This window comes from Microtus oregoni, unplaced genomic scaffold (genome assembly GCF_018167655.1).
Source record: "Microtus oregoni isolate MIOR12 unplaced genomic scaffold, Mior012 000040F_ref0000088, whole genome shotgun sequence".
Classification (NCBI taxonomy): Eukaryota; Metazoa; Chordata; class Mammalia; order Rodentia; family Cricetidae; genus Microtus; species Microtus oregoni.
Genome location: NW_024543207.1, coordinates 17,589,180 through 17,659,842, shown reverse-complemented (window position 1 = coordinate 17,659,842; position 70,663 = coordinate 17,589,180). Strand labels below are relative to the sequence as shown.

At 42.0% G+C, this 70,663-nt stretch overlaps 5 protein-coding genes across 10 annotated transcripts in view; all 5 read right to left on the bottom strand.

Moving 5' to 3' along the window:
* LOC121433589 (zinc finger protein 58-like) overlaps positions 1 to 4,169 on the bottom strand; it is a 10,720-nt gene extending 6,551 nt beyond the window's left edge. The window contains exon 1 of one of the 2 annotated variants that reach the window (XM_041632072.1): positions 4,063 to 4,169. The gene's annotated coding sequence lies outside the window, so the exon portion shown is untranslated. Of the gene's footprint in view, positions 1 to 3,918; positions 3,960 to 4,062 lie in introns of those variants that run through there. The other variant, XM_041632073.1, reaches the window with a different exon arrangement.
* Positions 4,170 to 6,647: 2,478 nt separating this feature from the next.
* On the bottom strand, positions 6,648 to 17,800 carry LOC121433596 (zinc finger protein 58-like). The gene is given in 4 exon segments (XM_041632082.1): positions 6,648 to 9,539; positions 13,406 to 13,501; positions 14,580 to 14,706; positions 17,750 to 17,800. Coding segments are annotated over 3 exon segments (1,485 nt in total). The 5' UTR covers positions 14,704 to 14,706; positions 17,750 to 17,800; the 3' UTR covers positions 6,648 to 8,274.
* A 6,616-nt stretch (positions 17,801 to 24,416) lies between these two features.
* Positions 24,417 to 45,392, bottom strand: LOC121433586 (zinc finger protein 58-like). 2 transcript variants are annotated; one of them, XM_041632068.1, is made up of 6 exons: positions 45,377 to 45,392; positions 42,039 to 42,135; positions 41,782 to 41,918; positions 34,103 to 34,229; positions 32,929 to 33,024; positions 24,417 to 29,306 (listed from the first exon to the last, which is right to left on the bottom strand). In XM_041632068.1, exons 3-6 carry the CDS (start codon positions 41,785 to 41,787, stop codon positions 27,862 to 27,864), a joined length of 1,674 nt encoding a protein of 557 aa, XP_041488002.1. In that variant the 5' UTR covers positions 41,788 to 41,918; positions 42,039 to 42,135; positions 45,377 to 45,392; the 3' UTR covers positions 24,417 to 27,861. The 2 variants fall into 2 exon arrangements, with proteins under 2 accessions (XP_041488002.1, XP_041488003.1); XM_041632069.1 differs by lacking the exon at positions 45,377 to 45,392 and having other exon boundaries at positions 41,782 to 41,940; positions 42,039 to 42,130.
* Positions 43,244 to 64,120, bottom strand: LOC121433582 (zinc finger protein 58-like). Of its 3 annotated transcripts, XM_041632057.1 has the most exons (7): positions 64,099 to 64,120; positions 62,172 to 62,285; positions 59,575 to 59,677; positions 56,174 to 56,364; positions 53,028 to 53,154; positions 51,678 to 51,773; positions 43,244 to 45,490 (listed from the first exon to the last, which is right to left on the bottom strand). In XM_041632057.1, the coding sequence occupies exons 4-7, from the start codon at positions 56,276 to 56,278 to the stop codon at positions 43,875 to 43,877; spliced, it is 1,944 nt and encodes a 647-aa protein (XP_041487991.1). In that variant the 5' UTR covers positions 56,279 to 56,364; positions 59,575 to 59,677; positions 62,172 to 62,285; positions 64,099 to 64,120; the 3' UTR covers positions 43,244 to 43,874. The 3 variants fall into 3 exon arrangements, with proteins under 3 accessions (XP_041487991.1, XP_041487992.1, XP_041487993.1); XM_041632058.1 differs by lacking the exons at positions 62,172 to 62,285; positions 64,099 to 64,120 and adding an exon at positions 60,527 to 60,726; XM_041632059.1 differs by lacking the exons at positions 56,174 to 56,364; positions 62,172 to 62,285; positions 64,099 to 64,120 and having other exon boundaries at positions 59,575 to 59,636.
* Positions 60,813 to 69,847, bottom strand: LOC121433590 (zinc finger protein 58-like). 2 transcript variants are annotated; one of them, XM_041632074.1, is made up of 5 exons: positions 69,751 to 69,847; positions 67,787 to 68,026; positions 65,267 to 65,393; positions 64,099 to 64,194; positions 60,813 to 62,285 (listed from the first exon to the last, which is right to left on the bottom strand). In XM_041632074.1, exons 3-5 carry the CDS (start codon positions 65,388 to 65,390, stop codon positions 60,877 to 60,879), a joined length of 1,629 nt encoding a protein of 542 aa, XP_041488008.1. In that variant the 5' UTR covers positions 65,391 to 65,393; positions 67,787 to 68,026; positions 69,751 to 69,847; the 3' UTR covers positions 60,813 to 60,876. The 2 variants fall into 2 exon arrangements, with proteins under 2 accessions (XP_041488008.1, XP_041488009.1); XM_041632075.1 differs by lacking the exon at positions 67,787 to 68,026 and having other exon boundaries at positions 69,751 to 69,841.
* Positions 69,848 to 70,663: the final 816 nt, after the last annotated feature.

Sequence of the window (70,663 nt, the reverse complement as noted above, 5' to 3'; positions counted from 1 at the left end):
GTCCTCCATGAGATCCAGCTGTAAGGCATTTCTCAATTAGAGGTCAATGGGGGAGGGCCCAGCCCTCAGTTGGTGGTGCCATCTCTGGGCTTCTGGTCCTGGGTTCTGTAAGAAAGAGGCAGAGCAAGCCAGAAGAAGCAAGCCAGTAAGTAGTTCCCCTCCATGGCCTCTGCATCATCTCCTGCCCCCCAGGACCCTGTCCTGACTTCCTTCAGTGATAAACAGTAATACTGAAGTTTAAGCTAATACTCCCCCCCCCCCCCCAACTTGCTTTTTGGTCATGATGTTTTGTCACAGCAATGTAAACCCAGGATACATACACTTTATTTGTTAGCTTGGGTTTTTTTTTTTTTTTTTGCTTTATTTTTCCAAACAGGGTTTTTCTGTGTAGCCCTGGCTGTCCTGGAATTCACTCTGCAGACTAGGCTGGCCTTGAACTCAGAAATCTGCCTACCTCTGCCTCTCGAGTGCTGGGACTAAAGGCATAAGCCATCACTGCTGGGTGGTTTTATATACATCTTTAGGGGTAGTACCACATGAAACTCTCATCTACAGGATATCACGGATATTAATGTTGTCAGTGTTCAGGCACTCCTACTATTGGGGTATCACGTCTCTCCCTTGGAGGCTAGCAAAGCATCTTCTAGTACTATGAACACTCGTCCGTAGGCCGGAGGTTCTCTTCTCTGGTCAGACGGAGGATTGTGTCTAAAGTGCACGGTGTTTTCAGCACTAGGAGGAGGGAGGAGCCATGCTCAAGACTTTCGGTGCAAGGGAAAGGTCTACTCTGTAAGGAATGATTACACTAACAACGTCTGTTAACAAAGGGCAGGGTTAAGCAACAATGAGGATGTTGCCAGTACATCTTCAAATCAAAGCAGACTGGAGACATTTGGGGAGTAGAACACTTATTTCTCAGGGAAAAGCAACTGACACACAGTGCAAGTGTCTTTGTACCTCAGGGAGCATGTTCCAAAATCTACAAGGGAGAAAACAAAAACCAGAGTTTCTACTCCTTTTTTTTTTTTTTTAAAGAATGATATTGCCTACAGCAGGGCAACTTGGTCACGAGGGAAACGGCATACATCGGGACAGAGGGAAGATGAAAAGGCTGTTCTCTGAGAGAACTAGAGCAGGTCCCAACAGAGAACTCACTAAAAGACCACTCCCTGATAGAGCCCAGCAGAAGGGGACACCGTTCCACACAGGGAAGTGTTTGCTGTCCTGGGACTAGCCTCCTGTGAGACGCTGTAAGCAGGATAGCACTAGGAGGGTTTGTTCCCGATACTGTTAATAGCAAACATTCCAGAGGACTATGAAACTGGCAAAATTCATTTTTTTTGGAGAAGAAATGCAAATGATGTCTGGTCGGAGATGAAAAATCTGTCATTCATTAAAAACTGCTACACATTCTTACTACCGTTGGGAGGTCGAAATCTGCCCTCCACTTGAATAGAGGCTGTCCCTAGAACAACAGAATGGACAGAGTCGATGTTCTGAGAACTCTGGTATCACCTCTCATTGTCCCTAAGAGATGTCTTTTCAGAGAGCCAGACAAAACCAAACATTTGCAGGGCACTGGTGGGAAGTCCAAGTCAGATGCCAAGAGAGGACCGGCTACCTGGTCAGGTTCTTAAGCACCAACAGTGACCCTCCATTCGCAGCAGCCTGTGGACCGATGAAAGCACCTAGGGCTAAAATGCAACGCACACGCCATTCAGTAGCAGCTCCTAGATCTCTGTCCCAGTTCTTTATCCAACAAACGCGGAATGCAACATCATTAATTTTTCGCTTTAAGCTACCATTTTTTGGAATACTATGGCTCAAAGAATGGAATTGGAACCATGAAAAAAGCACTGGGGACTAAATGCAATGTCCTTTATGGAAAACATGGATGATAGAATGAGAATTTAGTTTAAAAATAAATGTCACATGCTCTGTACATTCGCTGTGCAAATGTCGCTGTGAATTTTAACAGCCTGCATATTGTTTCTGAGTCTTCAGAAAGCAACAGCAAGAGGAGTGTCTCACATATAGTAACAGGTCTGACTCGTGTTTAAAATAGATTCTGCAAAGAAGAGAACAATGGGGTGCAGTTTTTAAGAGAATAGGCAGGACAAACAAGCACAACTTTGAACTCAGCATATGTAACTGATATGTTACTACTTGTAAAAGGACTATGGAGGACACCATGGCAGACACTTCTATAACCCGAACTGACAACGTAATGAAAACATGTGCTGCTCAGGTTTATTCCTTGCATGTGTTTGACCCCTGCTCAAATCTTTTGCAAGGTCTCTCCATGGCCTCTGACATAATCATATAGATCGATCGGCAGGAACCGATCGATCATCACCCAGCACCTCCGCTCCAGGGTTTTCCAGAGATGACATGTCTAACTAACACAGCACGGTTACACATGAGCTGTAAACACAGGTAACTCCTTCCCTCACACTGACACAGAGCACAGTGAAAGAAGCCTGGCAGGAAAGACACAGGACTGTCAGCAAGGGGAACTGGACTGGACCTGTGGAAGAGCAGGACCCACCGTTAGCAGTTTGCTTTACTGTTGGCTATGCAGTGCCCCATGTGAAGGACAGCGCAGGAAGTGGTTTTGTTCTGGCTCACTGTAAGAAGCATCTGCTCACAGAGGAACCTCTGCTGTAAGGACAGGGGAAGACATCCCAGCTGCAGCTGCAGACAAAGACCCAGGAATGTAACGACAGTAGCCGCATCAGCCAAGAACTAGAGAATACACATGAAGAAATAATGGGGTCTCAGATTAGATATGAAAGGAACAAACTGGAAGAAACCAGAGAAAACCGGAAGAAAGCTGCATCAGGTCATGAGAGCAGCTAACACAGATTAATATGCAAAAAGAATGAACATTCATTGCGTATAGGAATATTCAAGCAAGGCAAAGAATTCTTCTTTACAGAGTAAATGGAGACAATTGTCTAATCACCAAAACTTAATGTCTTTAACAAAAGCATGTTAGTGACAAAAGTTGAAATTACACCTGGACTAGGTCAGCAGAAGTTAAGCAGAAATAATTCTTAAGTCAGCAAAATGCTGACTCCACAGATGTGTCAAGGTGCTCACGGTAATAAACAGGAAATTAACGGCAGAAACTATTTATCCCACACATGAAGTATGTTTAAATGTTTTCTGACACAGACTCTGGTAGCCTAGGCTGGCCTGGAATTTGCTATGAGGCAGGGGAGGACCAGAGGGCCCTGCCTCCCCCTCACAAATGCAGAGATGAAAGGGATGTGCCTCAGAGAAGACTGACGTTTCTTTTCTATCACAGGTCTGGTTACTGAAATCCCAGGAATACACACAGGTCTGCTGACCTGACACAAAAGTTTTCCTAGTCCGCATTCTGCTTTGCACGGGGTCCTTCACTACGCGCGTCTGCGGAATGTGTGCTCCCTCACCCTAGCCAAAGCTTTTCTACAGCAGCTGATTCTGGAAGATCTGTCCGTGTTTCGGAATTTCCTACCCGTGATTTCTGGAGCCTCGGGTTTGTCCTCTCTTAATTCTTTACTGGCAGAAAAAAATGGACACAATCAAGACCTCAAGACTGTTACAGCAGACCGGCTACAGAGTACAGGAGGAGTCAGAAACCATTTGCTCTATAGATACTGAGAAATCTCACAGCATCCCCCTGAGAATGAGTCAGAAGTGAGGCCGGCTTCCCCACCAAAGCTGCTCAGGGAGCTCCCAGCTCCCCCTCAGGAGCAGGTAGTCAGCTGACCATCCTTAGCCTGCAACCCTGGACCCAGCACTGTCATCTACTCCGCGCTCCCAGGCTGCTCTCCTGTCCCAGAAGCCCAAGGAGCACTGGGGCTGCACGCGGCATACTCAGGAAACCATCACTCAGGACACAGTCCCTGTCGCCCTCTCTCCAGCCCTGACCTGCAATCTCAGGCGTCCCAGCCAGTTGAGCACAGCACCTCCAAGGCAGCTTCTCCCGCCCTCCCACCCAGCCCAGGTCCGCTCCCTCCAAGACGGCCCCGCACCCCGCACAGAGCCTCAGGCTGCGCTGCACCCTGGACCAACCTCCACGTCAGAGACGCAACGGGAATGGGCAGTAGGCGGGACTCTCGCCCAACTTTGAGGAAGACGCACGTGTGGAGACCAAAAGCCGGAAAAAGCTTTCCTGGACGTCTTTGGGTGATGTCACAGTGGGGTGGACTACATTTCCCAGAAGTCTGCGCGAAAGAATCCCTGCAATCCTTGAGGGATGATATTTACTCTTCCTGGGCTTGTGTTTGGCTACCCGCAGTTAGGCCTGAGAATCATGAATTGCTCGAATGTCTAATTAAAGCAAGCTTAGTTTTCAGGAGCACCAGGAAGAGGCCAGTAGACGTTTTCTCCCAGCGTCGGTATTTCAGAGAGCAGCCCTCATTGCCTTTTTAGGTGCCTTTTTGGGGAAGGATTGGAGTTATTAAAACAAAAAACATAAAAACATGCTGTCCAGATTATTGGCAGTTAGAAATGAGGAAATAAAAGAAAAAACAAGTTCAACAATACATTGTGTGGAGCGGGGGTCATCATCAAGATATCAGGAAAAATGTTTTCCTAAAGCAAAAGCGCAATCATATCAACAAGTTATTTTTATGAGGCAAACAGTGGGCATACCTCATGGGGGCATAGCTGAAATCTGTTTTTGGTTTTTTTGTTTGTTTGTTTTTTTTTTTTTTTTTTCGAGACAGGGTTTCTCTGTGGTTTTGGAGCCTGTCCTGGAACTAGCTCTTGTAGACCAGGCTAGTCTCGAACTCACAGAGATCCGCCTGCCTCTGCCTCCCGAGTGCTGGGATGAAAGGCGTGCGCCACCACCGCCCGGCTAAAACCTGTTTTGTTAGGTACATTAGGCACTGAAAACAGAAACAAGGTATGAAGATTTAATGTATACAATGTGGTTTCTTAACAAGGTGGCTACTGATTTGGTTTCAAACAGCCACGGGGAAGCAGTTTGATAGTGCACTTTCAGATCCACAGCCCAACGTATGTGAATGGGAGTCGAGACTTTGACAGAAATACTAGAAATATTACTGCAGTGTTAAAAATCACGTTGAATCAGTTGTACTTGAAAACGATCAGGCAATGCTGTGTAGGGTAACCTTTTTGTACACTGTGAAGATCTGTCTTATTCAGGGCACTTTCTGGCTGGTTTAATAAAGAGCTGAATAGCACATAACTCGGTAACTCGGCAGGAGAAGACAGGCGGTATTTCTGGGAAGGGAGAGGAAGAGATGAATCTAGCTGCCCAGAGAAGTCAGCAAGGTGCAGACCAAGCCAGGGATACAAAATGGTGGAAAGGTTAAAAAAAAAAAAAAGAAGAAGCCAAGACACAGAATATAGATTAATAAGTTATGAGAGCAAGTTGGGGGGAAGCCTAGGCTAAAGCTGGGCTTTGATAATTAATAATAAGTCTCTCTGTCATTATTTGTGGGCTAGCCATCCAGACAAGGAAGTAAGAATACACAATACACTAACTTGGTAACAAAAAGTATCTTTTAAAGATAATTTTGAGTCCAGTCCTAGTGAGCCTAAATGTGATTCCAAATGCAGAGGCTCATGACAATGCGACATGATCCGTACCTGGTCTGGAAATTTAGAGACATTCTCTGTAAAAAAAAAAAAGAAAAAACTAAAAGCAGACAAAAGAAAAAAACAGAAATAAGAACAAGAATTACAAAATACTTTTAAAACTAACAATGTAAATAAGACATTCTTCGTAAAGAAGTTAGAGTATGACTTAGGCTTTGTCTTAATATGCAGTCCTGCATATAAATAATGCATGTTTCTCTGTACTGACTCAGATTGGTTCATACATGCATTCGACTCCACAGCTTGTAAAACAGTTTCCCTGGGAACACTGGAATCTCTTCAGTGCAGGAGGTTTTTCAGGGACACAAGGACAATCACTGAACAAGATTAAAGTTCAACCCTCTGACATTTACTTCCAAAGAACTCCATAATCCGTCTCAGGGTTTGCCACCTGTCCTTAAGTCCCTTGAAACTTTCAACTGTTAATCTATGTAATGAATTCAGTTTTTATGAGAGTTTAACTAGAATTTTAACAATATTACCCTGCTATTTTTGTTTGTTTTACTTTGTTGTATGTGTGTGTGTTCTTTTTCACAAACCCAGATGTAGATTGGGCATCAGGTGTGCTGAGTTCATGCTTACATTCCCTTCTCCTCTCCAGAGTGGTAGGATACAGTTCCTGGCTTAAACTGGTGTGTGGGACAGCTCACCCATTATCCGTGGTTAGAATTCCCTCTGCAGAGGTTTCATCTATTGTGCTCAATTTCCTTTACTTAAAGTTCCATATTCTTTTGCCTATTACTTCTTAATCTTGAGAACACGCTGCTGTCACAGCACGGTGGGCCTTTTCCTTGTTAGTTCTTCAATGCACTTAGTGCTTCCTCAGTGTTTATGGGTGTATGAGAGTTGAGTGGAACCTGGAAGGTAACCAGGTTGATTGTCTTCCTTCGGAGTCAGCAATTGCCAACATCTCAACTGAGGTCAGACAGGGAGGACCTTATGCTGTAGTAAGGAAGACGGACTGCATCCTGCCAGGTGGCTTAACTTACCCTGAAATAACCACAAAGAAATTGTATTCATTTAATTACTGCCTGGCCTATTATATCTAGCCTCTCCTTGGCCAACTCTCACATCCTGATCTAATCCATTACCATTAATCTGTGTATTACCACGAGGTTGTGGCTTACTGAGAAAGATTCAGAGTCTCTGACTGGAGATTTCATGGCAGCTCTCCCTGTCTGCCTTCCTCCTCCCAGCATTCAGTTCTGTCTTCCCGCCTATCTAAGTACTGTCCTATCAAAAGGCCAAGGCAGCTTCTTTATTTAACCAAGGAAAGCAACACAAATACAGAAGGACCTCCTATACCATTATATAGCCATGCTTGTTGTATGCTGTGGTTCAGCTTATATAAGTGTTATCCACATAGTCATAATCACAGGGTGTTCATGCATTAATTGGTATGAAGATTTCTATCAATGTTTCACTGTTTTAGAAATGTCTCAACATTTCTACTGCTTCAGGGTACACATCTACTGTACCGGGCTCTGACATTCTTTCCAACTCTTCTCCATGACTTTTGGCTTCAGATGTGTGCAAGGGAAATCACTGACAATGTGTGATGCAGGTGTCACCTTTGGATTAGGGCCTCCACAGAGGAATATTCTTCACACTTTGATCATTTTGCATCTGTGTAGTCTTCTCCATCTACCACACAATTAATACATTCTGGTGAAGGCTGAGAGGTGCCTGACTGTGGGTATAAAGTTGAGAACTTGGGTTCATTTAGTTACTGTCCACTCATTAGAATAACTGCATTAAATCCTTCCTAGGATTTATCACCACAAGTTTATCACCAAATCAACATCACATGAGTTACAGTTTGTAGAAGGAACTTCAAATGCAGTCAAAAATGATTGGTTACCCCAGAGCTTTAATGCCATTGTTGCTCTATGGGCACTGCTGTTTTTATCTGAGGCACAGCAGCTGCACCTGAAACTATCACTACCTCAGCCGATGGCTGCACCTCTGCAGCCACAGCTGCTGCCTGGCTGTGGATGTCTTAGATGGCAAGAGTATTTATACAGTTTTAACTCTGTCTCTGTCCTTTTATTTTACCAATAAGGATTATCAATATAGATTCAAATGCTGGGTGAAAATCTGGTAGCTCAGAGAGGCAGAGCTTCTTACACCAAGGAGGAATTACAACAGCTTGGATGAGTCCACTGGGAAAAACAACAGTAATGATGCCACAGCCCAGATCTCATATTCTGGGCAACCAATGAACAAAGCTATGACATGGGCAAGGTTTCATGGAGCATTTATAGTTACAGAAGATAGAGACTTATTAACAAAGGCAAGTTTCAAACACACTGCTTGAACAAACTGTTGGGAGTTACAGCAAAGAGAACTCTCTGCTGTTCTCTGATGACATTCTTAGTATTTGTGCTCTTGTTAAGTTACACGTTGATGTTTACATCCCAAAATGATGAACTTATTTCAGGTGGATAATCCCTGATTTGTTGGCAAAGATTTTATCACATTTCACACACTCATGAAGTTTGCTGTCTGAATGAATCATCTGATGTGGTTTCAGGTTTGAAGAAGTAAACTTTTTAAGACGTTTGATGGATTTATCCCCTGTATTAACTATGACATGCATTGAATAAGGATATTAAGATTAATAAAGTCTTTGCTAAATTCCCCACAATTTTAGGGTTTCTATACAAAATGATTTATTTTATGCTGTAGAAAGGATGAAGATGAAGAAAAGCATCTGTCACGGTCTTCACACTTGCAGGGATTCTCTCCAGTACGAAGTCTTTTGTGTCTACTAAGAGATGAGTTAAGATGAAAGGTTTTGTGACATTCTCAACACGTGTAGGGTTTCTCTCCAGTGTGAAGTTTCCTGTGTCTCCTAAGGGAAGACTGATAATGAAAGGATTTGTGACATTCTTCACACTTGTAGGGTTTCTCTCCAGTATGAACTCTTTGGTGATCCTGAAGATATCTTGAATTTGAAAACCTCTTGCTGCAGTGTGCACAGGTATAACAAGTTTCTTCAGAATGGATTGTTTGGTGTTCTCTAAGGGATACAGATGAGTTAAAACATCTGTCACACTCTGTACATTTGTGGGGTTTCATTCCATTATGAACTTTCTTGTGTCTCCAAAGGGATGAGTGATAATAAAAGGCTTTGTCACACTCCTCACACTTGTAGGGTTTCTCTTCCATATGAACTTTCTTGTGTGTCTTAAGGGATGAGTGATAATGAAAGGCTTTGTGACATTCGTCACACTTGTAGGGTTTCTCTCCAGTGTGAACTGTTTGATGATCCTGAACATCCCTAGAATAGAAAAACCATTTGCCGCAGTGTACACAGGTATAAGGACTGTGTGCTGAATGGATTGTTTGATGTCGTCTAAGGTATATAAGAGAGTTAAAGCTTTTACCACAGTCCATACAATTGTAGTGTCTGTCTTCACAGTGAATTGCTTGATGTTGCCGAAGGAATGATGTGAAGCAGAAACACTTGCCGCACTGCTCACACTTGAATGGTTTCTCTCCAGTATGTTTTCTTTGATGTCGTCTAAGGTATGAAGATGAGCAAAAATACCTGCTGCATTCTTCGCATTTGTAGGTTTTCTCTCTAGAATGAATCCTTTGATGTTGCTTCAGCACTGAAGGATAGTAAAATGATCTGCCACAGTCTCCACACTTGTAGGTTTTTTCATCAGTATGATTTTTCTGGTGTATAAAAAGTGATGAGCGAGTATTGAAGGCCTTGTGACATTCTTTACACGTGTAGGGTTTTTGTCCAGTGTGAAGTCTCTGGTGTGTGGAAAGTGCTTTATGAGAACTAAGGGCCTTACCACATTCTTCACACTTGTAGGGTTTCTCCCTTGTACGAATTCTCTGGCATTGAATATATTGTGAGTTATAATCAATGGCCTTGGAGCAAATACTATAATCTTCAGGCATTGACCCTGTGGAGCAAACGTTGAGATATGAACAAAGGTTAGAAAATATTCTTCATACTTACAATGCTTATCTTTAGAAGAAAACATTTATTAATACACCTTGAAGCAGCGAAAAAAGAGAGTCATTTCAAAACTAGAGGCACGAAGAATAAATGATAAGATACAGTAGGTAGAAATGATCTATACTTTAAGTAGAATAATAAAACATCCAAATAGAACATAGACATAATGGCATATAATTCAAAGTTAAGTAAGTTGCAAGGGCATTTTACTAACAGAAATAACTCTATCAAATGCATAGAGATTTTATATTGCAGGACACCCATGAAATTAGAAAGCAGCTGAGTCCGGGAAAGAGAAAGTTAATTTTGACTTTGTGAATTTGAGACAGAGTCTAATACAAACATTTTATCCTGCACATATAGTTGTACTTTGGGAGTACAAAAGATATGCTGCACACATACTCTACATAAAGACGAAATTTATAGTTCAAATTCAGGACAGTATTTTACATTTTATTTGAAAGACCAGAAAATATACACCTGAAACATATTGAGTCATGGTAAAACAAAACAAAAAACCTTCAGATTCACCTGGGCATAAAGTAAATTTGGTTGAGACAATATATTTGTCAATAAAGAGATGACAAAATTACTTCTTTCCCTTTTTGTTTGTTTTTGTTTTAGAAGATAAGGTTTTTCTATGAAGATCTTGCTCTCCTATAACTCACTATCTAGACCAAGCTGGCCTTAAACACTATATTAAAGGAAGAAAAACATTTCTCCCTTCCATTATCCAGCCCTCTGCAGTTTCTCTGTATTCCATGTCTCCCAATATGATAGTTTAGCATACTGAGGGGACCCTTATACCTATGCCTACCACCCAACTTGTTAAGGAAATTTCATGGTGGTTCAAATGCCCTGTACCCTGGCTTTGAATATCCTTCTCTCAACAAAGGTAATCCCAAAGGTGAGATGTCAAGGGCAGATTTTGTAAGCAGTCCTCAGCAAAGTGGTAGATGTGACCGAGGCTCTGCCAGAGGGAAATTCAGCACAACAGGATAAACTCTGGGCACTCATTCAAACTAAATCACATGTGCCAAGTGAGGACCCACCACATCAGGTAACAAAAGCAACACAGCCCGAGGAGGAGGTGAGGTGGACTGTGAAAGCTCACCTAGAGCAGCCATTCTGAGTCACCTGCCAGAGACATCTGGACCAGCTCCTCTGCTATGGATCATCTTTTTGTACAATATGAATATTTATTACTCTCATCATTAAAACACTGATGGGTCAATGGCTAGGCAGAATTTTGGGAAGAAAGATTGCAAGGAAGGAGAATGGCAGAGTGAAAGAAGTTGCCAGAAGATGCAGAGAAAAAAGGTGAACATATTGTATTGAAAGAAGGAACTGCAATGTGATAGAGGGTAAATAAAAATGTGGGCTCATTTAAAAAGTAAGAGCCAGCTAAAAATAAGCCCAAGCTATCGGCTGAGCATTTACAACTAATAAGTATCTGCATTTCAGTTATTTTGGTAGGGCTGTTGGGACAGAAACTTCTGCCTACAAATGGCATTCCAACCCGACACACCCTTGACTACTAAGGCATGAGGAAGCTCAAAAAAACTTCACACTACACAAAAGGAGAGCCAAATGCATCTTGCTAGTCTTCTGTCTCTCACGTCGGCTGCAGTACAAACAAGCATCTCCTGACAGCTGCCTACGGATTTGAGCCACCAGCTTGAGCTCCACCCATGCCATGGGTGGCAGAGTTTGGGGTTTTGCTCATGTGGACAGAAAAGGTTACAGATGTTCAGGAAAGACAGATCCAGATAATTAAAAAAAAAAAAAATCTTTAAATGGGTTACAGTGTTACGTACAAAGTCTTGTGGGAGAAGAGAAAAATACTATAGATGGTCACAATATACACACAAATATATATATATATATATATATATATATATATATACACACACAAAAGTATATATATACATACTTTTAAAATAAAGCAAAAATTCTTTAAAAGGGAATAAAGTAATATGAAAGTTAAGACACACAAAAAGTAAGATACACAGAGTGTCTGGAATCCATGTGTTGTCTGTAGATTTTCTGACTGCTAAAGAAGGAATGAGAGCAGTTGAGACTCACTGGATTGTGAAAACTGCTGGATTACAACAACAGACATAATTTTTTAACATGTCTTGACCTTAAAAGGAAAAAAGAAGGGAGAGAGGTTATGATTTCGTTTCCAACAAGAGAGGCTATTTTTGTTACATATACTTTTAATATGTTAAAGTTAAAACCATCCTTTTTAAGTAGACAAAAAGTGGGAAATGCTGTAGAATAATCTTTCTCTACACTGTGAAGATGTGTTGCTTTTATTGTTAATAAAGAGCTATTGGTCCATGGCTAGGCAGGATTCTTCTAGTATGTCTATGGTTAAACAGGATTTTTGGGGCTGATGAAATCCTGGCTTTAGAAAAACAGAGTCAGAGCAGAGACCAGGATTCTGAGAAGCAAGAGAAAAACATACAATATGAAGAAAAGGTACTGCCATGTGTAAGAGTGTAGAAGACATAGGGGTTAATAAATGTAAGACCAAATTTGCAATAAGCCTGAGCTGTTGTCGAGCACTTATCATTAATATAAAGTCTCTGTATGGTTATTTGGTACAGGATGCCAGCACAGAGCTGATCCATCAACTGCTGATAAAAAACACTGCCTAAACTCATCAGTACTGATCCCATTAAAAAGCTAGACTAATGAAAAGATACACTGAAGACGTTTGAGAATCAACAGGAGACCTTGAGAAGAAGTGATCACAAGATATTTTCATCCAACTGGAGTCATGGTAATATTAGTCATAATGCTTCTTATAGGTCTAGAGATAGTGGGAAACCTGATAGTATCTGAGATTAAACATTTTACTGGTATTGATGTACCTGAAAACATCAGATTAGACACATATAAGTTTATAATTTCTTTACCAAGTTGTTACTGCTTATATATCCAAATACCAGTCCTTGTACATGATAAATTAACTAGAAAAAAAAAAAGCCCTAAAAAAATCCATGGAGCCTTACAAGTCACTAAAAGGCTTAAATCTACTGTCAGGAAAGAGAGTAAACACTGAACCCATAACTGGTTTGATGGGCTTCCTGAATCAAAAGTGTAAGGCCTTGCAAGTTGTCCTGTCATAATCTTCCTATGTCTAATTGTCATGACCTGCTGAAGCAATTGGGGGAAAAAGCATTGAAAAACCCAAAGTGCCTCTGTTAAATTAGCATACCTAGAGGCCCACACATCCCCTTTATATGATATGCTAATGCTTTGATTCTTCCCTAAGATCAGTGGGGAATGCACTGCCCAAAGTGCATCTGGTTCATCTGAGTTTTATCCAATGCTTCCAACCCCCAATTGTTCTGACCAACAGAACTGACACTGTTGAGCCTTCTGTCCCTGCCTGCCTCTCTGTGATAGAATTGTGGGTTTCCCTTTATTAACTCATTATGGTCACTTTTCTGTAGAGATCTTTCTTGCTTGAGTCTGCTCTCAACCTCTGTAAATAAAAGACTCTTGGTCTTTACAATTCTGACTTCTATTTCCCTGAGTCTTACAGTACAAAGGAGGATCAACAAAAGGAAAAACCTTGGAGGTCACTGTAAGTAGAAGCATAGCTTGTAATTGGGGAAATCCAAAGCTTAAGAGACTTAAACCCTCATAAAACTGAGACACCAGCCTTGACAACAAATACAAGGAGAGACCTATAGAATGATTCCCATGGTATTATGATTCAAGGTAAATGGGAAAGCCTCACTTTCTGTTGGATCTCAGGATATCAAGTCTGCCCCTGAACCCCTCATTCCTACACACCTGGGTGCACGGTGGCTGCTGCTTGTCTCTCCCCATCTGAAGGCTCTGGTCTTTGCTCCAGAAATGTCACCAGGTGTGGCTTAGGGACAGCAAGACCTGTGTATAGATAAAGAGAAGAAGTTGTTAAGTGTTCTTTTACTCAGAATTGACATGTCCCTTCCTGTACATGACTTGTAAGGACAGAGATGAGGTGACAAATGATTGCAGACAATCAGTTCCTTAAGTGTTTTCAGACAGGATCACTGCTACATGTGAAGGAGCCAACAGCACCCAGGGTCTGAGTTTCGTTTCAGGGGAAAAAAACAGTAACTTAGAATTGTAACACAGTTCACATAAAAAGTAAGCTCCACCTCTCACGCCACTGAATTTCTAAAAGTCCCTCTAGAGTCAGGGAAAGACACACCCATCTCGGAGAGGTTAAACACAGAAAGAAGTAAACAGTGTAAGCAATCTTCCTGTTTTCATTATTTATTTTAATTTTTCATATGCATTGGTTTTTTCTCTGGATGTATGTCTGTATGAGGTTGATTTGTTTAATTAATCTTCATCAATAAATCATCAGGAGTCAGATATCGGCTAAGAAACTGAAAGATCATAAAAGTACCAGTGACGTCCGACCTCTTCCATCCCACCATCCAAAGGGCAGAGATCCTATCTCAGCCCAGCTTTCCATGTCCTGTTCCCCTCTCTACAGTCTTCCATATCTCTATGGTCAACTGGTGGCTAGTTCTACCCTCTGACTCCAATCAAGCTTTATTTGTCAGGATACAACACAATTAAAACATCACACAGCAGGAGGTTGTCAGACCTTGGGTTTACAAACAGTTGTGAACTGTCATAGGAGTGCCGGTGATGTGGTATTTCCTGCCTGGGCTCACAGGGCAAACAGTGCTGTAATTAATATAGTTTCTATCTGATTATTCACATCTGAGCGGCAGGAAGGAAAGTGCAGTTTCCTTTTACTTAACGATCTTCTAGAAGAGCAGTCAATGTTCTTAACAACTGAGTCATCACTTCAGCCCTGAAATAATATTTAACATAGCGATGTCCTTAATATTTTTGAAAACGAAGGATATGAAACTGACTGTTGAAATGCTCCCATGAGAAACCACACAAAGAGAGGAAGCTACATGTTGATGGTGAAATAAGAAGTCACTATAGAGGAGATGCTCACCCAGGAACTCAAGGTGGCTGTAATTCTCCAACATCACATCCCTGTACAGATTCCACTGAGCAGGCTCCAGACATTCTCTCTCTTCTGGAGAGAACTCGATGGCCACATCTGAGAAGGACAACATTTCCTGAAATAAAGATCAGTGAATGATACATTAATTTAATTAAAACCATTAGTAATTTAAATACCAATTTGCATTGAGCTTGATAGTTATCCTATGAACTGAACCTAGCTAGGGCCAATTTGCAAAGAGAGAAATAATTGAAAATATTCCTACCAAGACTGCCCTGTAGCCAAGTCTAGGGGCATTTTCTGAACTAGTGACTCCTATGAGACAGCACTGCCCACTATGGTGATGCCTGCACTGGGCACGCAGTTCTACATGGTACAGGAAAGCAGTCTCGGGGAGTCAGTAAGCAGTGTTCTTCTGTGGCCTGTTCTCCACCTCACACCTCAGGTTCCTGCCTTGAATTCTCTCAGTGATGGACGTGGAGTTGGAGTCTAAAATAACCTTTTCTTCTCCAAGCTGTCTCTCATCTCGGGCTTTAGCACAATAGGAACCCTCAGACAGGCATTACAGATTTGTCCAGGATGAAAGAGAGCTAGAAATGTTCTTACACAGGTAGTAATATCCTCAGACATGCCTGAAGTGGTCACATGAGCTCACACTGAACATCAATAGTAAAGACAAGGTAAACGAGCCCATAGCCCCAGTTGGACACGATACATTTCAGAAAGACATGTAGAATGAATGCATCCACAGAACATGCATTTATAGTCATGTGCTACTACACACTACACATATATGCATTCCTCACAGAAAGTCACGGTGAGGGAGAAGGGATTTCTCAACAGTTCATGTGCACAATCATGACAGTGAAGTGGAATGAAAATACAGAGTCTGCTGCAGCAGCTCTGGCTGTGCTGTGGGCTCAGGATTTCTGCAGAGTTCAGTAATGATGCAGATGACAGGGACACGGGACATGAGAAGAGCAGGCCAGGGGAAGAACTCACAGAGTAAATATCATTTAAGTATCTGATCATAAGAGAAAAGGTGCAAAAATAAGACTAACAACACTGCTTGATATTTAGAATAGAATACATATCACTTGATGTTTTTGTCATTTTCCCTCCCTATCTTTTCTCTGGCAGGTACTGAAGTGGGCTGCGGTATTCCTAAGCATGTTTGTACACATGACACCTGAGCATCAGTGTGCATAGCTGAGACATAGAATTGCTGATGCTATTTTCACATGTCAAAATTTCCTAATTTTAGAATTTATGTTTTTTATATTGTTTGGGTAATGTCCCAGAATGATCTATAAAAATAATAACACATCATTTTTCCTTTTATCCCTACAGGATGTTTCAGCAATTAATTAATAATGAAGTATTATGTAGTTCCTGTCCTGGAACTAGCTCTTGTAGTCCAGGCTGGCCTCGAACTCACAGAGATCCGCCTGCTTCTGCCTCCCGAGTGCTGGGATTAAAGGCGTGCACCACCATCACCCGGCGAGACTTCTTTTTAATCATGGAAGCTTGGCCGTTACCTTATGCTTGTCCCACTACCTCTTTTAACTTAATTCCACCTCTTCCTAGTCATCTGCATTTTCCCTTGGGGCTTTGCTTATATTTCACTCTGTATGTCCTGCTTTCCTGCCTCCTCTGTCTCTGCCTCCACGAGTCCTCCTCTTCCTTACTCTCTCTGCATGGAAGTCCCGCTTATCCCTCCCACCTAGGTGTTCGTCATTCAGCTATGAGATGAATCAGGTGCCTTATGCAGACAAGGTAAACAGATGTAGCACATCTTTCCATAGTGAAACCAATATTCCACAAGCAAACGGAAACCTCTTTACATAGTTAAGATGATAATCCACAAAAGGAAGTCCAAGTATTTGCTTTTGATATCACCGGTAAATGGAAAAACAAAACAAAAACAAAAAACATTACCTCTCCAACACCCATTGACTTACAATGCTTTATGTTTAACAAACCTCTATTTTATGTGAGTTTCAATTCATTACATTTAACATGTTGATGAGATCATGTGTTATTAACCTCTAGCTTCCCAAATTAACTTCAGTTTTACCGATATTGTCATGATTGGCAAGAGTGTAATTTTCCTGTCAAAAATTATTGTAATAAAATTTGCTATTTCCCCTCTATCTCCTCATTCCAGCTTCTCTCATGTACCCCAATAATCTATCTCAGATACATGGTTTTCTCTCCTCTAATTAACATTGTTACACACAGCACATAACTGTACATATCTACACTGTACATACCCACTGCATAAATATAAAGGGTCTAGTCTGTTCACTGTTACCTGTGTGTGTTTTGGGGACTGACCACTTGTTACTGGATGAAGAGTGAGTGGGCTCAGCCCTGGGGAAGACCAATTCTCCCTCTCTTAGCAGTCCTTATGTGCCTATACTTCTCTGTTAGCCAGCAGACTGCCCCCTGCAGGGGATCTTGTGCCACTGCCATTGTTCAGGGCTTGTTCAGGCAGTCATACTGTTGGGGTGTCATGGGTGCAGCTTCCCTTCCCTTTCTGGAAGGCACAACCTCATGCCAGACTTCCTGGACCCTGGCTCTCATGATCAATATGGACCCTCTCCAGATATATTCCCTGAGCCTTCTGCACAGGAATTGTGGTGTGGTGTATCTACTGGGTCAGGGCATCACAAGACAATAGTTCTCTGGATTTGTACATTTTAGTTTTCTGTAATGCTCTCTGTGCTGCAGTGAGCAGTGTCTTTAACAGGCAGTGACAGCTACACTTCAGTGTAGGTCTAGAAAAGCATCTGGAATGCAGTTAGCAAATGTGATGGCTCCAGTATGCTCTCCTCTGTAACTTAAGAACTAAGTCATCAGAGACAACTGCTGCTAATGCCGAGATGTGGGAGGCACTGGGGCACCTTTAGGGATTTAATGTCATACTGCTCATGGGTGTGGTTCACGGGCATTACAGCTAAGCAGGGCTATTTATTGCTTCTCTCCCTTGGAGCTCACAAAGCACCTTCTAGTGTTAAGAAAATTCACCCTTAGGCAGGAGACCTTCAGGTCAGGTCCAGCTCCAATCTCCCTAGTCTTGTGTCTGCAAGGGTAAAATCATAAAAAAAAAAAAAAAAAAAGTAAGAAAGAGAGTAGCTGAGAGTGGTGGCACACACCTTTAATCCAAACACTTCAGAAGCAGAGGCAGGCAGATGAGTTGTAGGATAACCTTGTCTGCAGAGTGAGTTCCAGGAAAGCCAAAGATACACAGAGAAATCTAGTCTGAAAAAGAAAAAAAAAAAGCAAAAATTGAAAGTAAATAAAAAAGAAATGGAGTTTAAAATAAAGCCATATAAAGATGGAAAATACACAGACAGTCCGGATACTGCATGGTTTTTTTTTTTGCTGTTGTTGTCTTTGAATTGTTTGATGTCTGAGAAGGGAGCACCAGCTGCTAAAAGACATTTGATTACAAATGCTGCTGGATTACTACAACATATATAAATACTGAACATGCTTTGACTTCAAAATTGAAGTCTAAAGATATGGTACTTTATAGAAGAAGTTTTGTTTTGTTTTGTTTTCCATAGGAAAGGAGAGGCTGTAGATTCGTTCTTGGTTAAGAAAAATCTGGTTTGATCAAGGAAGATCCCCTGAGAAATGTCCGATAGGAGCAAGTGGGACAGATGTCTGAGTTCTACATCTAGAACAGCTTCGCGGCTGCTGGATGAGATGATCAAGCCTCACAGAATATTCTAGTCAGGACTTGACCATAAATCTCAATTTTCTTTAGGTCCCCATAAGATTACCAGGGCCCCCAATCAGCAGGAAGTAGCCTAGAAAGGTACATTTACATTAGCAAAAAAATGGATTATAAATGTTTGTCTGTTTAGAGTGTTGGTTACAAGTTGTTATGAAAAATGGTCAGGAAGAAAGCTAAACAAAGGAGACTTGATTCACAGTTCAGTAGTAGTGGAGGCTGGTCCTAGAAGCAAGCCTAGAGCAACAAAATGGACAGAGTAAGTATAACAAGAATTCTTGCATTTCCTCTTGGTGTCCCTCAGAGACACCTTTCAGAGAGAGACAGACAAAACTGAAGACGAGGCGGGATTGGTGGGAACTCAAAACGATATTCAAAGATGGGATGGGATTGCAGGTCAGAATCTAAAAGTTAGGGACCCTCCATTCAAAGCAGACAACCTACGGATCACAGACATAGTGCCTAAAACACGCACCACATACACCATGAAGAAGCAATTCCTAGGTCTTTGTTCCAGGACTCTACACACATAACTATGGCATGAAACAGTCACTAGTTTTTGCTGCAAGCCACCAAGTTTTACAATTTTATGACTCAGAAAGTGAATTAAACCATGAAAAATATGGAAGAAACATAGTACCTGCTTTGGAAACCTGAATTATATACTGTAATTTTTGTTTCAAAATATCTATCAAATGCTTTGCTGTATATGTTAGCTGTCTAGATGTATTTGAGGATATTAATAGTCCATACATTGTTTCTGAGTCTCTTTAAAGCAAAACACTGACATTAGAGTTCAGTCAAAGAAGCCTGGGAGGAAAGACACAGGACCGTCAGCAAGGGAACTGGACTGGACCTGTGGAAGAGCAGGACCCGCCATTAGCAGTCTGCTTTGCTGTTGGCTATGCAGTGCCCCATGTGAAGGACAGTGCAGGAAGTGGTTTTGTTCTGGCTAACTGTAAGAAGCAACTGCTCACAGAGGAACCTCTGCTGTAAGGACAGGGAAGGTATCCCAGCTGCAGCTGCAGAAAAAGACCCAGGAATGAAATCACAGCAGCCGAGTCTCAGACTGAACTGAAAGAAGCAAACTGTAAGAAACCAGAAAAAATCAGAAGAAAGTCACATCGGATTATGACAGTAACTAACACAGATTAAAAAGGAAAAAAGAATGAATGTTTGTTGACTATAGGCAGAACTATTCAAAGGAGGCAAAGAGAATTCTTTCTCACAGAGTAAATGCTAACAGGTATGCAATCATCACTTTAACAAGAACATGTTTGATATAAAGTTTAAATTACATGTGGGCTGAGTCAGCAGAAGGTAAGCACACAGTTTTTACAACAGTGTGGGCTGGGTGCTCACTGTAAGAAATGGGAAAGAAACCATGGACAGTATTTCTCACATCATTATAGTTGAAATGCTCCCTGTCACAGACTTGGGTAAAATAGGCTGGCCTGGAATTTGCTGTGAAGCAGGGGAGGACCAGAGGGCCCTGCCTCCCCCTCACAAACGCAGAGATGACAGGGATGTGCCTCAGAGGAGACTGACGTTTCTTTTCTATCACAGGTCTGGTTACTAAAATCCCAGGAATACACACAGGTCTGGGAGTTCTCCTCACCCGCTGACCTGACACAAAAGCCTGGCACTGTAACACAAGGCCATGAGGGCTTTTCACCTGTTCCTAGGGACCCTGCTTCTGGACCAGCTCAACAAGCTCAAGGCCACATCAAGACGTTGATACAACCATTGTGGGCCAAGCAGACATCCTGTCATTTTCACAGTTAGTCCGCCCTACATTAGGGATGGGGAACCTTTCAAGGCTTTAAGAAAACGAGATGAGGCCTGGAGTCAGCTTCTCCAGTTCCTTCTTCCTGCAGAGGGCCCTCTGTGTGTGGGCTGAATGTGTGTTCTCTCCACCCTAGTCACAGCTTTCTATAGCAGACCTTGCCGCTTCATTCCAGAATTTACTGCCAGAGACCTGAGGCCCCTCAGATATTTTTCCTTTCTTAGTTCTTTAGCCATCAGAACAAATGAACACAAGGTAACTGTCTCCCTCACTCACCCTGCCTCTCCTGTGCCAGGGCGCTTCTCCATCCCACTCCTGGCAGTTTCCCGTGGCAGGCCCCAACCATAGGGTCAATAATAACAATTTATTTTTCTCCTAGCAACCTGCCTTCTCATTTCCCTTAAGGGACAGATGCCTGAGGTCTCCAGGATGGCAGTGAACCGGATGCCTCTCCAGCCACACCTCCCGCTGACTGTGAGCCCACCAACTCTTGACTGTCTCTTCCGCCACATCAACCAATGCCCAAAGGAAGAAGACAGACTGGAGCCGGAGCACCTATACCAAAGATGTTTGGGTGGAAGCTTCACCTCAGTCTCCAGCATCCATATAGCCAGAATCTGGAATGTTTGAAGTTCCATCCCAATTCCCCTCCTCTGGGAGTTGCCTCAGTCCAGACTCCACTTCAGAGAACAGCTCCCAAACAATGTCCTCTCCCCAGAGATGCTCAATACCACTCCCACAGCGTATTTAAACAACACTCTAAAGAACAAATACATGGTTTTCCAGTCTTCCCCATGTCCTCTCTCTGTGGGGCTGGAAAGCCATCTGGGAGCATTGATTTCCATTAACCCTGGGCTTTCTCTAATTCCATTTAATTTGGTCTGATTCGGATTACTGCATTGACAGAGAAGCTTATCAGACAGTAAAATCTTTTCATGAACCTCGAGACCATAAATAAGGCCAGTTACAAAGTAAAGGACAGATCCAGATCAGAAACCAAGACTGTTCTAAAGATACTAAGAAATCTCAGCTGGGCAATACTGGCGCATGCATTAAATCCCAGTACGCCTTTAATCCAGGACTCAGGAGGCAGAGGCAAGTGGATCTCGATGAGTTTGAATCCAGCCTGGTCTACAAGAGCTAGCTAGTTCCAAGACAGGCTCCAAAGCTACAGAGACACAGTCTCGAAAAAAATCAAATAAATAAATAAATAAATAACAGACTGAGAAATCTCACAGCATCCATAATAGAATGGGTCAGAAGTGAAGCAGGCTTCTCCACCAAAGCTCCCAGCTCCCCCTCAGGAGCAGGCAGTCAGCTGACCATCCTTAGCCTGCAACCCTGGACCTTGCACTATCATCTACTCCGCGCAGTTCTCCTGTCCCAGAAGCCCAAGGAGCACTCGGGCTGCACGCGGCGTCCTAAGGAAACCATCACTCAGGGCACAGTCCCTGTCGCCCTCACCTTCCCTGACCTGCAGTCTCAGGCGTCCCAGCCAGTTGAGCACAGCACCTCCAAGGCAGCTTCTCCCGCCCTCCCACCCAACCCAGGTCCGATCCCTCCAAGACTGACCCCGCACCCCGCACAGTGCCTCAGGCTGCGCTGCACCCTGAACCAACCTCCGTGTTAGACCGGCAACAGCAAAGCAAGACAGGAGGGTCTCTCCTCCAACTTTGGGGAAGTCGCCCAGGTGGAGATCAAAGCAGGAAATGTGATTTCCTAGATGGCTAATTGTGACGTCACAGACGCGGGGACTACATTTCCCAGAAATCTGCGCGAAGCTTAAATCCCTAGGAGGTATGACACTAGAAACAAAACTAAACTAAATAAAACAAAAATAAATTGTATACCAAGTTAATTATCCTCCCACAATGTAACTCCACGCACAGGATTCCAATGCAAAGCACAAGAGGGTTTTAAATATGCAATATGGAGTTTGAACTACATTTCAAAGGAGTAGGTGAGGCAAAGTGCAGCCTGTAGCCCATGGAAAAGTAGAACTTCTAAAGAGGAAACACCGTAATCAGAAGAGTTAACCTATAATTTTCATCTCCGTTAGCCACGTGGCTTGGTATCTTCCTTCCTCTTGGTCGGCTTGATGACTTGTGTGATTAAGAACAGCTAAGTTACTTATAAAGAATCTTCATCTGGTGATGGATAGAGATAGAGACAGAGACCCACACAGGAGCACTGGACTGAGCTCCCAAGTGAGGTCAGAGACTCCATCGCTCTGCTCTCGGGAGCAGATGCCTCAGGGAGACGCCATACTCCCAGCTCCCAGGCAGACACACGCCATGAAGCTCGACCCAGGATGGACTAGGCTAGAATCTTCCCGGTAAGACCGGTGCTCACATATTATTAGAGATGGGTTGATCGGGATATCAGAATTAGCCAGTAAGGGTTAGGGCAGAAGGGCCAAGCAGTGATTAAATGAATACAGTGTCCGTGTAATTATTTCGGGGCATAAGCTAGCCGAGCAGGCAGCCGGGGTGCCGGGGACGCAGCGCCGCCGTCACGTGACCCGAGCGCAGGTGGAGGTGGGAGGGGAACGGAGATTTAGGCGGTGTTAAAAAGGCTCTGTAGATTTCAAACCCGCTGCTTGATTCTCTAGCAAGCAGCAGGGAAAATCGAGTTGCTCAGAATCTCAGCTGCTTCCACGCAGGCCCAGAGACCGCCGCAGCGGCCCCGGGTGCAAGAGACTCCGATTTTGGGCCGGTTCTCGGCAAAGCCCCACGGGGAGGGTGCCAATTGTATCCGCGCAAAATAAATGCAATGCAGATATCAAAGAATATTTACCACTTTAATGATAAACTTACAGAACCAAAGTTCCAGCGAGATACAGGAGGTAGGGCGGGGGAAAAAAGGGCCGAGCAGCTGAGCCGCGCGCCCATTTATCGGCAGGCATACGCCCGAGGCAAACCCCGCCCCCTAAAGGGGCTGTCTTAACCCTACACCCAAGGTCCCAAGGAGGAGCAGAAGGAGGGAGAACATGAGCAAAGAATTCGGGACCACGAGGCGTGCATCCACCCACTGAGACAGTGGAGCTGATCTACCGGGAGCTCACCAAGGCCAGCTGGACTGTGACCGAAAAAGCATGGGATAAAACCGGACTCTCTGAACATGGCGAACAATGAGGGCTGATGAGACACCAAGGACAATGGCAGGGGGTTTTGATCCTACTTAATGTGCTGGCTTTGTGGGAGCCTAGCCAGTTTGGATGTTCACCTTCCTAGATATGGACCGAGGGGGGAGGACCTAGGACTTAACACAGGGCAGGGAACCCGGACTGCTCTGTGGACTGGAGAGGGAGGGGGAGAGGAGTGGGGGGAGGGGGAGAAGGGTGGGAGGAGGGGGAGAAGGGTGGGAGGAGGGGGAGAAGGATGGGAGGAGGGGAAGGGAAATGGGAGGCTGGGAGGAGGTGGAAACTTGTTTTTTGTTTATGTTTTTTTTTCTTCTTTTCGCAATAAAAAAAAAAAAAAAGACCAGCTAACAGGCTTCCTAACTGCAACCGAGACTACCATTGTTTATCTCCTGGTGAGAAGCTGTCTGACAAAACACAGATAATGTATCCATTCCTTTTTCCAGCCTGGAGTATGTAGTTCCGGCATAAATGCATGATGCTTCACCTTTCCTGTGGAAACAAGGTTGTACACTGGGCATATATGGTTAAAGGGTTCCCACCGTCACAGCCAGAGGACATCCTCCAACCAGGAATTGAGTCCAGTGGCCTCATGTCAGTGCAGTTGGGACTGGATGCTCACTATGGAGTCAAATCCTTGGCCACCCCTTGGCCCCTGAGAGCCTGCAGGAGCAAAGCACTAACCGTCAGATGCAGTGCAGTCTACTATCTAGAGGCTGTGGTTAGAGCCACAGACCAAAGGAGCCTCTGAGACCACAACAACATAGAACTATGGTGCAGCGGTGACCCCTGGAACCTCCCAAGTCAACAACTCACACAGGTAATGATCTCACCCCACTAGAACCAGGGTTCTCATCTCTGCACTGCCCCCACTATTTCAATCCTGGGTTATGCTCAGGGAACTGCACACCTTATAGAGATCTTTGTGTCCCATGTTGATTGCTTCTTTATTCTCAACTGCAAATAACCTGAATAAACATGTGTCCATGAACATATTATTAGAAAAAAATTTCATGATTATGTGTTCATTACACACACACGGGGGGGGGGGGTGCTTTTACCTCTACAATAGTATAGCCACAAAATGAACAGAAAAATGGATAGACATCAACTGTAGTTGAAGTCATGCAATCATGATGATATAAACTGCATATTCTACCTAATATGTTGAATCTTGAAAGTAAAACATACATGTGAAGAAATGCATATGTGGGTTCAGTGTGTAAAGTAGAAAAGAGGATGCAGATTAACTTTTTGGGGATGAAGATGGATTTAAAGCAAATAACGAGCGTGGGTTGTGAACGAGGACTTAAGGCAACTGATTTTCAGGTTCCACCTTGGCCATGGATTTTAGTTTTCATGGGGTGGTACAAAGGCATAAAATATATTCAGTGCAGACAGTGCCAAATCCAATGTGAATGCCTCAGGTTCTGTTCTGAATGTCCGTTCTAACTGTACAGAGTTCAGGATTTGTGGTGCAAGAGACTTTCTCTTGGGCCAACAATCAGCTCCCAAATCATGACAGGGGACTTAGTATTGATGAATGATTGGTCATACCTTAAGCTCATTTCTTGCTAGCTTTTATTATTTCACCATTTCTGTTCATCTATGTTTTGATACGGCGTTATTTACTGTTCTTTTTCTGTATTTATTTCCTGCTGTCTCCATAACTGTCTGCATGCTGCTCAACTTCTGACCCCTGAATGCCCCCCTTTCTTCCTTATCCTCTTCTCTTCTCTAGCCTAGACTTCTCCTATTTATTCTCTGTGCTTGTCAGCCCCGCCCATTGCTCTCCTGCCTAGCTATTGGCCATTCAACTTTTATAAAACCAATCCCGTATCTTAAACAGGCAGCAGAAACAAATGTTTACAAAACAAATGCATTGTAAACAAAGACACCAGACACAAATGTCACACATTTGTTTTACACAGTTCAAATAATCTTGCACAGCATAAACACCTTTGTAACACACTTTTGGCTAGTTAAAATAATATTCCACAACAAAGTAGTTGTTAACAGGTCTTGTTAATTTTCACATGCAAATGTTTTTTATTTCAAACTCTAGGGTTTTTTTTTTTCCAGGTTCTGGTATCACCCTGGACCATAAATTATTTCTTAACCTGAGGAGGTGTGGGAATAATTAAGACAAACTCAACAATTTTACAGGAGACAGATTTCAGGGATCCTTCATGAAATCCTGAATTCACATCCAGAACAATCTTACCCACATTTGTCCTCCTAATAGTTTACCAAAACGTAAAGTGAGGGGGAAATTCATTAGCATTCTGTTTCCTAGGTAGCCGGGGAAATGACTGTGGTCACATCCACACCCTTCTATGCCCATTTTGTCACATCTACCTATCGATCTTCCTGCTATGTCTACTCTGTCACACAGACTGAATTAACACCTCTTTCCCAGGTGACCTTCCAAATTACAAAGGAGCAGAATATCAGCATATCCTGACCACTCGCTTTGGATGGAGTCAGTTTGTCTCACTATCGAAGAGCTAGGTGACCACTAAAGCATGGCTTCTTGATAGCAGCAACTTCTTGGGTCTGCTCTGCTTGCTAGAGGCAAGCAAGCGCTCTCGTTTAAAGGAGACTTCCTAACTCAGCTTTAGCTGTAAACCTTACAGCTCTTTTAAAAGGTCCTGCCATGAAACACTTAAACGGTGTTGATGAAAAGCTGAATGCATGCTTTTTGATCTTCAGCTGTAGCAGGAAAAGCTGTGCCGTGGAGAAGCTGCTGTTCAACTTTCCTCTGTTGTACCCATGGCAAAGCCTAGAGGAAACAAGGTGAATCTGGCCGCATCTCATCTCTGCAAAGCCATCCCAGTCTCTTTCCTGAGGTTACACTGATGCAGGCCTTAGTCCTCAGCATCTGAGCCCTTCTGGGAGTCCTCTCATTTGCTCTGTCGTGCGGCCTTCCCAGTAGGATGCTGACCCTCTGGAAATGACAGCCAAATTCATGTGCTGTAATCTCTGCTGAAACAGGTTTGGGCATGTACAAAACCAACAAGCTTTACAATCATATTTTTTTTGGAGAATTTAATACACGGATGTTACATCGTTTATTTAAAAGTCCACATTCCTTCACCTCTTATTTCTTACCCTTGAAAATATGTTACACTCACAACTCACTGGGCTTTTTCTTTGTTATTTCTTCAATGCACTTACTGTTTCCTCAATGTTTGGGGGTATAGGTGAGTTGACTGGAACCTGGAAGGTAACCAGATTGTCTCCCTCAGAACTCAGCAACTGCCAACAGCTCCTCCACTGAGGTCAGACAATGAGGGGCTGATGCAACCACGCTTGTCGTATGCTGTGGTTCAGCTTATATTAGTGTTATCCACGTAGTCATAGTCATAGGGTGTTCATGCATTAATTGGTATTAACATTTCTATCAATGTTTCACTGTTCTAGAAATGTCTCAACATTTCTACTGCTTCAGGGCACACATCTTCTGTACCTGGCTCTGACATTCTTTCCAACTCTTCTCCATAACTTTTGGCTTCAGATGTGTGCAAGGGAAAACACAATGTGTGATGCAGGTGTCACCTATGGATTAGGGCCTCCACAGAGGAATATTCTCCACACTTTGATCATTTTGCATCTGTGTAGTCTTCTCCATCTACCACACAATTAATACATTCTGGTGAGGGCTGAGAGGTGCCTGACTGTGGGTATAAAGTTGAGAACTTGGGTTCATTTAGTTACTGTCCACTCATTAGAAGGACAGCGTCAAATCCTCCCTAGGAGTTATCACCACAAGTTTATCACCAAATCAACATCACATGAGTTACAGTTTGTACAAGGAACTTCAAATGCAGTCAGAAAATGATTGGTTACCCCAGAGCTTTAATGCCATTGTTGCTCTATGGGCACTGCTGTTTTTCTCTGAGGCACAGCAGCTGCACCTGAAACTATCACTACCTCAGCCGATGGCTGCACCTCTGCAGCCACAGCTGCTGCCTTGCTGTGGATGTCTTAGATGGCAAGAGCATTCATGCTGTTTTATCTCTGTCTCTGTCCTTTTATATAAGCAACAAGGATTCCAGAGTCAAACATGGGATGAAAAACTGCTAGCTCAGCTATATTTTAATTATACACCAAGAGGAGATATTGCAGGAGCATGAATGATTCCACTGGGAAAAACAATAGTAAATATTCAGATCTCAGATTCCGGGCAACCAATGGACAAAGCTCTGACATGGTAAAGATTTAGTGGAGCATTTATAATTACCGAAGATAGAGATTATTAATAAAGGCAAGTTCCAAACACATTGCTTGAATAAACTGTTGGAAGTTACAGCAAAGAGAAGTCTCTATTCTTCTCTGATGACATTCTGATACGATTAACTTAATATTATCCATATGTATTTATTTCAGTTGGATAATACCTGATTTGTTGACAAAGACTTTCCAAACAAACACTTCGCACACTCACGAAGTTTGCAGTCAGAATGAAACATCTGATGTGTTTTAAGGTTTGAAGAAGTAAACTTTTTAAGACATTTGTTTGACTTCTCCCCCGCATTAGCTATATCATGTGTTGAATAAGGATATTGAGATTAATAAAGGCTTTGTTACATTCCCCGAAATTTTAGGGGTCCTCTTCAGAATGAAGTTTTCTTTTATGTCGTACAAAGGATGAAGGCGAAGAAAAGCATCTGTCACAGTATTCACACTTGTAGGGTTTCTCTCCAGTATGAACTCTCTTGTGTATCCTAAGGGATGAGTTAAGATGAAAGGCTTTGTCACACTCTTCACACTTGTACGGTTTCTCTCCAGAATGAATTCTCATGTGTCTCCTAAGGGATGAGTTACAATGAAAGGCCTTGTCACATTCTTCACAATTGTACGGTTTCTCTCCAGTATGAATTCTTTGGTGAACCCGAAGATCCTTAGAATTTAAAAACCTTTTGCTGCAGTGTACACAGGTATAATTACAGTCTTCAGAATGGATTCTCTGATGGCGTCTAAGGATTACAGATGAGCAAAAGCACTTGTCACACTCTGTACACTTGTAGGGTATCTTTCCATTATGAACTCTCTTGTGTCTCCTAAGGGACGAGTTACAACGAAAGGCTTTGTCACACTCCTCACACTTGTAGGGTTTCTCTTCCATATGAACTCGCCTGTGTGTCTTAAGGGATGAGTGATAATGAAAGGCTTTGTCACACTCCTCACACTTGTAGGGTTTCTCTCCAGTGTGAACTCTTTGATGATCCTGAAGATCCCTAGAATAGGAAAACGATTTGCCGCAATGTACACAGGTGTAAGGACTGTCTGCTGAATGGGTTGTTTGATGTCGCCTAAAGGATAAAGAAGAGCTAAAGCTTCTGCCACAGTCTTCACAGTCGTAGATCTTGTCTTCAGAATGTATTGTTTGATGTCGCCGAAGGGATGAAAGCAAGTAAAAACATTTGCCACACACTTCACACTTGTAAGATTTCTGTCCAGTATGAAATAATTGATGCTCCTGAAGGTAGGTAAAAGAGGAAAAAGTTTTGCCACACTCAGCACACTTATAGGGATGCTCTTCTGAATGTAGAGCTTGATGTCGCCGAAGGGATGATGTGAAGCAGAAACACTTGCCGCACTGCTCACACTTGAATGGTTTCTCTCCAGAATGTTTTCTTTGATGTTGTCTAAGGTATGAAAAAGAGAAAAAACATCTGCCGCATTCTTCGCATTTGTAGGGTTTCTCTCTAGAATGAATCCTTTGATGTTGCTTCAGCATTGAAAGATAGTAAAATGATCTGCCACAGTCTCCACACTTGTAGGTTTTCTCATCAGTATGATCTTTCTGGTGTATAAAAAGTGCTCCAGGAGTATTGAAGGCCTTGTGACATTCTGTACACGTGTAGGGTTTTTCTCCAGTGTGAAGTCTCTGGTGTGTGGAAAGCGCTTTATAAGAACTAAGGGCCTTACCACATTCTTCACACTTGTAGGTTTTAATCCTTTTATGAATTCTCTGGCATTGAATCTGTAGTGAGTTATGATCAGTGGCCTCGGAGAAAATGCTATCATCTTCGGGTGTTGTTCCTGTTGAGCAAAAGTTAGAAATTATTCTTCATACTTACAATGCCTATCATTTAAAAAGAATACATTTATTAATACATAATGAAGCAGTGAAAAACTAGTCATTTCACAACTTAGAGGCACGAAGTATAAATGATAAAATATTGTAGGTAGAAATGATCTATACCTTTAGTAGAATAATAAAACATCCAAATAGAAGATAGACATAATGGCATATAATTCAAAGATAAATAGCTAAGTAAGTTGCAAACGCATTTAACCAAGAGAAATTAAGCCATTAAAAAAATAGAGATTGTATATTGCAGGATACCCATGAAATTATAACACAGCTGAGTCCAGGAAAAAAAAACTTCATTTTGACTTTGTGAATTTGAGACATAGTGTAATACAAACTTTTTATCCTTCATTTATAATTTTACTTTGGGAGTACAAAAGATATGCTGCACACGTAGACAGTCTACATAAACACGAAATTTATAGTTCAAATTCAGGACAGTATTTTACATTTTATTTGAAAGACAAGAAAATATACACCTGAAACATAATGAGTCATGCAAAAACAAAACAAAAAACCTTCAGATTCACCTGTGCTTAATGTAAATTTGGTTGAGACAATATATTTGTCAATAAAGAGATGACAAAATTACTTCTTTCCCTTTTTGTTTGTTTTTGTTTTAGAAGATAAGGTTTTTCTATGAAGATCTTGCTCTCCTGTAACTCACTATCTAGACCAGGCTGGACTCAAACACAGTATTAGAAGGAGAAAAACATTTCTACCTTCCATTATCCAGTCCTCTGTACCTGTCATCAGATCTCTTTTTATACAATATGAATATGTGATGTGGGAGTGTCATATATCAATCTGTTGATTTCATTGGCTAATTAATAAACAAACTGCTTGGGCTCATAGCTTAGAACATAGGTGGGTGGAGTAAACAGAACAGAATGCTGGGAGGAAGAGGAAGTGAGCTCAGACTCCACAGCTCTCCTCTCGGGAGCAGACGCCTCAGAGAGACGCCATGCTCCTGGCTCCTGGGCAGACACACGCGATGAAGCTCCGACCCAGGATGGACGTAGGCTAGAATATTCCCGGTAAGCGCACCTAGCTGTGCTACATAGAATATTAGAAATGGGCTAGTCCAGGTGCGAGAGTTAGCCTAGAAGAGGCTAGATAGAAATGGGCCAAGCAGTGATTAAATGAATACAGTTTGTGTGTTGTTATTTCGGGCATAAGCTAGCCAGGCAGCCGGGGTGCTGGGGACGCAGCCCCGCCGCCCTTATTACTACAAATATGTATTACGCTCATCATTAAAACTGATGGGTCAATGGCTACGCAGAATTTTCTGAGAAGAGAGAATGTTAGGAGGAAGAATGGCAGAGTGAGAGGAGTCGCTAGAAGATGCAGGGAAAAAAAAGGAAAACATACTATATTAGAAGAAGGAACTGTCACGTGACAGAGGGTAGATAATAAATATGGGTTCATTTAAAAAAAAGTAAGAGCTACCTAAAAATGAGCTCAAGCTATTGGCTGAGTATTTACAATTAATAAGTATCTCCATTTCGGGTATTTGGGTGGGGTTGTTGGGACAGAAACCTCCGCTCATAAATGGCATTCCAATCTGGGGCACACCGGACTACATAAGGCATGAGGAAGCTCAAAAGAACTTCTCACGACACAAAAGCAGAGCCAAATGCATCTTGTTAGTCTTCTGTCTCTCATGTGAGCTGCAGTACAGATGTGCATCTCCTGACAGCTGCCTACGGATTTGAGCTACCAGCTTGAGGTTTGAGATTTTGCTCATGTAGACAGAAAGGGTTACAGATGCTCAAGAAAGATAGACCCAGACGTAAAAAAAAAAAATCTTTAAATGGAATCCATGTGGTACTGTGTTGTCTGTAGATTTTCTGACTGCTAATGAAGGAAAGAGAGCTGCTAAAACTGACAGGATTGAGAAAACTGCTGGATTAAAGCAACCGATGTAGTTTTATCATGTCTTGATTTTAAAAGGAAAAAGGAAGTGAGAGAGGTTATGATTTTTTCCAACAACATGAGTATACTTTTACTACAATAAAATTAAAACCATTCTTTTTAATTAGACAAAAATGGGGAAATGCTGTGGAATAATGTTTCTGTACACTGTGAAGATGTGTTGATTTTATTGTTAATAAAGAGCTATTGGTCTATGGCTAGGCAGGATTCTTGTGGTTGACCAAATCCTGCAATTAGCAAGGCAGAGTCAGAGCAGTGACCTGGACACCCAGAAGCAAGAGGTAAACATGCCATAGGAAGAAAAGGAACTGCCATGTGGTAGAGTATAAAAAAGACATATGGGTTAAATAAAATATAAGACCTAATTGATAATAAGCCTGAGTTGTCATATGATAGTTTATAATTAATATAAAATCTCTATATGGTTATTTGGGATTGGCTGCCAGCAGAGCTGATCCATAAAGTTGCCTAAGAAAAACACTGCCTAAACTCATCAGTACTGATCCCATTAAAAAGCTAGACTAATGAAAAGATACACTGAAGACGTTTGAGAATCAACAGGAGACCTTGAGAAGAAGTGATCACAAGATATTTTCATCCAACTGGAGTCATGGTAATATTAGTCATAATGCTTCTTATAGGTCTAGAGATAGTGGGAAACCTGATAGTATCTGAGATTAAACATTTTACTGGTATTGATGTACCTGAAAACATCAGATTAGACACATATAAGTTTATAATTTCTTTACCAAGTTGTTACTGCTTATATATCCAAATACCAGTCCTTGTACATGATAAATTAACTAGAAAAAAAAAAAGCCCTAAAAAAATCCATGGAGCCTTACAAGTCACTAAAAGGCTTAAATCTACTGTCAGGAAAGAGAGTAAACACTGAACCCATAACTGGTTTGATGGGCTTCCTGAATCAAAAGTGTAAGGCCTTGCAAGTTGTCCTGTCATAATCTTCCTATGTCTAATTGTCATGACCTGCTGAAGCAATTGGGGGAAAAAGCATTGAAAAACCCAAAGTGCCTCTGTTAAATTAGCATACCTAGAGGCCCACACATCCCCTTTATATGATATGCTAATGCTTTGATTCTTCCCTAAGATCAGTGGGGAATGCACTGCCCAAAGTGCATCTGGTTCATCTGAGTTTTATCCAATGCTTCCAACCCCCAATTGTTCTGACCAACAGAACTGACACTGTTGAGCCTTCTGTCCCTGCCTGCCTCTCTGTGATAGAATTGTGGGTTTCCCTTTATTAACTCATTATGGTCACTTTTCTGTAGAGATCTTTCTTGCTTGAGTCTGCTCTCAACCTCTGTAAATAAAAGACTCTTGGTCTTTACAATTCTGACTTCTATTTCCCTGAGTCTTACAGTACAAAGGAGGATCAACAAAAGGAAAAACCTTGGAGGTCACTGTAAGTAGAAGCATAGCTTGTAATTGGGGAAATCCAAAGCTTAAGAGACTTAAACCCTCATAAAACTGAGACACCAGCCTTGACAACAAATACAAGGAGAGACCTATAGAATGATTCCCATGGTATTATGATTCAAGGTAAATGGGAAAGCCTCACTTTCTGTTGGATCTCAGGATATCAAGTCTGCCCCTGAACCCCTCATTCCTACACACCTGGGTGCACGGTGGCTGCTGCTTGTCTCTCCCCATCTGAAGGCTCTGGTCTTTGCTCCAGAAATGTCACCAGGTGTGGCTTAGGGACAGCAAGACCTGTGTATAGATAAAGAGAAGAAGTTGTTAAGTGTTCTTTTACTCAGAATTGACATGTCCCTTCTTGTACATGACTTGTAAGGACAGAGATGAGGTGACAAATGATTGCAGACAATCAGTTCCTTAAGTGTTTTCAGACAGGATCACTGCTACATGTGAAGGAGCCAACAGCACCCAGGGTCTGAGTTTCGTTTCAGGGGAAAAAAACAGTAACTTAGAATTGTAACACAGTTCACATAAAAAGTAAGCTCCACCTCTCACGCCACTGAATTTCTAAAAGTCCCTCTAGAGTCAGGGAAAGACACACCCATCTCGGAGAGGTTAAACACAGAAAGAAGTAAACAGTGTAAGCAATCTTCCTGTTTTCATTATTTATTTTAATTTTTCATATGCATTGGTTTTTTCTCTGGATGTATGTCTGTATGAGGTTGATTTGTTTAATTAATCTTCATCAATAAATCATCAGGAGTCAGATATCGGCTAAGAAACTGAAAGATCATAAAAGTACCAGTGACGTCCGACCTCTTCCATCCCACCATCCAAAGGGCAGAGATCCTATCTCAGCCCAGCTTTCCATGTCCTGTTCCCCTCTCTACAGTCTTCCATATCTCTATGGTCAACTGGTGGCTAGTTCTACCCTCTGACTCCAATCAAGCTTTATTTGTCAGGATACAACACAATTAAAACATCACACAGCAGGAGGTTGTCAGACCTTGGGTTTACAAACAGTTGTGAACTGTCATAGGAGTGCCGGTGATGTGGTATTTCCTGCCTGGGCTCACAGGGCAAACAGTGCTGTAATTAATATAGTTTCTATCTGATTATTCACATCTGAGCGGCAGGAAGGAAAGTGCAGTTTCCTTTTACTTAACGATCTTCTAGAAGAGCAGTCAATGTTCTTAACAACTGAGTCATCACTTCAGCCCTGAAATAATATTTAACATAGCGATGTCCTTAATATTTTTGAAAACGAAGGATATGAAACTGACTGTTGAAATGCTCCCATGAGAAACCACACAAAGTGAGGAAGCTACATGTTGATGGTGAACTAAGAAGTCACTATAGAGGAGATGCTCACCCAGGAACTCAAGGTGGCTGTAATTCTCCAACATCACATCCCTGTACAGATTCCACTGAGCAGGCTCCAGACATTCTCTCTCTTCTGGAGAGAACTCAATGGCCACATCTGAGAAGGACAACATTTCCTGAAATAAAGATCAGTGAATGATACATTAATTTAATTAAAACCATTAGTAATTTAAATACCAATTTGCATTGAGCTTGATAGTTATCCTATGAACTGAACCTAGCTAGGGCCAATTTGCAAAGAGAAAAATAATTGAAAATATTCCTACCAAGACTGCCCTGTAGCCAAGTCTAGGGGCATTTTCTGAACTAGTGACTCCTATGAGACAGCACTGCCCACTATGGTGATGCCTGCACTGGGCACGCAGTTCTACATGGTACAGGAAAGCAGTCTCGGGGAGTCAGTAAGCAGTGTTCTTCTGTGGCCTGTTCTCCACCTCACACCTCAGGTTCCTGCCTTGAATTCTCTCAGTGATGGACGTGGAGTTGGAGTCTAAAATAACCTTTTCTTCTCCAAGCTGTCTCTCATCTCGGGCTTTAGCACAATAGGAACCCTCAGACAGGCACCACGGATTTGTCCAGGATGAAAGAGAGCTAGAAATGTTCTTACACAGGTAGTAATATCCTCAGACATGCCTGAAGTGGTCACATGAGCTCATACTGAACATCGATAGTAAAGACAAGGTAAACAACCCATAGCCCCAGTTGGACACGATACATTTGAGAAAGACATGTAAAATGAATGCATCCACAGAACATGCATTTATTGCCATGTGTTACTACATACTACACATATATGCATTTCTGAATTGAAATATATCATTTAACCATGTATCACCTCATTGCAACTTCTCTCATGTACCCCAATAATCTGTCTCAGATACTTGGTTCATTTTCTCTATTATTATTGTTACACACAGCCCATAACTGTAGATATCCACACTGTACGTACCTACTATATAAATATGAATGTTCAGTGTTACCTTTGTGTATATTTGGGGGACTTATCACTTGTTACTGGATGAAGAGTGAGTGGGCTCATCCCTGTGGAAGACTAATTCTCCTCTCTTAGCAGTCCTTATGTGCCTATACTTCTGTTACCCAGCAGACTGCCCCCACCCCCCCACCCCCGCAGGCGATCTTGTGCCACTGCCATTGTTCAGGGCTTGTTCAAGCAGTCATACTGTCGGGGTGTCATGGGTGCAGCTTCCCTTCCCTTTCTGGAAGGCACAACCTCACGACAGACTTCCTGGACCCTGGCTCTCATGATCAATATGGACCCTCTCCAGATATATTCCCTGAGCCTTCTGCACAGGAATTGTGGTGTGGTGTATCTACTGGGTCAGGGCATCACAAAACAATAGTTCTCTGGATTTGTACATTTTAGTTTTCTGTAATGCTCTCTGTGCTGCAGTGAGCAGTGTCTTTAACAGGCAGTAACAGCTACACTTCAGTGTAGGTCTAGGAAAAGCATCTGGAATGCAGTTAGCAACTGTGATGGCTCCAGTATGCTCTCCTCTGTAACTTAAGAACTAAGAAGTCATCAGAGACAACTGCTGCTAATGCCGAGATGTGGGAGGCACTGGGGCAACTTTAGGGATTTAATGTCATACTGCTCATGGGTGTGGTTCATGGGAATAACAGCTAAGCAGGGCTATTTATTGCTTCTCTGCCTTGGAGCTCACAAAGCACCTTCCGGCAGTAAGAAAATTCACCCTTAGGCAGAAGACCTTCAGGCCAGTACCAGCTCCAATTTCCTGAGTCTTGTGTCTGAAAGGCGTGGCGTTTTCAGCATTGGGAGGGGGCAGTAGCTTTATCATCACAAGACTTTCAGGACAACTGAAATATATCTGCAGTAAAGAATGACTACATGGGGGCTGGGGAGATGGCTTAGACATTAAGAGTGCTGGCTGCTTTCCCAGAGAACTGAGTTCAATTCCCTCTAACCATGTGGTGGCTCACAACCATTGGAAATGCATTTCAGTGCCCTCTCTGGCCTGCAGGCATACGTGCAGGCAGAACACTGTATACATAATAAATAAGTAAATGAATAAATAATAAATTTTTGCAAAGACTCAGAATGACTACATAGAAAAATGTCTTTAAATAAAGTTCAGAGTTGAGCATCAATGAGGGAGCCACCAAATCTTGAAGAAACAGGCAAAATGAAGCAATTTGGTGAACAGAACACCCAGTAATTTCTCATGAAAAAACAAACAGAACTGTTTTGAAAGCTTCTTTGTAGCTTGTATAGAATGTTACCACCTTTAGAAGTGAAAATAAATAGATCCTATGCTTTTATTAACCAGGTCACTAGTTCCTCACATGAGGGTCATGACCCCTTGGAGAAACCTTCAACTAAAAAAGTATTTACAACAAATAACTTTGGTAAAATCACAGATATGATGTAGCAAAGAAAATAATTTTATGGTTAGGGGTCATCACAATATGAGGAACTGTATTGAAGGGTCACAGCATTAGGAAAGGTGAGGCAAGTGAACTAAGGGGTCACCAAGAAGAGGCATAAATTACCAGCATGGAGAAAGGCAAGAGCCCAGAGAAGATAAAGATGGAAACATTAACCTCTGAGAGAACCTGAGCAAGTCCCCAAAGCAGAAGTAACTGTGAGGATCACTGCCCATATTGGCCAGCCCAGCTACCATCATTCTACATGGGCAAGTGTCTGCTATCTTGCGGCCAATCCTGTGAGACGCTGTGAGTGGAGGGCAGTGTGCCTGTAACAGGGTATCATGAGGAGGGGTTTTAGCCGATAAGATTAACAGCAAACATTTCAGGCAATTTAAGACTGGCAAACAAAAACAAAACCTGGGGAAGTGCTATGGGAAAGAGTGCTCACTGCTGGACAAAGCATGCATGTCATTGAAGGAAGCTTTATTTCCTTCTCCAGGCTGAACTGGTATTACTAAGAGTTCATTCGTGTGGTCGAGATTCATTTTTCCACAATAAGCCTGTTGAGATAATAAGTTGTCAAAGTATAATTTGCATTGCAATGTCAAACACCTCCTAAACTATTGGTATAACTTGTAATTATACGTCATTATTTCTTCTAGTAATTTAATAAACCTTCTTAAAGTTCTTACTTTATTAACCAGATCAAGATAGTTTTCTCCTGATACTGCTTCATTATTTCTTCCCAATCTCAATGACTAGCATATTCAGCCTGTATTTTTCGCCACCAATAGGAACAGCTATATCCACTTAAAATCTGAGAGAGTTTGGGAAGTAATTCTAGAAACAAAAGGACAGAGTTAAGCCCGGCTTTTTGGTAGCAGCATTTTCTTGGGTGGGCTGTTAGCTAGAGGTAAACACAACTCATTAAGAGAGGATTCCTGACTCAGCTTTAGCTGCAAAAAGCTTGCAGCTGTTTTAAGAGGACCTACCACCAAACACTTAAATGGTGTTTGTGAGTAGCATGCTTCTTGGTGGTGGCATGGCCCTTGAAACTCCATAGAGTTGTGGCAATAAACATGGCTCTAGCTATTACCTTCGCCACGAGGATGGACACTCTAAGAAAAGCTAAGGAATGGGCTGGATTCAGCCATCAAAAGCATGGCTTTAATCCTAGTCATATCACTAAGCGAATTAAAGACTCATGTGGTCAGAAAAAGATATAGTATAAAAGATAGATTCAGATTTAAAAAAAAAAAAACCTCTAAATGGTTTGGAGTCTGTTTAAATATATAAGAGGGCTTGGGATTGAAAAGAAAAAGGAGAAAATCATGAAAAAAAGAAAGAGAGTAGTTGGGTGTGGTGGCACACACCTTTAATCCCAATACCTGGGAGGCAGAGGCAGGCAAATCTCTGCAAGTTCAAGGCATGGTGGCACACAGCTTTAATCACAAAATTGGGGAAACAGAGGCAGGCAGATCTCTGTGAGGTCAAGGATAGCCTAGTCTATAGAGTGAGAGCCAGGACAGCCAAAGAAACACAGAGAAATCTAGTCTCAAAAAAAAAAATTAAAAATATAAAAGAAATAGAATTTAAAATATAGTCACGTAAAAATGAAAACCACACAGAGAGTCTGGATACTGTATGTTATTGTGTTGTCTTTGAATTGTTTGATGGCTGAGGAGGGAGCTACAGATGCTAAAAGACATTTGATTACAAATGCTGATGGATTAATACAACATATATATTTTGAAAATGCTTTGACTTCAATTTTTTTTTTTGATTTTTCGAGACAGGGTTTCTCTGTAGCTTTTGGTTCCTGTCCTGGAACTAGCTCTTGTAGACTAGGCTGGCCTCGAACTCACATACATTAGTCAAAAGATATGTTACTTTGGAGAAGAGGTTTTGTTTTTGTTTCCACAGGAAATGAGAGGCTGTGGATTCATTCCAGGTTAAGAAAAATCTGGTATGATCAAGGAAGACCCCCTGGGAAATGTCCGAGAGGAGCAAGAGCCCTAGAAATATGAGTTCTACATTCTGAATAACCTCAAGACTGCTGGCTGATAAGATCAAGCTTCACAGAATATTCCAGTCAAGAAATGACCATAAATCTAAATTTTCTTTAGGTCCCCATAAGATTACCAGCACCCTGAAGCAGCAGGGAGTAGCCTAGAAAACTATGCCCACATTCCCCAAAAAATGGATTATGGATGCTTGCCTTTGTTTAGAGTGTTGATTACAAGTTGTTATGGATAATGGTCAGGAAGAAAGGTAAACAAAGGAGACTTGATTGACAGTTCAGGAGTAGTGGAGGCTGGTCCTAGAAGCAAGCCTAGAGCAACAAAATGGACAGAGTATATACAATAAGAATTCTTGCATTTCCTCTTGGTGTCCCTCAGAAACAGCTTTCAGAGAGACAGACAAAACTGAAGACTAGGTGGGATTGGTGGGAACTCAAAATGAGGTTCAAAGAAATGATGAGATTGAAGGTCAGGATCTAAAAATTAGAGACCCTCCTTTCAAAGTAAGCAACCTACGGATAACAAAGCATAGTGCTTAAAACATGTACCACAGACACCATGAAATAGTAACTCCTAGGTCTTTGTTCCAGGGCTTTGTTCCATAACTGTGGCAAGAAAAAAATCATTAGCTTTTGCTTCAAGGCACCAAGCTCGCAATTTTATGACTCAGAAAGTGAATTAAACCATGAAAAGTATGGAAGAAATATAGTACCTGCTTTGGAAACATGAATTATATACTGAAACTTTGTTTCAAAATAACTATCACATGTTTTGCTGTGTATGTTAGCTGTCTAGATGTATTTGAGGATATTAATAGTCCATACATTGTTTCTGAGTCTTCTTAAAGCAAAACACTGACATTAGAGTTCAGACAAAGAAGCCTGGGAGGAAAGACACAGGACCGTCAGCAAGGGAACTGGACTGGACCTATGGAAGAGCAGGACCCACCGTTAGCAGTTTGCTTTACCGTTGGCTATGCAGTGCCCCATGTGAAGGACAGTGCAGGAAGTGGTTTTGTTCTGGCTAACTGTAAGAAGCATCTGCTCACAGAGGAACCTCTGCTGGAAGGACAGGGGAAGACATCCCAGCAGCAGCACATAGTTTGCAAATCAACAAAGTGTTGACTGCATGAATTTGTTAAAGTGCTCACTGTAAGAAACATGAAAAGCACCATAGAAAGTATTTATCACATCATTAAAGTTGAAATGCTGTCAGACTCAGGTAGAATAGGCTGGCCTGGAATTTGCTATGAAGCAGGGGAGGACCAGAGGGCCCTGCCTCCCCCTCACAAACGCAGAGATGACAGGGATGTGCCTCAGAGGAGACTGACGTTTCTTTTCTATCACAGGTCTGGTTACTAAAATCCCAGGAATACACACAGGTCTGGGAGTTCTCCTCACCTGCTAACCTGACACAAAAGCCTGGCACTGTAACACAAGGCCATGAGGGCTTTTCACCTGTTCCTAGGGACCCTGCTTCTGGACCAGCTCAACAAGCTCAAGGCCACATCAAGACGTTGACACAACCATTGTGGGCCAAGCAGACATCCTGTCGTTTTCACAGTTAGTCCGCCCTACATTAGGGATGGGGGAGCTTTCAAGGCTTTAAGGGAACCCAGACCTCAATGTGCAGCCTGGAGTCAGGGTCTCCAGTTCCTTCTTCCTGCAGAGGGCCCTCTGTGTGTGGGCTGTACGTGTGTTCTCTCCACCCTAGCCACAGCTTTCTATAGCAGCTGGTCCTGGCAGACCTTGCTGCTTCATTCCAGAATTTACTGCCAGAGACCTGAGGCCCCTCAGATATTTTTCCTTTCTTAGTTCTTTAGCCATCAGAGCAAATGAATACAAGGTAACTGTCTCCCTCACTCACCCTGCCTCTCCTGTGCCAGGGCTTCTCCATCCCTCTCCTGGCAGTTTCCCGTGGCAGGCCCCAATCATAGGGTCGATAACAACAATCTATTTTTTTTTCTCCTAGCAACCTGCCTTCCCATCTCCTTTAACAGACAGATGTCTAAGGTCTCCAGGATGGCAGTGAACCAGATGCCTCTCCAGCCACACCTCTAGCTGAGTGTGAGCCCACCAACTCCTGACTCTCCTCTCCCCTATTCAACCAATGCCTAAAGGAAGAAGACAGATTTTAGTCAGCATCCCTATACCAAAGAGTCTGGGATGCTTGGGTGGAACTTCCATCTCAGCCCCTGGCATCCATATATCTGGAATATTTCAGTTAAGGCTTCACCTCAGCCCCTGGCATTCATATAGTCAGAGTCTGGAATGTTTGGGTGGAAGATCCATCCCAAACCCCCTCCTGTGGAAGTTGCCTCAGTTCAGACTCCGCCTCCGAGAAAGCACAGCAAACGATGACCCCTCCCCAGAGATGCTCAATACCACATCCACATAGTATTTAAACAGCACCCTAGAGGACAAACACATGGTTTTCCAGTGGTTCTTCCCTATCTCCTCTCTTTGGGGGGCTGGAAATCCATCAGGGAGCATTGGTATACATTAAACCTGGGCTTTGCCTAATTTGGTTTGATTTGGTCTGATTCAGATTATTGCATAGGCAGAGAGGCTTATTGGAGAATAAAAACTTTTCATAAACCTCAAGACCATACATTTAGGCCAGTTACAAAGTAAAGGAAAGATCAGAAACCACGACTGTTCGAAAGATACTGAGAAATCTCAGATGGGCGGTGGTGGTACACTTCTTTAATCCCAGCACTCGGAAGGCAGAAGCAGGTGGATCTTGGTGAGTTCGAAGCCAGCCTGGTCTACAAGAGATAGCTCCAGGATAGGCTCCGAAGCTACAGAGAAACCCTGTCTCGAAAAACCATATATAAAAGATACTGAGAAATCTCATAGCATCCATAGGAGAATGGGTCAGCTAGTGATGCATGCCTCCCCACCATAGCGGCTCAGTGAACTCCCAGCTCTCCCTCAGGAGCAGGCAGTCAGCTGAACATCCTTAGCTTGCAATCCTGGACCTCCTGGACCTCGCACTACTCCGCGCTACCAAGCAGAAGCCCAAGGCGGTCTCGGGCTGCACGGGCGTCCTAAGAAAACCATCACCCAAAGCACGGTCCCTATTTCCTCTCCCCAGCCCTGACCTGCAACCTCAGGTTGCACCTCAGCATAGCACCTCCAAGGCAGCTTCTCCCGTCCTCCCACCCAGCCCAGGACCGCTCCCTCCAAGACGGCCCCGCACCACGCACAGTGCCTCAGGCTGCGCTGCACCCTGGACCAACCTCCATGTCAGAGATGCAACCGGAATGCGCAACAGACGGGCCTCTTGAGGAAGACGCACACGTGGACACCGAAGCAGGAATGAGATTGCCTGGCTTTTTGTGACGTCACAGACGCGGCGACTACATTTCCCAGAAATCTGCGCGAAGCACAAATGGCCTCTATGAGGTATGAAATTATACACGAAACTAAACTAAATAAAACAAAAAGAAGTGCTATCCCCACATTAATCATTTCCCAACATGTAACTCCACGGTACCTGATTCCGATGCAAAAAACAAGAGATTTTTAATATTCAATGTCGAGCTTGGACTTCATTTCCACCACATCAAAGGAGTGTGTGAGGCTAAGTGCAGCTTGGAGCCCAGGGAAGAAAAAAAAAAAATGTTTAAAGAGGAAATGACAAAATCAGAGGAGCTCATATCCTGTCGTCTAGGGATTGGCCAAGGAGGGCACAGGGTAAGGTAGCTTCTGAAACCATTGGTCAGTTTTGGGGCGTGAAAACCCTAACCAAGGACCACTAATAACTGACGAGGTTTCAGGGACAGGATGCCTCCAAGGAACACCGGGACCTCTTTAAATTTAATAGCCGTGCTCCCTGCTCCGTAGTTAGCTATTTCCCGGGTATCTGTTCAAATTCTGCTCTCGCAGCACATTTCTGGGGCCGTTCGTTACACGGCTTAAGATGAAGCTCCTTTAAAACTGAGTTTGCAAAGTCAGGTCCTCACAGAAGCAAAAAATTCAATAAGATATTATCTGTGTCGGGGGCCAGCCTTGAGAAAAATACCTTTCTCCAGGGTAGGAGGCATGGGAATTCAGAAATACAGTAAAGAATATGAGGATGTGAATGAAAATAATAAAACGCAGAAACATGTAGTATAGTATCGGGAGGGAATTTTTCAGTGAGTACTGAAAATTTGCCTATGTTTAACTTACAACTGCTTGATATACCCCTGGCCCCCCAAGGCAGGAGTAAGGCAAAAGTCTGCATTAACCTGATATAAGGAAATGAACATAGTAATTGAAAGTCAGGGGCTATATTCATCAGGCTCACACACAAGACCAAACCACTACCTGGGTAGAATCGCAAGTTATTTCCATAAAGAGAATGGAACTTGGTGGGACCTTCGGAACAAACTACTTCACTGTTACAGGAGCACAAGGTCTGGCAATTAGCCAGACCTGTTGACAACAGCCTTGAGAGAGAAGAACTCTCTGATTTACAACTAGGTGGGACCTTTGTTTGAGGTAGCAACACAATAATGTAGAATGACCTAGAAACAAGACCCAAACTCTCTGACCTTTGGCTTCTTGGGGTCTCCACACATGTGGGGAAGGATCACCAAGGCATCTGGAAAAACATTTTCCTGAGCAAATGGTGTGCATACTGTTGTGCCGCCCAGAGATCATGACCCCCAGAGAAACCACCAGAAATCAGAGAAATACAGACTGCAAAAAGCAAGGTTTTTATTGCAAGCTAGCTCAGAACCCCATCACAGTGAGGTAGAGATAGAAGTAGAAGTTCCTAGGTTGGGTTACCTGACTTTTTGAGAACGATTTTTGCAATACTTCACACACTCATGTGTAACTGGAGACTGTTATGATTCCTGGCCTCCCAGACCCATATAATCACACAGAAACCATATTAATTAAAACACTCCATTGCCAATTAGCTCAAGCTTCTTATTAAGTAACTCTTACATCTTAAATTAACCCATTTCTATTAATCTGAGTATCTCCCTGAGACTGTGGTTTAGCAGTAGGTTCTGGCATCTGTCTCCTTTGACAACTACATGGCATCTCTCTGACTCTTCCTACTCTCTCTCTTTATCTCTGTTTGTATTTCCTGCCTGACTTTACTCTGCAAAGCTATTGGCTGATGCAGCTTCTTTATTAACCAATGGTAATAAGACATATTCACAGCTTACAGAGGGGAATCCTACATCACACATGACATTTGCAGTCAGAATGAATCATATGATGTGTTTTAAAGTTTGAGGATGAAAACTTTTAAAGACATTTGTTGGATTTCTCTCTGGTGTTAAATATATCATGTTGAATAATGATATTAAGAATTACAACATTCCCCACAATTTTATGGGGTCTCTTCAGAATGAATTTTTCCTTTTTTATGTCGTCTAAGGTTTGAAGATGAGGAAAAGCACCTGCCACATTCTTCACACTTATAGGGTTTCTCTCCAGTGTGAACTCTCTTGTGTGTCCTAAAAGCTGAGGGACAATTAAAGGCTTTGTGACACTCTTCACACTTGAAGGGTTTCTCTCCAGTGTGAACTCTCCTGTGTGCCTTAAGGGATGAGTGATAACGAAAGGCTTTGTGACATTCTTCACACTTGTAGGGATTCTCTCCAGTATGAACTCTCTTGTGTCTACTAAGGGATGAGGGACAAAGAAAGGCTTGGTGACATTCTTCACACTTGTAGGGTTTCTCTCTAGTATGAACTCTCTTGTGTCTACTAAGGGATAAGGGACATTGAAAGGCCTTGTGACATTCTTCACACTTGAAGGGTTTCTCTCCAGTATGAACTATTTGGTGATCCTGAAGATCCCCAGAATAGGAAAACCATTTGCTACAATGTACAGGGGCAGAAGGACTGTCTGCTGAATAGATGGTTTGATGTTGTTTAAGGAATAAAGAAGACTTAAACCTTCTGCCACAGTCCTCACAATTGTAGGGATTGTCTTCACAGTGAATTGTTTGATGTCGCCGAAGGGATGAAGATAAGTGGAAACATCTGCCACACTCTTCACACATGTATGATTTCTTTCCAGTATGAATTGTCTGATGATCTTGAAAGTATGTAAAACTGGAGAATGTTTTGCCACACTTTGCACACTTAAAGGGACTGTCTTCAGAATGAATTGCTTTATGTCGCCGAAGGGACGAGGATAAATAAAAACATTTGCCACACTCTTCACACTTGTATGATTTCTTTCCAGTATGAATTGTCTGATGATCTTGAAAGTATGTAAAACTGGAGAACGTTTTGCCACACTCTGCACACTTAAAGGGACTGTCTTCAGAATGAATTGCTTTATGTCGCCGAAGGGATGAACGGGAGTAAAAACATTTGGCACACTTCTCACACTTGTATGATTTCTTTCCAGTATGAACTATCTGATGTTTTTGTAGTAATTTAAAACTGGAAAGAGTTTTGCCACACTCTGCACACTTATAGGGACTGTCTTCAGAATGAATTGCTTGATGTTGCCGAAGGGATGAAAGGGAGTAAAAACATTTGCCACACTCTTCACACTTGTATGATTTCTTTCTAGTATATCTTGCTTGATGTTGTCTAAGGCATGACAATGAGAAAAAACACTTGCCACATTCTTTGCACTTGTGTTGGCTATCTCTCAAATGAATCCTTTGATGTTGCTTAAGCATTGAAGAATAATAAAATGATCTGCCACAGTCTTCACACTTGTAGGATTTCTCATTAGTATGACTTTTCTGGTGTATAAAAAGGGATGAGCGAGTATTGAAGGCCTTGTGACATTCTTTGCAGGGGTAGGGTTTTTCTCCAGTGTGAAGTCTCTGGTGTATAGAAAGTGTTTTATAAGAACTAAGGCCCTTACCACATTCTTCACACTTGTAAGGTTTCTCCCTTGTATGAATTCTCTGACATTGAATCTGTAGTGAGTTACAATCAATGGCCTTGTTGTAACTGCTGTGATCATTGGGTTTTGTTCCTGTTCATCAAAAGTTGAGATATGAAACGAAGGTTAGAAAATATTCTTCATACTTACAATGCTTATCTTTTTAAAAAAAAAACAAACTTTTTTGTATATATTGAAGCATCAGTGAAAAACTACAGTCATTTCAAAACATATACAATATAAATAAGAATAAATGATAAAATATTGTAGGTAGAAATGACCTATACTAGAATAAGAGAACATCCAAATAGAACATAGACATAATGGCAAATAATTCAAAGTTAAGTAGCTAAGTAAGTTGCAAGGGCACTTTACTAGCAGAAGTAAACCCATTAAATTAATAGAGATTTTGTATCACAGGATACCCAGGAAATTAGAAAGCAGCTGAGTCTGTGAAAAACAAAGGTAATTTTGACTTTGTGAATTTGAGATATCATCTAATACAATATTAGATATGATCTAATACAAATGTTTTATCCTGCACATATAGCTTTATTTTGGGAGTACCAAAGATATGCTACACAAGTAGACAGTCTACATAAAGATGAAATTTATAGTTCAAATTCAGGACATTATTTTACGTTTTATTTGAATGACAGAAAAATACATGCTTGAAACATGTCGAATCATGAAAAAAACCAAAAACAAAAAAATATTTTAGGTTCTTCTGCATATCATATAAATTTTGCATAGACAATATATTTATCAAAGAGATGGCAAAATTACTTCTTTCATTTTTGTTTGTTTTTTGTTTTTTCCCTGAAGCCAAGGTTTTTTCGGTGTAGACCTTGCTGAACTTGAACGAATTATTGAGACCAGGCTGGCCTCAAACACTATCATGGAGGGAGAGAAAAATTTCTAAATTCCATTATCCAGTATTCAAAGTTAAGCTAAGTTTAACTAAGTTTCATGTGCCAAGTGAGGACCCACCACATCAGGTAATGAAAACAACACAGCCTGAGGAGGAGGCGAGGTGGACTGTGAAAGCTCACCCAGAGCAGCCGTCGAGTTACCTGCCAGAGTCATCTGGACCAGCTCTTCAGCTGTGAAACACTGTTTTGTACAATATGAATATGTAGTACTCCCATTGTTAATAAAAGCAGATTGACTGATGGTTAGGTAAGATTTTCTGGGCAAAGAAAATACTGGGAAGAAGGGAATAGTGAGAGGAGTGGCCAGCTGTCAGAAACCAGCTTCAAGTAGTATACCACCTACCAGGGTATGGGCACAGGAACTGGAAAATAAGTAAAGGGAAGGAAGACACGAATGAAAATAATACAACAGAAAACATAGGCTGGTACCCAGGGGAGAGTTCCAGTAAATACTGAAATCAGCCTGTGTTTAATTTTCCATCCACGTTTATTCCCCAATACCACAGGGAGAGAGGAAAACGGATACACAGGGCAAATAGAATAGTTTTTATTTCATTACTTTGAGGCATCAAGACTTAAGCATTCTGTTCTTTAGGCAGTAAGCCCACCCAAGACCAAGTATCCAGAAGACAGTTACTCACAAGGACAAACCTCTTATTTCAAAAGAAGGAACAGACGAATGCTTCAATATCCTGAACATTGGTCGGGTTGGAGTATGTCTACCTGTATGGACCATCTTAATATCAAAAACACCAAGTGACCACACCCTAGGTCAGGATGTGTGGCCACACTTGTTCTCAACAACGCTGAACAAGTTAAAACTCTATGACCTTCAGGCAAGGTGGATAAAAGTGCACGTTTATGGGCCTCCACAGTTGGCAGACACAGACAGAAAAAAGATGAACATACTGTGTTAAAAGAAGGAACCGCCAGGCGACAGAGGGTAGATAAGAACAATGGTTTTATTTACAGAGTAAGAGCTACTTAAAAACGAACCCAAGCTGGGGGCTGGAGAGATGGCTCAGTGGTTAAGAGCATTGCCTGATCTTCCAAAGGTCCTGAGTTCAATTCCCAGCAACCACATGGTGGCTCACAACCATCTGTAATGAGGTCTGGTGCCCTCTTCTGGCCTGCAAGCATATACACAGAAAGAATATTGTATGCATAATAAATAAATATTTAAAAAAAAATGAACCCAAGCTACTGACTATTTACAACCAATAAAAAGCCCCTGGTTTGGTTATTCTGGAGTATCTCTTGGAACAGAAAACTCCACCTACAAATGGCAATCAAACCTGGCCCACCCTGCTGTGTTCCTACCACCAGTAGCCTTCAAGTTACCCACCCTCTTGGGCGTGACCTATTCAGGTTTTCAATGGGCAACTGCTTTAAGCTCAGAAAAGGCTGATTCAGTAATCACACATTTATTAGAAGTTATGGCCATCATGGGTATACCCATACAGATGATGGTCCAGCATATGTCTCTAAGAAAACGAAACAGTTTTTTGCTCATCATGATATTAAGCATATTATAGGCATATCACACAATCCTACAGGTCAGGCAGTTATAGAAAGACCAAATCGAAATATAAAGGATATGTTAAACCAACAGAAAGGGATGGAAAATAGCCCCAGAAATAGATTGCATAATGCTTTACTAAGCTTAAATTTTCTTAACGCTAATGAGAAAGGGACAACAGTAGCAGAGAGATATTGGATAATAGAAAAGTCTTCTGAATTAAATCAGCTGGTGTATATTAAGGATGTGTTGACTTCACAATGGAAACCAGGGGATGTGCTATGTTGGGGAAGGGGTTTCGCTCTTGTTTCCACAGGAGAAGAAAAACTATGGATACCATTGAAATTAATAAAGATTCACTTTGAAATGGAACGACCTCTTAAAAAAGAGAAATGATAGCTCATCCAAAATGGTGACAGCCATACAGGTGGTAAGGAAACTTCATGAGGTTTGGGGCAGGGTTCTGTTCTTGTCTTTGCAGGAAAATACTCATCTTTAAAAGGTAAAGAGACCCTCAACATCTAGATGCCTAAAGAGGAAAATATAATTCCCCAGATAGGCTCATCAAGCAGAGAGAATTATGACTTATGAGGACATGTCATCTGAGGGTAAGAATCTCAAAACATAAACTAAGATAATAATCATGATTCACTTAAAAATTCAAAGCTGGCTTTGGAGTTGGATACTGGCTCTGTCCTTCTCTAAATCTTAGCATGTTGTTAAAATAAAAATTCAGAGTTTCTGTCTTATGACAGGAGCCATGATATGGGACAGAAAGAAAAAATTTAGAAAAAATTTTAGTTTTCTTCATACCTATTTTTGTCTCTATCGTACTTTTCACTGAATATATATGTCTACATATGTCTATATAAATAATATTTAAGTTTTCCACAATGAACAATGAATTTACCTGCAGTAATCTTTGAGGTTTTCAAGAAGAACATGGGGCCCCACAACAATAACTCCACCTGGTTGATATGACACCATGATGCTACTAAAAGATCTGTTTTGGGTACCGGCTGCTCAAGATGGTTCCAACTTGGTTAGTGAAATGGTGTACTTTTTAAAAAAATGTTCTGGTCAGAACTCCAAATAGGAACCTCAGAAAAACCCTACCAATGCACCTTCCTGGTATTGTCTTTCATGCGGCCTGTAGTACAGAGATGCTCCCCTTGGTGGCTGCCTAAAGATTTGAGCCACCGACTTGAGCTCCACCACTTCAGTGGGTGGCAGGTTTAGGGTTTTGCTCATGTGGACAGAAAAGGTTACAGATGCTCAGGAAAATAGATTTAGATAGAAAAAAAATCTGTAATGGGTACAGTGTGTTTAAAAATGTGCAAAGTCGCCAGGCGATGGTGGCGCACGCCTTTAATCCCAGCACTCGGGAGGCAGAACCAGGTGGATCTCTGTGAGTTCGAGACCAGCCTGGTCTACAGAGCTAGTTCCAGGACAGGCTCCAAAGCCACAGAGAAACCCTGTCTCAAAAAAAATAAAAATAAAAAAAATAAAAAAATAAAAATGTGCAAAGTCTCATGAAAGAAAAAAATGGTAGACAGTTACAATAAATATATACATACTTTTAAAATAAAGTAAAAGTCCTTAAAAAGGGAATAAATATAAAAGAAAAAAGACACACAAAGAAGTAAAATACACAGTGTCTGGAATCCATGTGTTACTGTGTTGTCTGTAGATTTTCTGACTGCTAATGAAAGAATGAGAGCTGCTAAGACTGACTGGATTGAGAAAACTGCTGGATTAAAGCAACCGATGTAGTTTTCACATGTCTTGACTTTAAAAGGAAAACAGAAGTTTGTTACTTTGGGAGAGAGGTTATGTTTTTATTTCCAAGAACATGAGAGGCTATTTTCATATGTATACTTTTGTTATATATTTGTTATATATTTTCCATGTGGAAAATGCTATGGAATAATGTTTCTGTACACTGTGAAGATGTGTTGTTTTATTGTTAATAAAAAGCTGATTGGTCTATAGCTAGGCAGGACTTTGCGGACTGACCAAATCCTGGCATTAGCAAGCCAGAGTCAGAGCAGGGGCCAGGATTCTGAGAAGCCAGCAATAAACATGCTGTATGAAGAAAAGGTCCTGCCACGTGGCAGAGTGTAAATAAGACATATGGGTTAATTTAAAATGCAAACCTAATTTCTCAGAAGCATGAGCTGTCAGTTGAGCACTTACAATTAATATAAAGTCTCTGTGTGGTTATTGGGGAGCAGCTGGCCGCAGAGGCCTAATCCATCGAGTTGCTGATGAAAAACATTGCCTAAATTCATCAGTCATGATCCCATTAAAACACAGAAGCTAATGAAAATATACACTAAGGACATTTGAGAACCAACAGGAGACCTGAAGAAGAAGTGACCACAAGATCTTTTAGTTCAATTGGACTCATGGTAATATTAGCCATAATGTTTCCTCTAGATCTAGCCACAGTGCATACCCTGAATGTATCTGAAATAAAATATATTACTAGTACTGATGTATCTGGAAAAAACAGATTCACGTATAAAAGTTTATGATTTCTTTAACAAGTTGTGACTGGGTATATATCCAAATAACATCTTTGTACATGATAAAGAGATTAACTTGAAAGAGAAAAACAAATGAAGCCTTATAGCTTACTAATAGGCCTAAATCTACTAACTGCCATTAACGAGAAGGACACAAACACTGTCCCCATAGCCGATTGGATGGGCATCTCTGAATCAACAGTCCAAGGCCTTGCAGATCATCCTGTCCTACTCTTTCCACATCTAATGGTCAGGACCTGCTGAATCAACTGGTGGTAAAGTTGTTTAAAAAAAAAAAAGGCAAACAGGCAATGTTAAATTAATGTCCCTAATGGCCAAATAAATCCCCTTTACACAATGTGTGAATACTTTGACTCTTCCCTAAGACCGGTTGGAATTGGACTGTCCAAATTACATTTGGTTGCTCTGAGTTTTATCCAATGCTTCCAACTCCCAATTGTTCTGACCAAAAGAACTGACACCATCACCATTGAGCCTCTTTCTCTGCCTGCCTCTCTGTGATGGAATTGTGGGTTTGCCTTTATTAACCCACTGTGGTTGCTTTTGTGTAGAGATCTTTCTGTCATGAGTCTGCTCTCAGCATCTCTAAATAAATGACTCTCGGTCATAGCAGGACTAAGTTCTATTTCCATGAGTCTTACATTACAATGGAGACTCAACAAAAAGGAAAACCTTGGAGATCACTGCAAACAGAGGCACAGCTTGTTACTGGGAAATCCAAAGAGACTTAAACCCTCATAAACCTCTGAGACATGTACTCTGACAACAAAGGCCTGAAGGAGAGACCTGAAGAATGATTCCCATGGTATCATGTTTCAAGGCACATGGGAAAGCCTCACTTTCTATCGGATCTTTGGATCTCAGCTGTAGCGAGCAGCATAGAGCCACACCTGATGGAGATGTATAATCAACTCCTATGGCTAAAGTCTGACCTATGCCTGATCACGCAATGATCATCAGCTGCTTGCATATGCGTGGGCCCATGGGCAGTGCCCACCTGGCAATCCAGGATTGGCAGCCCATGCCTACTTAAGGGCTGGGAGAGGTTTGCCCGAGGAGAAAGAGAGAGAGGAAAAGGAGAAAGAGAGAGAAAAAAAAGAGGAAGGAGGGAGAGAGAGGAGAGAGAGAGAGAGGTCAAAAAGAGAAGGAGAAGAGATAGATTGCTGTGAATAAAGTCCTGAAAACTGCTGCAAGAAGAGCTCCGGGTGTTGCGTTTTCCTTGCTGGTCGAGGGTGGACGCGACACTCAGCTCTGCCCCTGAACCCCTCATTCCTACACACCTGGGTGCACCGTGGCTGCTGCTTGTCTCTTCCCATCTGCAGGATCTGGTCTTTGCTCCAGAAAAGTCACCAAGTGTGGCTTAGGGACAGCAAGACCTGTGTATAGAATAAGACAAGAAGTTTGTTTATGTGTTCTTGCACATGGAATTGACATGTCCCTCCCTGTACATGACTTGTAAGGACAGAGATGAGGTGAGAAATGATTGCAGACAATCAGTTCCTTAAGTGTTTTCAGACACGATCACTGCAACATATGAAGGAACCGGATGGTGGAGGCTAACGACTTTAATGCCAGCACTGGGGAGGCAGAGGCAGGTGGATCTCTGTGAATTTGAGGCCAGTCTGGTCTACAAGATTTAGATCCAGGATAGGCTCTAAAACCAGAGAGAAACCCTGCCTCAAAAAACCAAAGGGGGGAAAAAAACAGAAAAGAAAAAAGATAAAAAATATGAATTTTACTTCAAGGGGAAAACAGTAAAACTGAATGGTAAAACACTTCAATGAAAGAGTGTGCTCCATGTCTCATGCCACCAAATTCCTAAAAGTCCCACTAGAGTGAAGGAAACGTAATTTAACAGAGAAAGATCAAACACAGAATGAAGCAAACCGTAAAATGATTATTTTTTAAATCATAATTTATTTTAATTTTTCATATACACTGGTGTTTCACCTTCATGTATGTCTATGTGAGGGTGATATGTTTATCTTAGTAATCTTTATCAATGAGAAATACAGAGTCAGATATCGGCTAAGGAAATGAATGATCAGAGAAGCAGCAGGGACATCCTACCTCTTCCATCCCACCGTCCAAAAGGCAGAGCTCCTGTCTCAGCCCCGCCTTTCCACATCCTGTTTCCCCTCTCTACAGTCTTCCATATCTCTATGGTTGGCTAGTGGCTAATTCTATCCCCTGATTCTAACCAAGCTTTATTTGTCAGGACACAACACAGTCAAAACATCACATAACATGAGGTTGTCAGACCTTGGGTTTACAAACAATTGTGAGCTGCCATAGGAGTGCTGGTGATGTGGGATTTCCTGCCTGGGCTCACAGGCCAAACAGTGCTGTAATTATTATAGTTTCTATCTGATTATTCAGGTCTGGGTGGCCGGGAAGGGAAGAGCAGTTTCCTTCTACTTAATGGTCCTCTAGAAGAACAGTCAGTGCTCTTAACAACTGAGCAATCTAATCTCTCCAGTCCCGAAATGATTTTTAATGTAGCGATATTAATAATTATTTTAAAAACAATGGATATGAAACTGTTGAAATGCTCCCATGAGAAACCACACAAAGAGAGGAAGCTACATGTTGATGGTGAACTAAGAAGTCACTATAGAGGAGATGCTCACCCAGGAACTCAAGGTGGCTGTAATTCTCCAGCATCACATCCCTGTACAGATTCCACTGAGCAGGCTCCAGACATTCCCTCTCTTCTGGAGAGAACTCGATGGCCACATCCAAGAAAGAGAGCATTTCCTGAAATAAAGATCAGTGAATGATTGTGCACATTAATTTAATTAAATGATTGTGCACATTAATTTATAAATACCAAGAGGCATTGTGCTTCATATTTACCCTATCAACTTGAAACTAGCTACAGCCACTTTGAGAAGAGACCATGTCTACGGTGACATTTTCTTAACTAGTGATTGATATGAGACATCACAGCCTATTATTTGTACTGCCTGCACTGGGCACACAATTTTTTTTTTTTTGAGACAGGGTTTCTCTGTGTATCTTGGGTGTCTGTCCTGGAACTAGTTCTTGTAGACCAGGGTGGCCTCAAACTCACAGAGATCCTCCTGCCTCTTTCTCCTAAGTGCTGGATTTAAAGGCATGCAACACCATTGCCTGGCAGGACTACAGTTCTCTATGGTACAGGAAAGCAGTCTGGGGGAGTCAGTAAGCAGTGTTCTTCTGAGGCCTGTTCTCCAGTTCTTGCCTCTGGTCTTTTCTTCCCTCAGTGATGGACTGTCTTCTGAAGTAGGCATATGAAATAAACCCTTTCTTCTCCAAGGTGTCTTTCATTATGGTCTTTTTCACAGCAGTAGAAACCCTAACACAGGTATCATGTGTCTGTGCACACAAATCTAGATCTGGTCCAAGATGAAAGAGAGCTAGAAATGTTCTTACATAGGTAGTAATATTCCTCAGACATGCCTGAAGTGGTCACATGATCTCACACTGACCATCAAAAGGAAAGACAAGGAAAAAGATCCTGTAAGCTCAGTTGGACATGATCTATTTGAGACAGATAAAATGCAAAATGAATGCACCCACAGCACACGCATGTAGTGCCATGTGCTACTGCACACCACACACATATGTATTCCTCACAGGAGAAGTCACGGTGAGGGAGAAAGGATTTCTCAACAGTTCATACGCACAATCATGACAGTGAAGTGGAATGAAAATACAGAGTCTGCTGCAGCAGCTCTGGCTGTGCTGTGGGCTCAGGATTTCTGCAGAGTTCAGTAATGATGCAGATGACAGGGACACGGGACATGAGAAGAGCAGGCCAGGGGAGGAACTCACAGACTAAATATCATTTAAGTATCCGATCATGTGGGAAAATAGGCAAGTACAGGACTAACAACACTGTTTGAGAATTTAAAATAAAATCCACATCACTTGATGTTTTCGTCATTTTCCCTTTCTTCCTTTTCTCTGAAGAGTACTGATGGAGCAGGTTGCGGTATTCCTCAAGCAGGTTTTGTACATAAGACAACTGAGCATCCGTGTTCTGATGAGAACTAGACAGGTGAGAAATATAATTGCTGATGCTATTTTCTTATTTAAAAATTTTCTAGTTTTAGATTTTGTTTTTCATATATTTGAGTAATGTCCCAGGATGATCTATGAGAACAGTCACACATCATTCTTCTATTTATCAATAGAGGGAATATCAGCAGTTTGTGTAATAATAAGGAATTTTGTAATAATTTCATGGTTAAGCTTTGGATTCTCTTCCTCAGCTATGGTATGGTTACCTCCTCAAACACTATCTTCCAGGCTTCTGTGTCCCCTACATAAGGCACATCCAGCATTTGGAACAACGTTACTGGGGCTTCTTTCTCCTACCACCCTGCTCCAGAGCATGCTCTGTTAAGGAAGGTCAGTTGGGATTTTTCTGTGCATCAACAAGAGCTCCCAGGTAATGACACCAAGACTTCTTATTAATTATAAAAGTTTGGCCTTTAGCTTATTTTTGTCCCAAAATAACTTATTTAGTTATTTATTTAGATTTTCGAGACAGGGTTTCTCCGTAGCTTTTTGGCTCCTGTCCTGGAACTAGCTCTTCTAGACCAGGTTGGCCTCGAACTCACAGAGATCCGCCTGCCTCTGCCTCCCGAGTGCTGGGATTAAAGGCGTGCGCCACCACCGCCTGGCTCCCTTTATTTATTTAGTTACTTATTTATTTAGGTTTTTCAAGACAGGGTTTCTCTGTAGCTTTGAAGCCTGTCGAACTCATAGAGATCCTCCTGTCTCTGCCACCCAAGTGCTGGAACTAAAGTCGTGCACCACAATGCCTAGCTTCTACTAATTCTTATAGCTTAATTTAACCAGTTTCTATTCATCTATGTTCTGTATGTCGACTTTCTTGCTTCTTCTGTCAGTCTGTCTGTCCACTGGCAATTCCCTCTGTCTCTGTCTCCATGATTCCTCATCTTACTTACTCTATCTGCCTGGAAGTCCTGCATATACCTCCTGTCTAGCTATCAGCTATTTAGCTTCATATTAGAAGAATAAGGTCCCTTAGGCAGGCAAGGTAAACAAATGCAAAACATCTTTCCATAGATAGACAAATATTCCATAAACAAATGTGTTGTTTATGTCTTATTTCCATTGGTTAATAAAGAAGTAGATTTGGCCAATAGCCAGGCAGAACAGAACCAGCTGGGAAATCTAAGCCAAGGTACAGGGAGCAGAAGCTTGGAGTTATGGAGACACGAGTAGCTAGCTGCCAGGGAAGCAAGATGCGAGGTAAAAAAAAAAAAAAGTCATAAGCCTCTGGTAAAATAAGGACTAATGGGTTAATTTAAATGCAAAAGGTAGCCAGTAATAAGCCCATGCCATTGGACAAACAGTTTCTAATAAATATTAAGCCTCTGAATGGTTTTTCAGGAACTGAGAAAGGCAAAAGCTCAGAGAAGATGAAGATGGAAACATTAACCTCTGAGAGAAGCTGAGAAGGTGCACAAAGCAGAAGAAACTAAAAGAATCACTCCCAGTATTGGCCAGCACAGCTACCACCATTCTACATAGGGCAAGTGTCTGCTGTCCTGAGGCCAATCTCCAGTGAGACGCTGTGAGTGGAAGGCAGTGGGACTATAACAGGGTATCATGAGAAGGGATTTAGTTAATAAAGTTAACTGCGAACATTTCAGGTAAATTTGAGACTGGAAAAATTTATTTTCTTTAGAGAAGAAATTCAAATAATGTCTGCCTAAGGTAGGCACATTGCCACTCATTAAAAATTGTTACACATTTTTACCATGACTGGGAGGTGGAGACGGAACGGCCCTTGAACAGAGGCTGGCCTTGGAGGAAGGCTTAGAACAACTGAAAGGACAGAGAGATGTGACGAGAACTCTTGCATCTCCTGCTGGTTTCCCTCAGAGAGGACTTGTCAGAGTCAGACAAAAAACCAAAGACTACGAGGACAGTGATGAAAGTCAAAATGATCTGCAAAGAGAGGATGGGATTCCTGGTCAGGATATAAACAATAGTGACCCTCCATTCAAAATAGTGGATCCATTGATTATATATCACAATGCTTAAAATACATACCACAGACATCATGAAATAGCAACTCCTAGATCTTTAATCATATAACTATGGCATGAAACAATCCCTAGTTTTTGCTTCAAGATACCAAGTTTTGCAATTTTATTACTTAGAAAGTGGATTAAATCATAAAAAAAAAATGGGAGAAGAAATATAGTACCTGCTTTGGAAACATGAATTATTTAACTATAATTTTTGTTTCAAAATACATTTCAGGGCTGGAGAGATGGCTCAGCGGTTAACAACATTGCCTGCTCTTCCAAAGGTCCTGAGTTCAATTCCCAGCAACCACATGGTGGCTCACAACCATCTGTAATGAGGTCTGGTGCCCTCTACTGGCCTTCAGGCACACACGCAGAAAGAATAATGTATACATAATAAATAAATAAGTATTTAAAAAAATACATTTCAAATATGCTGTGTACATTATCTGTCTTGGTGTATTTTTAGATTTTAATGGACCATACATTGTTTCTGAGTCTTCTTAAAGCAACACTGTGTGGAGTATGTCCAATACAGATTGGGGCCATGCACTCTCATAGACCTGACTTAATTTCATATAGAGACTGCAGAATGGAGAGAACAACAGAATGCCTGTATTGAAAGAGGGGGTCCTGAAATCACACACACCTTTCAACTCAAAATATGTCGCTGCATTTGATAATAACTATGGAGGACACCGTGGAGGACACTTTTATGAACTGAATTGACAACATAATGAAAACTGGTGCTGCTTGGGGTTATTACTTGTATGTGTTTGATCCTGTTTAAGTCATTTGCAATATCTCTCCATGGCCTCTGACATAATCATATAGATGGATCAACAGAAACTGAATGTCATCACCCAGCACCTCCGCTCCAGGGTTTCCCAGAGATGACATGTCTAACCCAGCACTGTCATGCATGAGCTGTAAACACAGGTAACTCCTTCCCTCACACTGACACAGAGCACAGTGAAAGAAGCCTGGCAGGAAAGACACAGGACTGTCAGCAAGGGAACTGGACTGGACCTGTGGAAGAGCAGGACCCGCCATTAGCAGTCTGCTTTACTGTTGGCTATGCAGTGCCCCATGTGAAGGACAGTGCAGGAAGTGGTTTTGTTTAAGTTACATGTTGGCTCAGTCAGCAGAGGTTAAGCACACATAGTTTGTATATCAAAAGGTGTTGACTGCATACATTTGTCAAGGTGCTCACTGTAACAAACAGGAAAAGCACCATAAAGTATTTATGACATCATTAAAGTTGAAATCTTGCCTGTCATAGCCGTGGGTAGTATATGCTGGCCTGGAATTACACCCTCACAAACGCAGAGATGACAGGGATATGCCTCAGAGGAAACTGATGTTTCTTTTCTATCACAGGTCTGGTTACTAAAATCCCAGGAATACACACAGGTCTGGGAGTTCTCCTCACCTGCTGACCTGGCACAAAAGCCTGGCACTGTAACACAAGGCCATGAGAGCTTTTCACCTGTTCCTAGGGACCCTGCTTCTGGACCAGCTCAACAAGCTCAAGGCCTCATCAAGACGTTGACACAACCATTGTGGGCCAAGCAGAAACCCTGTAATTTATTGGTCCATCCACCCTACATTACAGATGGGGGACCTGTCAAGGCCTTAAGGAAACCCAGACTTCAATTTGAGGCCTATAGTCAGCTTCTACAGAGAGTCCCTCTGTGTGTGAGCTGTTTTCTCACGCCTAGTCAAAGCTATCGATAGCAGCTCATCCTGGCAGACCTTTCGGTTTCCTTCCAGAACTTACCACCTGAGATCTGTGGTACCTTGGATTTTTTTCCTTCCTGTGTTCTTTAACTGACAGAGAAAATGAAAACAAGGAAAACTGTCTCCCTCACTCACCCTGCCTCTCCTGTAACAGGGGCTTCTCCATCCCACTCGTTCTGGCAGTTTCCCGTGGCTGTGGCTGGCCCCACATATTCATAGGGCCGATAATAACAATCTATTTGTTCTCCCAGCAATCTGCCTTCTCATTTCCCTTAAGGAACAGATACCTGAGGTCTCCAGGATGGCAGGTAACTGGATGCCCCTACAGGCACACCTCCCGCTGAGTGTGAGCCCACCAATTCCCGACTCCCTTTCCCCTATGTAGTGCCAAGACCACAGGAAGTACACAGACTTGAGTAGGCGTCCCTAACCCCAAAGAGTCTGGGATGTTTGGGTGGAAGCTTCACATCAGCCCCTGGTATCCATACATCCAAAGAACCTGAAATGTTTGGGTAAAGGCTTCACCCTAGCACCTGACATCCATATAACCAGAGTATGAAATGTTTGGACAAAAGATCCATCCCAAGTCCATTCCCCTGGGAGTTGCCTCAGTCCAGATTCCACCTCAGAGAAAGCCCACCAATGGATGATTCCCTCCCCAGAGATGCTAAATACCACTCCCACAAAGTATTTAAACAGCACCCAGAAAACACATGGTTTTCTGGTCATCATTTCCTATCTCCTCTTGGAGGGCTGGAAAGCCATTATGGAACATTGATATCCATCAACCCTGGACTTTTTCAAATTCGGTTTGATTTGGTCTTATTCGGATCATTTCATCAACAGAGAGGCTTATCGGGGAACAGAAACTTTTCATGAATGTCACGTACGTTACATTAGGCCGGCTACAAAGCAAAGGAAGGGCCAGAAACTGTTTGCTCTGAAGATACTGAGATATCTCACAGCATTTATACGCGTATGGGTCAGCTAGAAAAGTGTGTTTCCCCACCAAAGCTGCTCAGTGAGCTCCCAGCTCCCCCTCAGGAGCAGGCAGTCAGCTGCCCATCCTTAGCTTGCAACCCTGGACCCAGCACTGCCTGTCCCAGAAGCCCAAGGAGCACTGGGGCTGCACGCGGCATACTAAGGAAACCATCACTCAGGACACAGTCCCTGTCGCCCTAACCCCAGCCCTGACCTGCAATCTCAGGCGTCCCAGCCAGTTGAGCACAGCACCTCCAAGGCAGCTTCTCCCGCCCTCCCACCCAACCCAGGTCCGCTCCCTCCAAGACGGATCCGCACCCCGCACAGTGCCTCAGACTGCGCTGCACTCTGAACCAACCTCCGTGTCAGAGACGCAACAGGAATACACTACAGGCAGGAGTCTTACCTAACTTCCAGGAAGAGATACATGTGGAGACATAAGCAGGAATGAGATTTCCTGGACGGCTTCTTGTGACGTCACAAACGCAAGCACTACATTTCCCAGAAATCTGCGCGAAGCATAAATGGCTTTTTAGGAGGGACGCAATTAAGAACAAAACTAAACCTAAAGAAAATAAGTGCTATATCCAAGTTGGATATCCCCGAAAATGAAACTCCACAATACTGGATTCCGAAAGCACAAGAGAGTTTTTAATATTTAATATCGAGTTTCGACTACGCTAATTAGTGGGTGAGCCAAAGTCAGCCTGGAACCCAGGGAAGGGGAGAACTTGTAAAGAGGAAACGCCATAATTGGGGGAGTTCATGTCCTGTTGTCTTGGGATTGAGTAAGGAGGGCTAGGGTAAGGTAGCTTTTGAAACCATTGGTCACCTTTGGGGCGTGAAAACCATAACAAAGGGCCATTAATAACTGACAAGGTTTTAGGGACAGGATTCCTCCTAGGAACATCTAGACCTCCTTAAATTTAGTGGCCCTGCTCCCTAGCTCCATCACTGGCTGTTTTCAGGGTATCTGTTCAAATTCTGCTACACCTCTGCTGCCACAGCTGCTGCCTTGCTGTGGGTGTCTTAGATGGCAAGAGTATTTATACAGTTTTAACTCTGCCTCTGTCCTTTTATTTTACCAATAAGGATTATCAATATAGATTCAAATGCTGGGTGAAAATCTGCTAGCTCAGAGAAGCAGAGCTTCTTACACACCAAGGGGGAGATATTAGAGCAGTTTGGATGACTTCATTGAGAAAAACAACAGTAACTTTGCTACAGCCCAGATCTCAGATTCTGGGCAATCAATGGACAAAGCTATGGCATGGTAAAGGATTCATGGAGCATTTATAGTTACAGAAGATAGAGCCTTATTAATAAAGGCAAGTTTTAAACACATTGATTGAACAAACCCTTCGGAGTTACAGCAAAGAGAAGTCTCTGCTGTTCTCTGATGACATTCTTAGTATGTGTGCTCTTGTAAGTTGCATGTTGGTATTGACATCCCAAAATGATTAACTATTCCAGGTGAAAAATTCCTGATTTGTTAGCAAAGATTTTAACACATTTGACACACACATGAAGTTTGCAGTCAGAATGAACCATTTGATGTGTTTAAAGAAGTAAACTTTTTAAGATGTGTTGAATTTCTCTCCTGCATTAACTATATCATTTGTTGGATAAGGATATTAAGATTAATAAAGTCTTTGCTACATTCCCCGAAATTTTAGGGATTCTCAACATAATGAGTATTTCTTTTATGTCATAAAAAGGATGAAGTTGAGGAAAAGCATCTGTCACAGTCTGCACCTTTGTAGGGTTTCTCTCCAGTATGAAGTCTCTTGTGTCTACTAAGAGATGAGTTATGATGAAAGGATTTGTGACATCCTTCACACTTGTAGGGTTTCTCTCCAGTATGAAGTCTCTTGTGTCTACTAAGAGATGAGTTAAGATGAAATGTTTTGTGACATTCTTCACACTTGTAGGGTTTCTCTCCAGTATGAACTCTCTTATGATTTCTAAGGGATGAATTACCATGAAAGGTTTTGTTACATTCTTCACACGTGTAGGGTTTCTCTCCAGTATGAAGTTTCCTGTGTCTCCTAAGGGAATTGAGATAAGGAAAGGCTTTGTGACATTCTTCACAATTGTATGGTTTCTCTCCAGTATGAATTCTTTGGTGAACCCGAAGATCCCTAGACTTTGAAAACCTTTTGCTGCAGTGTACACAGGTATGACAATTGTCTTCAGAATGGATTTTTTGATGTTGTCTAAGGGATACAGATGAGTTAAAACATCTGTCACACTCTGTACATTTGTAGGGTTTCATTCCATTATGAACTTTCTTGTGTCTCCAAAGGGATGAGTGATAATAAAAGGCTTTGTCACATTCCTCACACTTGTAGGGTTTCTCTTCCATATGAACTTTCTTGTGTGTCTTAAGGGATGAGTGATAATGAAAGGCTTTGTGACATTCGTCACACTTGTAGGGTTTCTCTCCAGTGTGAATTGTTTGATGATCCCGAAGAGCCCTAGAACAGGGAAACCATTTGCCACAGTATACACAGGTATAAGGACTGTGTGCTGAATGGATTGTTTGATGTCGTCTAAGGGATAACAAAGACTTAAAGTTTCTGCCACAGTCCACACACTTGTAGGGATTGTCTTTACAGTAAATTGTTTGATGTTGCCAAAGGGATGAAATGAAGCAAAAACATTTGCCACACCTCTTACACTTGTATGATTTCTTTCTAGTATGTTTTCTTTGATGTTGTCTAAGGCATGAAAACGAGAAGAAACAACTGCCGCATGCTTTGCATTTGTAGGATTTCTCTCTAGAATGAATCCTTTGATGTTGCTTCAACATTGAAAGATAGTAAAATGATCTGCCACATTTTTCACACCTGTAGGTTTTTTCATCAGTATGATCTTTCTGGTGTATAAAAAGTGATGAGCGAGTATTGAAGGCCTTGTGACATTCTTTACACGTGTAGGGTTTTTCTCCAGTGTGAAGTCTCTGGTGTATGGAAAGTGCTTTAGAAGAACTAAGGCCCTTACCACATTCTTCACACTTGTAAGGTTTCTCCCTTGTATGAATTCTCCGGCATTGAATGTATAGTGAGTTATCATCAATGGTCTTGGAGAAAATGCTAAAATCTTCGGGTATTGTTCCTGTAGAGCAAAAGTTGAGATATTAATAAAGGTTAGAAAATATTCTTCATACTTACAATGCTTATCTTTTAGAAGAAAACATTTATTAATACATATTCAAGCAATGAAAAATGAGTCACTTCAAACTTAGAGGCACTACATATAAATGATAAAATATTGTACAAAAAAAATCTATACTTTTATTAAGTAGAATAATGTGTAACATGTGGGCCTGCTTGTTGGGGTTTATGTCCTCCCACCAGGTACCACAGCCATTTGGCCCCAGAGAAATCACACAAAGAATCTATATTAATGATAAACTGATTGGCCGATTAGCTCAGGCTTCTTATTAACTCTTTTAACTTACATTAGCCCATTATTCTAGTATATGTTAGCCACATGGCTCAGTATCTTTTTTGGCAGGGGAGGTCACATCTTCCTTCTTCTGTGTCTAGGAAGGACTGGGGAGGAATGGGCTTCCTCCTTCCCTGTAATACTTTTGATATTATTTTAATTTATGTTACAACATATGATAAGGAGATTCAAAGAACATGCAAACATCTGTACAAATAGATTATTAATAAAATACAACAGAAACACTAAAAAAAAATACTCCTGTTCTCATTGCCCCTCCTCTACTTCCTGTCTGGTTGTCCCGTCTATACTTCTTGCCTGGCTACTGGCCAATCACTGTTTATTTAAAACATAATTGACAGAATACAGAATTGTCCCACACCAATAATGGAACATCCAAATAGAACATAGATATAATGGCATATAATTCAAAGTTAAATAGCTAAGTAAGTTGCAAGGGCATTTTACTAAGAGAAATAAACTGATTAAATGCATAGAGATTTTTATATCGCAGGATACTAGCTGAGTTCTGGTAAGAGAAAGTTATTTTTGACTTTGTAAATTTGAGACATAGTCTAATGCAAACATTTACTGCATTTACAATATAGTTTTACTTTGGGGGTACAAAAGATATGCTGTACAAGTAGACAGTCTACATAAAGACAAAATTTATAGTTCAAATTCAGGACATTATTTTACATTTTATTTGAAAGACCAGAAAATATATACCTGAAACATATTGAAACATGGTAAAAACAAAACAAAACAAACAAAAAACAAACAAAAAAAAACCCTCATATTTACTTATGCATGAGGCAAATTAAGACAATATATTTGGTTAAGACAATAAAGATATGAAAAAATTACTTCTTTCCTTTTTTGTTTGTTTTGGTTTTAGAAGACAAGGTTTTTCTATGAAGACCTTGCTCTCCTGTAACTCACTATCTCGACCAGGCTGGACTCAAACACAATATTAGAGGGAGAAAAATATTTCTACCTTCCATTATCCAGTCCTCTGTACCTGTCATCAGAGGTAATCCTAAAGTAAGAGACTGAAACAAATTTAAGTTCAATTTTTCCTTTATATGGAATAATATTAAAATCAGATGTACTTAAAGTAAGTGGATATTGGGCCAGGAGTGGTGACACACTTTTAAATCCAGCACTCAGAAGCAGAGGCAGAAAGATCTTTTAGAGTTCAGTGCTAGCCTAGTCTACAAAGCCCGCTCCAGGACTGCTAGGGCTACAGAAAAACTCCTTAGAGGTCTGTAAATAGAAGCATAGCTTGTAATTGGGGAAATCCAAAGTTTAAGAGACTTAAATCATCATAAAACTGAGACATGTGCTTTGACAGCAAAGATAAAGAGAGACCTATAGAATGATGCCCATGGTATTATGTTTCAAGGTAAATGGGAAAGCCTCACTTTCTGTTGGATCTCAGGATATCAAGTCTGCCCCTGAACCCCTCATTCCTACACACCTGGGTGCACGGTGGCTGCTGCTTGTCTCTCCCCATCTGAAGGCTCTGGTCTTTGCTCCAGAAATGTCACCAGGTGTGGCTTAGGGACAGCAAGACCTGTGTATAGATAAAGAGAAGAAGTTGTTAAGTGTTCTTTTACTCAGAATTGACATGTCACTTCCTGTACATGACTTGTAAGGACAGAGATGAGGTGACAAATGATTGCAGACAATCAGTTCCTTAAGTGTTTTCAGACACGATCACTGCAACACAAGATGGAATCTACAATATCCAGAGTGTGAGTTTTATTTCAAGGGAAAAAAACAGTAAAACTGAACTGTAAAATACTTCAAGTAAAAAGTGAGCTCCACCTCTCACGCCACTGAATTTCTAAAAGTCCCACTAGAGTGAGGGAAAGACACACCCATTGCGGAAAGGTTAAACACAGATGAAAGCAAATAGTGTTAGGAATCTTTCTGTTTTCATTATTTATATTAATTTTTCATATGCATTAGTGTTTTCTACAGATGTATGTCTCTATGAGGTTGATTTGATAATCTAATTAATTTTTATCAATAAAAAATCAGAAGTCAGACATCAGCTAAGAAACTGAAAGATCAGAGAAGCGCCTACCTCTTCCATTCCACCATCCAAAGGGCAGAGATCCTGTCTCAGCCCAGCTTTCCACGTCCTGTTCCCCTCGCTACAGTCTTCCATATCTCTATGGTCAACTGGTGGCTAGTTCTACCCTCTGACTCCAGTCAAGCTTTATTTGTCAGGACACAACACAATTAAAACATCACACAACATGAGGTTGTCAGACCTTGGGTTTACAAACAATTGTGAACTATCATAGGAGTGCCGGCGATGTGGGATTTCCTGCCTGGGCTCACAGGCCAAACAGTGCTGTAATTAACATAGTTTCTTTCTGATTATTCACATCTGAGCGGCAGGAAGGAAAGTGTAGTTTCCTTTTACTTAATGATCTTTTAGAAGCGCAGTCAATGTTCTTAACAACTGAGCCATCGCTCCAGCCCAGAAATGACTTTTAATATAGTGATCTCCTCAATTTTTTTGAAAACGAAGGATATGAAACTGACTGTTGAAATGTTCCCATGAGAAACCACACAAAGTGAGGAAGCTACATGTTGATGGTGAACTAAGAAGTCACTATAGAGGAGATGCTCACCCAGGAACTCAAGGTGGCTGTAATTCTCCAACATCACATCCCTGTACAGATTCCACTGAGCAGGCTTCAGACATTCCCTCTCTTCCAGAGAGAACTCAATGGCCACATCTGAGAAGGACAGCATTTCCTAAAATAAAGATTAGCAAATGATACCACACATTAATTTATTTAAAACCATAAATAATTTAAATGACAAGAGGCTCTGGGCTGAATAGAACTTGAAACTAGCTAGGGCCAATTTGAAAAGAGAGAAATAATTGAAAAAATTCCTACCAAGACTGCCCTGTAGCCAAGTCTAGGGGCATTTTCTGAACTAGTGACTCCTATGAGACAGCACTGCCCACTATGGTGATGCCTGCACTGGGCACGCAGTTCTACATGGTACAGGAAAGCAGTCTCGGGGAGTCAGTAAGCAGTGTTCTTCTGTGGCCTGTTCTCCACCTCACGCCTCACGTTCCTGCCTTGAATTCTCCCAGTGATGGACTGTCACCTGGAGTTGGAGTCTAAAATAACCCTTTCTTCTCCAAGCTGTCTCTCATCACGGGCTTTAGCACAATAGGAACCCTCAGACAGGCACCACGGATTTGTCCAGGATGAAAGAGAACTAGAAATGTTCTTACACAGGTAGTAATATCCTCAGACATGCCTAAAGTGGTCACATGAGCTCATACTGACCATCGGTAATAAAGCAAGGTAAAGGAGCCCGTAAGCCCAGTGGGACATGATCCATTTGAGAAAGACACATAAAGTGAATGCAGCCTCAGAACACGCATGTAGTGTCATGTGCTGCTACACACCACACACGTATGTATTCCTCACAGGAGAAAGTCACGGTGAGGGAGAAGGGATTTCTCAACAGTTCATGCGCACAATCATGACAGTGAAGTGGAATGAAAATACAGCGTCTGCTGCAGCAGCTCTGGCTGTGCTGTGGGCTCAGGATTTCTGCAGAGTTCAGTAATGATGCAGATGACAGGGACACAGGACATGAGAAGAGCAGGCCAGGGGAGGAAATCACAGAGTAAATATCATTTAAGTATCCGATCATATGAGAAAATAGGCAAGAATAGGACTAACAACACTATTTGAGAATTTGAAATAGAGCAGACATCTCTGGATCTTAACATCATTTTCCCTTTCTAGCTTTTCTCTGCTACTGATGAAGAGGGTTGCGGTATTCCTAAAGCATTTCCTAACACAAAGCATTGTAAGGCACAGAAGTTGGAAATGTAATGTTTTTTTTTCCCCATTTACCTGTGATATCAGGAAGCAAACACTGGACTTCCTTCTTGTGGTCCATTAGTTTAACTATGTAAAGAGGTTTTCTATCTGCCTGTTTTGCACATATGACACCTGTGCGTAGGTGTGCTGTAGCTGAAAACTACAATTTCTAATGCTATTTTCACATTTCAAATCTTGCTACTTTTAGAGTTTATGCTTTTCATATATTTTGAGTAACATACCAGAATGAGCTATGAAAATAGCCACACATCATTTTCCCTTTTTATCAATACAAGAAATATCAACAATTTATGTTATTCTAATAATTTCATGGTTAAGCTTTGGATTCTCAGGTATGGTATGTTCACCCCTCAAACACTTCTTTCCAGGCTTCCAGAATGTACCCTACATAAGGCACATCCAGCATTTGGGAAACTGTCATGGGGCTTCTCCCCCCCATCACGCTGTCCCAGAACACTCAGTCTTCAGGAAGCGCAGTTAACATTTTTATTTGGGTTGTCAACAGCTCCCAAGTAATGACACAGAGACTTCTCTTTAATCATGGAAGCTTGGCCGTTACCTTATGCTTGTCCCACTACCTCTTCTAACTTAATTCCACCTCTTCCTAGTCATCTGCATTTTCCCTTGGGGCTTTGCTTATATTTCACTCTGTATGTCCTGCTTTCCTGCCTCCTCTGTCTCTGCCTCCGGGAGTCCTCCTCTTCCTTACTCTCTCTGCATGGAAGTCCCGCTTATCCCTCCCACCTAGGTGTTGGTCATTTAGCTATGAGATGAATCAGGTGCCTTATGCAGACAAGGTAAACACGCAGCACATCTTTCCATAGTGAAACCAATATCCACAAGCAAACGGAAACCTCTTTACATAGTTAAGATGATAATCCACAAAAGGAAGTCCAAGTATTTGCTTCCTGATATCACCGGTAAATGGAAAAAAAATCATTACATTTCCCAACTTCTATGCCTTATAATGCTTTGTGTTTAACAAATCTCTATCTTGTGAGTTTCAATTCATTATGTTTAACATATTGATGAGATCATGTGTCATTTACCTCTGTCTTCTTGACATAACTTCCAGTTTCACCAATATTGTTACAATTGGCAAGAGTGTAATTTTTCTGTGAAAAATTACTAAATTGAAATTTGTCATTTTCCCCTCTATCTCCTCATTGCAGTTTCTCTCATGTACCCCAATAATCTATCTCAGATACATTGTTCATTCTTCTCTAATTAACATTGTTACACACAGCACATACCTGTACATATCTATACTGTACATACCTACTATATCAAGGGTCCAGTCTTGTGTTTGACCCCTGTTCAGATCATTTTCAAGGTCTCTCTGTGGTCTCTGGCATAATCAGGTAGATGGATCGGCAGGAACTGAATGTCATCACCCAGAACCTCCGCTCCAGGGTTTTCCAGAGATAACATGTCTAACTAACACAGCATGGTTACACATGAGCTGTAAACACAGGTAACTCCTTCCCTCACACTGACACAGAGCACAGTGAAAGAAGCCTAGGAGGAAAGACACAGGACCGTCAGCAAGGGGAATGGGACTCAAACTGCAAGAGCAGGAATTCAACACTACTAGTTTCCATTATGGGTTAGATATGGCACTGCCCCATGTGGAGGACAGTGCAGGAAGTGGTTTTGTTCTGGCTCACTGTAAGAAGCATCTGCTCACAGTGGAACCTCTGCTGTAAGACAGGGGAAGACATCCCAGCTGCAGCTGCAGAAAAAGACCCAGGAATGTAACCACAGTAGCCGCATAAGTTAAGAAGTGCAGAATGGAAATGAAGAAATAATTGAGTCTCAGATTAAATAGGAAAGGAACAAACTGGAAGAAACCAGAAAAAAAAAAAAACAGAAGAAAGCCACATCAGGCCATGAGAGTAACACAGATTAATATGCAAGAATGAACAATCGCTGCATATTAGGAGAACAATTCAATCAAGGCAAAGAGAACTCTTCCTTTCAGAGTAAATGCAGGCACCAAAATTAAAATCTTTAACAAGAACTTGTTAGGGATAAAATTTAAATTGCATATGGAATCAGTCAGCAGAAATTAAGCACACATAAATCAATGAAGTGTCGACTGCATAGATTTGTCAAGGTGTTCACTGTAAGAAACAGGAAAAACACCATAGAAACGATTTATCACATTAATCTTGAAATGCTCCCTGTCACAGACTTGGGTAAAATAGGCTGACCTGGAATTTGCTATGAAGCAGGGGAGGACCAGAGGGCCCTGCCTCCCCCTCACAAACGCAGAGATGACAGGGATGTGCCTCAGAGGAGACTGACGTTTCTTTTCTATCACAGGTCTGGTTACTAAAATCCCAGGAATACACACAGGTCTGGGAGTTCTCCTCACCTGCTAACCTGACACAAAAGCCTGGCACTGTAACACAAGACCATGAGAGCTTTTCACCTGTTCCTAGGGACCCTGCTTCTGGACCAGCTCAACAAGCTCAAGGCCACATCAAGACGTTGACAGAACCATTGTGGGCCAAGCAGACATCCTGTCGTTTTCACAGTTAGTCCACCCTGCATTAGGGACAGAGGAACTTTCAAAGCTTTAAGAAAACGAGATGAGGCCTGGAGTCAGCGTCTCCATTTCCTTCTTCCTGCAGAGGGTCCCTCTGTGTGTGGGCTGAATGTGTGTTCTCTCCACCCTAGTCAAAGCTTTCTATAGCAGAAGAAGACCTGTCTGTTATTTTCCAGAATTTCCCATACGTGACCTGTGATTTTTCCTTTCTTAATTCTTTAACTGCCAAAGAAAATCAACACAATCAAGACGTCAAGACCGTTACACTAGGCCGGCTAACAAAGTAAAGGAACGACTAGAAACCCAGTTTGCTTTAAAGATACTGAGAAATCCGACATCATCCACATGAGAATGGGTCAGCTAGTGAGGCCGGCTTCCCCACCAAAGCTGCTCAGGGGCTCCCAGCTCCCCCTCAGGAGCAGGCAGTCAGCTGACCATCCTTAGCTTGCAACCCTGGACCTTGCACTGTCATCCGCGCTCCCGGGATGCTCTCCTGTCCCAGAAGCCCAAGGAGCACTCGGGCTGCACGAGGAGTCCTAAGGAAATCATCACTCAGGGCACAGTCCCTGTCGCCCTCATCCCAGTCAGTTGAGCACTTCTCCCTGAGCTTCTTCAGCCAGCCCGGGTCTGCCCTCCAAGACGGCCCCGCACCCCGTACTGTGCCTCAGACTGCGCTGCATCCTGGACCAACCTCCGTGTCAGAGACGCAACGGGAATGCACAGCAGGCGGGACTCTCGCCCAACTTTGGGGCACGCGTACAAGTAGAGACCTAGAGTGTGGGGTTTCCTGGAAGGCAGTCTGTGACGTCACAGTTGCGGGGACTACATTTCCCAGAAATCCGCGCGAAAGATAAATGACCCATAGGAAGAATGAAATTATAAACAAAAGATTACGTTGGGTAGTAGGGGGGGGGCGGGGAGAAGAGGAGGCAGAAATTTAAAATACAGCATGTGGGGAGGGGTTCATTAAGGAATCTGGAGAAACATTTTCGTAAGGCAAAATCGCAATCATATCACAGACTATTTTTGTAAGGCAAACTGTGCAGACATCATGGGTCATAAACTCACAACGGGTTGAAACACTTTTAGCAAGGTACATTAGGCTTAGGAAACAGAATCTTGTTCTTGTAAGGTATGGAGACTTACAAACAATGTCTAAAAGTGTGATCTGACTAACACTGTATAAAATGTGGTTTCCTAACAACAATGTGACTACTGTTTAGGTTCCAAATCAGCTGTGGAGAGTCGGTCTGGTGCTCACCCCCAGATCCAGAGCAAGACATGTGTAAACGTGAGTCAAGACTTTGACAGAAATATTGGGCTCACAGGTCACTTCTGGTCCGTATGTTCTGATTTCAGTCTTACCATGGCATTAAAAATCACATTGAGATGTGTGGTGGCGGCGTATGCCTTTAATCCCAGCACTTGGGAGGCAGAGGCAGGAGAGTGTCTATGAGTTTGAGGACAGCCTCATCTACAATAGATAGATAGGACAGGCCCTAAAGCTACAGAGAAACCCTGTCTCAAAAACTATCCACCACCCACCCCACCCCACCACCCACCCCACCCCACCCCCCAAAAAAGAAAGAATCACGTTGAATTTT

Coding starts and splice junctions, on each gene's coding strand:
- LOC121433586 (XM_041632068.1), bottom strand. Junction 33,025..34,102: donor CAGCCACCTTGAGTTCCTGG/GTGAGCATCTCC, acceptor ATCTATACACAG/GTCTTGCTGTCCCTAAGCCA. Junction 29,307..32,928: donor AGCAGCCACCGTGCACCCAG/GTGTGTAGGAAT, acceptor TTTGCTCAACAG/GAACAACACCCGAAGATGAT.
- LOC121433582 (XM_041632057.1), bottom strand. CDS start 56,278: ATGCAAGAGTTCTCGTCACATCTCTCTGTCCTTTCAGTTGTTCTAAGC. Junction 51,774..53,027: donor CAGCCACCTTGAGTTCCTGG/GTGAGCATCTCC, acceptor TTCTATACACAG/GTCTTGCTGTCCCTAAGCCA. Junction 45,491..51,677: donor AGCAGCCACGGTGCACCCAG/GTGTGTAGGAAT, acceptor TTTGATGAACAG/GAACAAAACCCAATGATCAC.
- LOC121433590 (XM_041632074.1), bottom strand. CDS start 65,390: ATGCTGTCCTTCTCAGATGTGGCCATTGAGTTCTCTCTGGAAGAGAGG. Junction 64,195..65,266: donor CAGCCACCTTGAGTTCCTGG/GTGAGCATCTCC, acceptor ATCTATACACAG/GTCTTGCTGTCCCTAAGCCA. Junction 62,286..64,098: donor AGCAGCCACCGTGCACCCAG/GTGTGTAGGAAT, acceptor TTTGCTCTACAG/GAACAATACCCGAAGATTTT.